The 72089-nt window shown below is 40.1% G+C and overlaps 2 protein-coding genes across 2 annotated transcripts; one reads left to right on the top strand and one right to left on the bottom strand.

The window, feature by feature from the left end:
* Window positions 1-33156: 33156 nt before the first annotated feature.
* On the bottom strand, window positions 33157-54527 carry LOC138794216 (uncharacterized). Its single transcript, XM_069972997.1, has 5 exons — window positions 54467-54527; window positions 52769-52832; window positions 47110-47182; window positions 34596-34626; window positions 33157-34131 (listed from the first exon to the last, which is right to left on the bottom strand). The coding sequence occupies exons 1-5, from the start codon at window positions 54525-54527 to the stop codon at window positions 33749-33751; spliced, it is 612 nt and encodes a 203-aa protein (XP_069829098.1). The 3' UTR covers window positions 33157-33748.
* Window positions 54528-55073: 546 nt separating this feature from the next.
* POU3F1 (POU class 3 homeobox 1) lies at window positions 55074-57309 on the top strand. Its single transcript, XM_069972685.1, has one exon. The coding sequence runs from the start codon at window positions 55096-55098 to the stop codon at window positions 56221-56223; it is 1128 nt and encodes a 375-aa protein (XP_069828786.1). The 5' UTR covers window positions 55074-55095; the 3' UTR covers window positions 56224-57309.
* Window positions 57310-72089: the final 14780 nt, after the last annotated feature.

Below are 72089 nucleotides of genomic sequence, written 5' to 3'. Positions count from 1 at the left end.
TCTGATTTGATTCTATTTAAAAATTTCCAGTCTTCCAGTACTTATCAGCTGCTGTTTGTCCTGCAGGAATGGGTGTATTCTCTCCAGTCTGACACAGTGCTCTCTGCTGCCACCTCTGTCCATGTCAGGAACTGTCCAGAGCAACAGCAAATCCCCATAGAAAACCTCTTCTGCTCTGGACAGTTCCTGACATGGACAGAGGTGGCAGCAGAGAGCACTGTGTCAGACTGGAGAGAATACACCACTTCCTGCAGGACATACAGCAGCTGATAAGTACTGGAAGACTTGAGCTTTTTAAATAGGAGTAAATTACAAATTAATATAACTTTCTGAAGCCAGTTGATTTGAAAGAAAAATATTTTCTCTTGATACCCCTTTAGGGCTTTTTGTCAGACTCTTTAGATTTAAGATAGATATATATATATATATATATATATATATATATATATATATATATCTAAATAAATAAATATATATATATATATATATATATATATATATATATATATATAGTTTGTAAGATAGATTAAGGAGGTTATCCGGCCTTAGGAAAGACCATCAATATTGTATCAGCAGGGGTCCTACACCTTGCACCTCCAGTGATTGGCTATTAAAACGGGTTCTCCTAGGGGGGGAATTCTTTTAAGTCAGACAGTTATATAGATTTTTAATTTACTTTGATTTAAAAAAAAAAATCTTAGGTCTTCCCATACTTATCAGCTGCAGTATGTCCTGCAGGAAGTAGTGTATTCTCTCCAGTCTGACACAGTGCTCTCTGCTGCCACCTCTGTCCATGTCAGGAACTGTCCAGAGCAGGAGAGGTTTTCTATGGGGCTTTGCTGCTGCTCTGGACAGTTCCTGAACATATTGCAATCCGGGGTATTTAGAAGCCAGCACCTTGCATCCTTTCTCATGATTCCTGAACAATTCTTGCAGACTGGTGGGGTGCATTATCCTGCGGAAAGAAGCCTCAGACATTAGGGTAGACTAAGCCATGAAGTGGTCTGTAACAATGTTCAGATACAGGATAAACATATCAGAGTAACCTCCACAGGCCCAAGGTTTCCCAACCAACCCCCCCAAGCATCACACCGGCTGTACCAGCTTGTGTTCTCCCCATAGGGCATCCTGGTACCATCTCTTTCTAAGTAAGTCACACAAACCCTGCAGTTCACATGATAAAAAAAAAATGTGAGTCATCAGACCAAGTCTTTTTTTTTCCATTGCCCTATGCTTAAAGGGAACCTGTCGCCATGAAAATGCTCCCTAAGATATCTCCATCATGTTATAGAGCAGAAGGAGCTGAGCGGAGTGATATATATCTTTATGGGAAAAGATTTAGTATAACTTGTAATTTATTGATTGAAAATTCTGATGTTTCCATGTTATGGAGTCCAGTCCATTGAGTGACTCCGCCCACTGGACTCCATAGCACGGAATGAGCAGAGATTTTACTCAACATGTTACAAGTTATGCTGAATCTTTTCCTACAAAGTTATATATCAATCCACTCAGCTCTTCCTGCTCTATAACATGATGGTGATAGATTAGATAGCATTGTCTTAGGGACAGGTTCCCTTTAAGTTCTGATGCTTGCCAATTGTGGTCACTTTGTGGGCGCCTGTGAGTAGATTCTGGGGACGTGGTAAAATTTTTCAAAACACCTCCCAGTTCCTGCAATTGGTAGCATGTACTTCATGTGCACCGTCCCGCTCTATACACTGGAGGCATGCCCAAGGCCCCCACTCTATGCACTGGAGAGAGGCCTGAGGTCCCCGCTCTATGCACTGGAGAGAGGCCTGAGGCCCCCCGCTCTATGCACTGGAGACAGGCCCAAGGCCCCCGCTCTATGCACTGGAGAGAGGCCTGAGGCCCCCGCTCTATGCACTGGATATAGGCCTGAGGCCCCCACTCTATGCACTGGAGAGAGGCCTGAGGCCCCCGCTCTATACACTGGAGGCATGCCTGAGGTCCCCGCTCTATGCACTGGAGACAGGCCTGAGGCCCCCGCTCTATGCACTGGATATAGGCCTGAGGTCCCCGCTCTATACACTGGAGGCATGCCTGAGGCCCCCGCTCTATACACTGGATATAGGCCTGAGGTCCCCGCTCTATGCACTGGAGACAGGCCCAAGGCCCCCGCTCTATGCACTGGATATAGGCCTGAGGTCCCCGCTCTATGCACTGGAGATAGGCCTGAGGTCCCCGCTCTATGCACTGGATATAGGCCTGAGGCCCCCGCTCTATGCACTGGATATAGGCCTGAGGCCCCTGCTCTATGCACTGGAGATAGGCCTGAGGCCCCCGCTCTATGCACTGGAGATAGGCCTGAGGCCCCCGCTCTATGCACTGGATATAGGCCTGAGGCCCCCGCTCTATGCACTGGATATAGGCCTGAGGCCCCCACTCTATGCACTGGAGATAGGCCTGAGGCCCCCGCTCTATGCACTGGATATAGGCCCGAGGCCCACTCTCTATGCACTGGAGAGAGGCCTGAGGCCCCCCGCTCTATGCACTGGAGACAGGCCCAAGGCCTCCGCTCTATGCACTGGAGAGAGGCCTGAGGTCCCCGCTCTATGCACTGGATATAGGCCTGAGGTCCCCGCTCTATGCACTGGATATAGGCCTGAGGTCCCCGCTCTATGCACTGGATATAGGCCTGAGGTCCCCGCTCTATGCACTGGAGATAGGCCCGAGGCCCCTGTTCTTTGCACTGGAGACAGGCCCGAGGCCCCCGCTCTATACACTGGAGACAGGCCTGAGGCCCCCGCTCTATACACTGGAGACAGGCCTGAGGCCCCCGCTCTATACACTGGAGACAGGCCCGAGGCCCCCGCTCTATACACTGAAGACAGGCCTGAGGCCCCCGCTCTATACACTGGAGACAGGCCCGAGGCCCCCGTTCTATACACGGGAGGCAGGCCCGAGGCCCTGGCTCTATGCACTGGAGGCAGGCCTGAAGCTTTCAGTGTAACAATATCCAGTGCATAGACTGGCCGAAGTGAACATGAAGAAACTGGCGCCAATTGCACGAACCAGGCGGTATTTTGAAAAATGGACCGCACCATAAGGTTATCCGCCCCAGCGCCGACAAGGTAGTGAAAAAAAATTTCACTACTTGAACTGGTACATTGGCTTTAAGAATCATTAAAAAATGTGTAACTACTGTAATATTTTAATATATATATATATATATATATATATATATATATATATATATATATATATACACTCACCGGCCACTTTATTAGGTACACCTGTCCAACTGCACGTTACTACTTAATTTCTAATCAGCCAATCACATGGCGGCAACTCAGTGCATTTAGGCATGTAGACATGGTCAAGACAGTCTCCTGCAGTTCAAACCGAGCATCACTATGGGGAAGAAAGGTGATTTGAGGCCTTTGAACGTGGCATGGTTGTTGGTGCCAGAAGGGCTGGTCTGAGTATTTCAGAAACTGCTGATCTACTGTGATTTTCACGCACAACCATCTCTAGGGTTTACAGAGAATGGTCCGAAAAAGAAAAACCATCCAGTGAGCGGCAGTTCTGTGGGCGGAAATGCCTTGTTGATGCCAGAGGTCAGAGGAGAATGGGCAGACTGGTTCCAGCTGATAGAAAGGCAACAGTGACTCAAATAGCCAACCGTTACAACCAAGGTAGGCAGAAGAGCATCTCTGAACGCACAGTACACAGTATGGGCTACAGCAGCAGAAGACCACCCGTTACTAGCATGGTGTACCTAATAAAGTGGCCGGTGAGTGTATATATATATATATATATACAGTATATATATAATTATTATTATTATTATTATTATTATTATTATTATTAATAATAATAACAATAATAATAATATTACAGTAGTTACAAATTTTATAACGATTCTTAGAGCGAATGTACCAGTTCTAGTCTGCATCGGGGCGGAGAACCTTATGGTGCGGTCCATTTTCGACTAGGTAGTGAAAATAAAATATTACTACTTAAACTGGTACATTCACTTTAAGAATCGTTACAAAATTTGTAACTACTGTAATATTAATTCTAATAATACAATTACAATTACTAATTACAATTTTTATAAAATGAAATTGATCGGCGACCTTACGTCCATCGTATCCTCCTCCGTTCAACAGTCCCCGCAACCGAGCCCAAGAACGCCTGTTGCTTTAAGAGAAGCTCGGGTACACTATACATTATGTTTACAAGTCTCAATTTCTTAGAAAGAGTTAAGTTTCCAGTCAGCTGGCAGAATAATACAGTATCCGGAGCACAACACTTACCCTGAGCAGCCTCCTCTGGGGAGCCACAGCTCTTAATTAATTTAATTAACAATTCATTAAACCCCCCGCCTTCCACATTCCTCGCTTCCCCATAATTGCAGGTATATTAACATCATAAAATTGAGCAATGCTGAATCAATTAACAAATGCAGAATAGTGATGTATACAGTATTGAAAAAAAAAATCCTTTAGTCGCTAATAATTAAGTCTAAATGATCGGAAGACAGTGGGTAACTTTGTAATTGAGGGTAATACTATAATTATAGGCGGTCCACAAGCAAATGTTTAATTCCAATATTTTACAGGAAATTGTTGTCGTATTTGCACAATATTGCTGTTTAGGTTGGGGTGTTTGTGTGGGTGCGCGTGTGGCTGATAGGAACACAGGTCAAACTTGTAAACCCCATACGGATAAATGTACAAAGATTTTCCGAGAGATTCCGGAAAAATATGAGATACATGAAAATAATAGAAATGAACGCAACTCAAGTCCCAAGAACCCAGAATTCGATGGCATTTGATCACCAGCGAAGTTGGAGGCAACCCTAGGGAGAATTGAGCATGCCTAAGTCCGTCTGAACCCGGAACTGTCTACATTTGATCACCAGTGGCTGAAGAAGTTGGAGGCAACCATAGCGAGAATTGAGCATGGCTAAGTCCATTCGAACCCAGGACTTTCTACATTTCATCACCGGTGGCTGAAGACGTTGAACGCAACCATAGCGAGAATTGAGCATGGCTAAGTCCATTCGAACCCCAAATTGTTTACATTTGATCACCGGTGGCTGAAGAAGTTGGATGGAGCAATAGGGAGAATTGAGCATGATTAAGTCCATCTGAACCTGGAACTCTCTACATTTGATCACCAGGGGCTGAATAATTTGGATGGAGCCCTAGCGAAACTCAACCATGCTCAAGTCCGTCCGAACCCGGAACTCTCTACATTTGATTAGAGATGAGCGAACCTGGAGGATGCTGGAGTTCATCTGAACCCGATCGTTCGGTATTTGATTAGCGGTGGCTGCTGAAGTTGGATAAAGCTCTAAGGTTGTCTGGAAAACATGGATACAGCCAATGACTATATCCATGATTTCCACATAGCCTTAGTGCTTTATCCAACTTCAGCAGCCACCGCTAATCAAATGCCGAACAATTGGGTTCGGATGAACTCCATCAAGCTAGAGGTTCGCTCATCTCTACATTTGATCCCCAGTGGCTGAAGAAGATGAATGCAGCCCCACAGAGACTCAAGCAAGTTCGTCCAAACCTGGAACTCTCTCTACATTTGATCTTCGGTGACTAAAAAATTTTGATGCAACCCTAGGGAGACTCAAGCATACTTAAGTCCGTCTGAACCCAGAACTTTCTACATTTGATCTCTGGTGGCTGAAGAAGTTGGATGTAGTTGGATGCTCGAGTTCTACTCATTTCTACTAAATAAATATCCCAACCGTGCCCTGTCCCTCTGCAGACTTCAGCAACATACTTGGAAACCTATATACCTGGGTCCGCTCAGCCAGACTGGCTGGGGGGACCGCAACCGTCATGGGTCGCCACTCAGACCAGGAAGCAGCCGGGGACCGGAGCGGCGGTATGCGGCCACCAGCACTGGAGCGGTGGAGGCATGTTATTTCCCTTCCCCTTCTGGTAAAAAATATGGGTCTGGCCGGACTTCTCCATTAACTATTTGTTGGGGGGGGATATTTTTTTGAATGTCATGACAGGTGCACTAAGGGTACTATTACACGAAGCGATCAACGACTAACGATGAATGATCTCAAACGACAGCTATGGGGAGCGACCCGAAATCGTTCACCCAATTACATGGAGCGATGATCGTTACTCATGATCGTTCTTGCATTCGCTGCTATTGCGTTCGTCGCTACTGCGAACGACCGAGCAACGTTTTATGCCATGCGAACGATTTGCAAACGATCATCGATAAAAATAGGTCCAAACTCGTTTTCTCGTTGGTCGTTTAATCGTTGTCTGCTATTACACTAAACAATTATCGTTCAAATCCGAACAATCTAACGATTTTTCGAATGATAATCATCCCGTGTAATAAACTAATAAACTAAACTCCTAAACTGTTTATATTGGTAAATTCAAGCATCAAATTTGTTCTTTTAACATCATGACCAAGACTCCTATCAATAAAATCTGTATAATTACCCTTTTACCATACTGTATCTTCCTAGAAGAACCACAAGTGTCACCAACCTGATAAAATGCGCGGCGATACGCTTCTTTAGATATTGTGCGGCTGATATTATTGCCACCATCTTTTACCATAATAAAGGTTTTGCCTTCATTAATATGTGCACAGCCTGTTTATTAATGGCGGCGATGCTCTTTTCATTAAGAGTAATGGGATTCACGGCCATTACGTCCCTTTCGTTTCTAAAGGAAAGAGCAAAATAATAAAGTTACTATCCTGCACAATGTGTATTTACTGCACAGATCACTATTCAAAACCTCTCGTTCTCCCTACCAAGATCTGAATCCTCTATGTGGCAGATCACCAAGTAACGGCCAAGGTCATAGCTCCTACATTTCCCTCTTTCACCAGGTATCTGAGATGCAGGATCAGGCTCTAATTTACATTTTAACCTGGATAGAGACTAATCTCCCTCACAATGTACACAAACGTTCACTCTACTGGATGACGATTGTGATATTTAATAGACAGGACAATTACGCACGCTACGGTATATAATATGTGTAGTTATTTCATTATTTGTATATGTTTTATTTATATTATGGGATGGGGGGTGATTTTAATCTTTACTGGGGGAGGGGCTCTGGGGTACTTTAAAAAACATTTTTACTTTTTTTTTTTTTTACACATTTTAAGTCCCCCTGGAGGGTCTTTTACATGCAATCATTAGATTGCATACACTGATCACTGCAATGCCATAGACATAGCATTGATCAATGTAATAGGCGCTCTGCTGATTGAGCCTACCTGTGGCAGACTCAATTAGCAGAGCACCGTTCCGACTGGACGGAGGAAGGCAAGAGACCTCCGGCGGTCCGATACAGCAATCGTGGGTCCCGATTGGTAAGTGGCAGGAACTGCGATTGCGGCCTTTAAGGGGTTAATAACAGGCTGCAGCACGATCGCTGTAGCCTGTCATAACAGTGAGGGCCCGGCCGCTGACTGCAGCTGGCCCCCACCTGCTATGAAGCGCGCTCCCAGCCACTCCAATCTGCTACCAATAAAAACTACAGATCCCAGCGCAAAAAAAATAAGTCTTCATACTTCTCCATAGATTAAAAAATGATGAGGCTATAAAAGGGGTTTTTTTTTCTAAAAGTTTTTTTTTAGGTTTTTCTAAAGAAAAAAAAAATTCAAAAAAGTTAAAAAAAAATTTAAGATATTAAAAATAGAGCAAAAGTTTATACACTGCCTATGGCTGCAATCGCACTGACCTACATAATAAAGATTACTGTACATTGGTTTTATTGTGAAATGAACTATGCAGGAGCAAAATCTTTTAACAGGTGATTTTTTTTTTTTTTTTTTTTTTCTAATTTTGCTCCAGAAATATTTTTTTCCTCTTTTGCAGAATATTTTATGATAAAGTGAAGGATGTATTTAAAAAGCACTATTGGTCCTGCAAAAATAAGCCCTCATATGGCTCATTATATTCATCATTATATAGAAAAAAATATATAACACTTTAAATGTGAGAAGCTACAATAAGAGAATGTAATGTTTTTTTGCAATCCGTTTTTTTTTTTATCCGTTTTTGCAAAAAACGGATGGAAAAACGGATGCATTTGTGTGCATCCGTTTTGATCCCTTTTTACATTGACTTCCATTATAAGGCCATTTTCACACAATGTAGAGTTTGGTAAAAGTACAGTTGTTGTTGCCGATTACAACAATGGCCGTGATTAATACGAAAATATACGTTACCTTGCCGTCTATGGAATCCCGGTCAGAGTGTATACACATAGGGGGACATGTATCAATGTTAAAATGCGTATTTTTGGGCGGAAAGGGGCCAGATGCGATTAAATTTATTCGCAAATGGATGTTTTCTGTCCGGTATGCCAGGGGAGCGGGGATGGGGTGTGGAGTGGGCAGAACGGAGGGCGTGGACTAAGAGTCCGATCAATTCAGCATTTGTTTCGCTTAAAAATAGTCATGAAACCTTCTCCAGCTCTGAGCTAGTGTAGGTTTCGTGCGCCTCTACATAAATCTCCATAGCCTCGGAGCAGGGGGGGACATTTTTAAGTCTGGCGCAGAAAACGCCAGACTTAATAAATGTCCCCCATAGTATACACTCCGGCCGAGATCCCTAGTGGCGGCACAAGAAACTGACATGTCCGTATTCAATGAATAGCGGCCGCAGAAAACCCTCTCAGTGCACACTATGGAGCGAGCGGCTCCGGCCGCACGCTCCATTGTGTACAATGGAAAGTTCTGATGCGGACGCATGGATGCGCCTGTATTAGAACTCAGCGGCGCTACAGATCATCCGTCCGGCACTGCAGTGATCTTTTCTGAGACTGGCAGTTCCATGACCCAGCCCAGTCACGGAATGGCCATTTTCATACAGCGTCTGAGCATAGCCTTAAAAAAAAGGATGAAAACGTATCCATTTTTTTTTTTTTACCTACACAAAAATAAGGTCAAGTACGATTTTTGTGTATCGTAAAAAAAAATGGATGCGTTTTCATCCTTTTTTTAATCATGAAAGTCAATAGAAAATCAGATGCGCACAAATCCATCCGTTTTTCCATCCATCCAAAGGATGAAAAAAACGGATTGCAAAAACGCAGTGTGATCGCAGCCTAAAGTTCCCAGTTTTACTGGCTGTAATAGACGAGATTCTTTCTATCATAGATATTGGGGGGAATTTGGTGAATTACCAAAATCTTTGCACACATCAACGTCTTCCACCAAAGTGTTGCGATTTTTTTAATTTTTTTTACACTTTATACTTTGCTCACCGAGCGGGTAAAATTGGCGTAAAGCGTATTTATCCCAATTTATGCTACTATATTACTCCGATCATAAAAGATATATTTGACATTAATATTATAAGCTCCCTAATATTCTCAATATCTTCCACCCTGTAACTTCAGGGAACATTTGTAGCCATGTAAAGTGTTACGTAGACGGTAAAACATGTGAGGACTAATATCATCCCTGAGCTGGCAAAAGGCCTAGTCCTCATTAGCATGTCATAGCATCAAATAACCCAGACAGCTAGCAGGGGTCGGAGGACATGAGCCGCAACTCAGACGGTTCTCTGTCACACAGGTCAGCCAGCTGTGGACTCTGTCCTACTGACCCCAGGATTTTTCCATAGCACAGATGGCAAACTGGCCTCCCCCCCACCCCACCCCGCCTATTCAGTTTGAATAGGACCCTTCAGAATCTTTATGCATAGGAACGTGCTAACTAAAATCCAGGTCAAGGCTATGCCCTCTTAACCAATGAAGCCTCTATATACAGAAACGGAGGGTTCCGTACATCAGGATATTATTTCCACTCGGGAACTGAGAAGGGGAAAAAACTTGAGTGTTACTTAACTTATCCCATTGTAGTTATACATATAAAGTAAATGTACTAAAAAGACTTCCCGTCAGGTTTCTATGATAGTTGTACGGACAATGCAGGGTAATGTAGTCGTGATTTTTGGGCACTTTTTACCCCATTTAAAACAATAGCTATCGAGTATATAAACGCATAATGTAATGCATAGGGGGGCTCGCTAATGTGTCATTGTTTATTATTCTTTTATTTTATTGTTCTTTTTTTTTTACTCCCAAATATTAATACTTATGCTTTAAAAATAAATATTATTATCTAAAAGGGGAAAATATGCCGTATATAGCGGAGCCAGATCTTACGGTATAGCTGAAAGCTGGTTAAGGACTCCAAGTAGACTGTGGTTTGGATAATAGTTCCCCAGACATCCCCATTCATTTGTCATTAGCCGCAAGCTAATGGCGTGTCATTTCTTTGGACGGAGTACAATTGGTGGCAGGCACCTTTTTTTCTTTTTCTCAGAGATTATTAAAGGGGAACTCCGGTTAGAGGTAAAAAAAAAAAAAAAAAATGAAACTTCTGCAGAAGCATATAACAATACTTACCTACCTATCCCAATTGTGAAACTACCAAAAATCCATTTGTTCTATTTTGTGTTTCTGTATTTCCTGGTTGAGCAGATGTACTCAGTACTACAGGTTCCAGAATGCAATGCTTTTCCTCAGCTTTTCCATCACAGTCCTCCACCCTGCCTATTCCCCGCCCAAAGCTGTTGCAGAACATCTAGGCTGTGTTCACACATTGCAGTTTCATTGTGTTACTGAATTATTTGCAGTACTTTATAATTTCATTGTGGTCCCACCCACACAGCACGCTGTCTTGTCTTGTCCCTACCTCCCCTTTCCTGACAATCTTAGTTTCCTTAGCCTCTTAGATGCCCCCTGAAGAGCTATATAGACATGTTGGGAAAAGTTCTGTTAGTGTGATTCTAGTCAGAGGAGTGTATTATAGAAAGTCTGCTGAGGAGATTCTTCCAGGGCCTAGCCTGGAGGTCAGGACCCATTTGCAGGGCTATTTCTATTATAGAATTGCAGGTGAGGCTGTGGTTAAAAGACGGGACAATCCATTTTTATGCTTGGCGGCCAAAATTCCTGGTGATCACTCCAGGACAAAGAAAGTAGTTAGGGAAAAACTATTTGTCGAAAACTCTACTGCAAGTGCTAGGTTTCCTTAGGGATCGCCCCCTAGCTTCTCCCATTAGGTGGGCTTACGTTCCTGATCCTAAGTCACTCAGTACCCACAAGAGAGTATAGGCGGATGTTTATTCCTGTTAACATAGGAGTCTTTTCTTCAAGTAACAGCCACTGCTGAGAACCCTAGGAATGGGATAGGGCCCCTAATCTCTAACCTGCAGTTCATCATAACCAAAGTATCAACAGCTGTTTATTCAGAGACTGTGTAAAGTATCTATCCATATCTCTACCAGTGTCAGAGCTGTGGCCCGTATCTTATCTACCAGCGTCACAGCTTTGCTTCTTCAAGGTTATCTATATCTTTTCTTACCAGAGAGAAGTTAAGGGTATTTGCCTTTAGAAGAAGTGGTATATTCTCTCCAGTCTGACACAGTTCTCTCTGCTGCCACCTCTGTCCATGTCAGGAACTGTCCAGAGTAGCAGCTCCTGCTGCAACATAGTCTGCACTTGGTGATCGGCTATACCCTTGTCTTCTCCGTGTCTCAGAAGGCTTACTTCCAGGAAGTGGAATCACAGGAGGTGAGGGCACCAGAGAGATGAAGGCTTCAGTCTTCTCTCACTCCCTGGACAACCATTTAAAGGGGGTTTCTAGGGCAAAAAATATTCAAAACATGACATTTACCTGAAGATATTTGAGGGCATTTACACAATGGATGGCCCACCATATCAAAGACAATGCCACAAGACGTCAAGCCGATCATTGCCCTGGTTAGATGTGCAATAATAACAGAAGGACTACTACTACTACAATGGACTACAATGTACCTTAGTAAACACTTTTGTTCTTCTACACTGTACATGTAATGCTAGGAACATCCCAGCTAAGCTCTTTACTACTTCCATCTACTTCATTATCATTTCCAGGATCACCATGGGTTTCTATTACCGTCTTTCCCTTGGGGATTCCCCACTATCCAGCCTATCCATTACCTTCCCGACTCGCTTTTACCTGCTGCCTTTCTCTCCCATTGTCTTCTTTATCTCATCTGCTTTATGAATAGACACATCTGCATCAGTAATATTTTTTCCGCAAAAGCTGTGGATTACCCTGCTTGTTTATGGAAAGTAGTTTCATGTCTCATTAATGCAAGATATATACACAGTGGTAACTTAGATTTAGAGCGTTTTGCAAGAAGAGATCACAGATTTTCAAAATTGTGTCTTGGTGTAAGAGCATTGCTTTGGTGTAAGAACTTCCTGTACTGGGTGGGAGGGGGAGTGGGGGAGGGGCATGGTCTACATAGCGGGGTATACAGCCCTGTACTCTGACCATGGAGGTCTCCCCCACCTTCCAAATCATAGCAGATCCCCTTCAGGCTGGGGCAGGACTGTGGGGGTAATCTCTTCATAGCTGTAACCCCTCTCTCCCCGGACAGAGAGTGATGCATGTATGTGTCCACATATACCTTGCTCATTCCTTCATGCTCCCTGCAGTCTGTCAGTCCCTGTTTTTCCCATCCTCTCTATTGCTGCTATAATATGCTTGCACTTACACTCAGCTATACACACTGCTGCTATAATGTACCTGCACTCACACTCAGCCATTCACACTGCTATATACAGAAGTTTCTATCACTGTCCTCCTGCTCAGCTCCGATTCTCACTCCCTGATTGGTCCATGCTGAACACACGCCCCTTCTCCATTGCTGTCATGTGACCACACAGACCTCTGACAGCAGCCCTGCCTCTCTATTCTAGCCTGTTGTACTACGCTACTACATTATGGGGATCTGCAGTTCCATCCTGTATCTACAAACTGCTGCTGTGTTATCAGGGTTATACAGTTACTATACATTATATACCACATGCTGCTATATTGTACAGTAAGTTATATATCACATATCCAGCTGCTGTGTTATCAGGGTTATACAGTTACTATACATTATACACCACATGCTGCTATACTGTACAGTAACTTATATGTCACATATCCAGCTACTGTGTTATCAGGGTTATACAGTTACTATACATTATGTACCACATGCTGCTATACTGTATAGTAACTTATATATCACATATCAAGCTGCAGTGTTATCAGGGTTATACAGTTACTATACATTATGTACCACATGCTGCTATACTGTATAGTAACTTATATATCACATATCCAGCTGCTGTGTTATCAGGGTTATACAGTTACTATACATTTTACACCACATGCTGCTATACTGTACAGTAACTTATATATCACATATCCAGCTGCTGTGTTATCAGGGTTATACAGTTACTATATATTATACACCACATGCTGCAATACTGTACAGTAACTTATATATTACATATCCAGCTGCTGTGTTATCAGGGTTATACAGTTACTATACATTATACACCACATGCTGCTATACTGTACAGTAACTTATATATCACATATCCAGCTGCAGTGTTATCAGGGTTATACAGTTACTATACATTATACACCACATGCTGCTATACTGTACAGTAACTTATATATCACATATCCAGCTGCAGTGTTATCAGGGTTATACAGTTACTATACATTATACACCACATGCTGCTATACTGTACAGTAACTTATATATCACATATCCAGCTGCTGTGTTATCAGGGTTATACAGTTACTATACATTATACACCACATGCTGCTATACTGTACAGTAACTTATATATCACATATCCAGCTGCAGTGTTATCAGGGTTATACAGTTACTATACATTATACACCACATGCTGCTATACTGTACAGTAACTTATATATCACATATCCAGCTGCTGTGTTATCAGGGTTATACAGTTACTATACATTATATACCACATGCTGCTATACTGTACATTAACTTATATATCACATATCCAGCTGCTGTGTTATCAGGGTTATACAGTTACTATACATTATACACCACATGCTGCTATACTGTACAGTAACTTATATATCACATATCCAGCTGCTGCTGTGTTATCAGGGTTATACAGTTACTATACATTATACACCGCATGCTGCTATACTGTATAGTAACTTATATATCACATATCCAGCTGCTGTGTTATCAGGGTTATACAGTTACTATACATTATATACCACATGCTGCTATACTGTACAGTAACTTATATATCACATATCCAGCTGCTGTGTTATCAGGGTTATACAGTTACTATACATTATATACCACATGCTGATTGCTATACTGTACAGTAACTTATATATCACATATCCAGCTGCTGTGTTATCAGGGTTATACAGTTACTATACATTATATACCACATGCTGCTATACTGTACAGTAACTTATATATCACATATCTAGCTGCTGTGTTATCAGGGTTATACAGTTACTATACATTATACCCCACATGCTGATTCCTATAGTGAAAAGTAACTTATATATCACAGATTCCGCTGTTTCTAAATCTTTGTTTGTTTTATCTGTTCTACCTGTTATTTAGAATTAAAAATCATTATATTTGGGGTGTGGAACCAATTGTCTGCAGATCAGTGATTTCCTATGGGAAATTTTGCTTTGGTTTAAGAGTGATTTGGATTACAAGCGCCGTCCCGGAACGAATTATGCTCCTAATCCAAGGCACCACTGTATATAAACTCAATGACTACTGGACATTAGGATAGGACACTGCTTAACAAATGCCTCTAATCCAAGGACCATCACTTCTATGACTTCTACCAGGACATTGCCCTTGTTTGAGTAACTTTTAATTTGTTCTTCCTTTAAAGATGTAGATACATTAAGGAAGCACTCCTCCAGCCAATATATAATTCAGCTAGTGTTATCAGTCATTTAGTTGTTCCATTCTGTCTAGAAATTCCTGTCATCCTTTCCTTTCTATAGGTGACCCTATAGAAATTACATGTGCTGTCAATGGAGGTAGGCTCGGTGAATCGCCTAGTGGGCTACAGCTTGGTACTGTGAAAAAGAGCCAATTTTTCCGATTCTATGGGACAGTCGCAATTGACTTTGTACAGTACTGGTCCCTCTCATCAACGTCCACCCCAACATCTGCAGCTCGGACTTCCCAAACGTCCTTCCTTCTCGGCAGTCACACAGTGATCACCATTGATCGCATTCTGTAAGGAGGCCAAAGCTTTTTCCACTCTCAGTCGTTCTCCATGTCCTCATTGTCCGTAGTGTCAGAGCCAAAGGCAGACACATAAGATGGCTTGTCCAAGTCACATTTCTTTGTGCCACCTTCATGTATCCAATGAAAGCTTAGGAAAAAACTGATTGGTGATATATACAATCATTGTATATACAGTATATAAAATAGGTATGAGGTGTGAATACAATATGTATACAATATAGGTATGAGTACAATAGGTATATAATACAGGTATGAGTACAATAGGTATACAATACAGGTATGAGTACAATAAGTATACAATATAGGTATGAGTACAATAGGTATACAATATAGGTATGAGTACAATAGGTATATAATACAGGTATAAGTACAATAGGTATACAATACAGGTATGAGAACAATAAGTATACAATACAGGTATGAGAACAATAAGTATACAACACAGGTATGAGTACAATAGGTATATAATACAGGTATGAGTACAATAGGTATACAATACAGGTATGAGTACAATAGGTATACAACACAGGTATGAGTACAATAGGTATACAATACAAGTATGAGTACAATAGGTATACAATACAGGTATGAGTACAATATTTATACAATACAGGTATGAGTACAATAGGTATACAATACAGGTATGAGTACAATATTTATACAATACAGGTATGAGTACAATAAGTATACAATACAGGTATGAGTACAATAAGTATACAATACAGGTATGAGTACAATAGGTATACAATACAGGTATGAGTACAATATTTATACAATACAGGTATGAGTACAATAGGTATACAATACAGGTATGAGTACAATAGGTATACAATACAGGTATGAGTACAATAGGTATATAATACAGGTATAAGTACAATAGGTATACAATACAGGTATGAGAACAATAAGTATACAACACAGGTATGAGTACAATAAGTATACAATATAGGTATGAGTACAATAGGTATATAATACAGGTATAAGTACAATAGGTATACAATACAGGTATGAGAACAATAAGTATACAATACAGGTATGAGAACAATAAGTATACAACACAGGTATGAGTACAATAGGTATATAATACAGGTATGAGTACAATAGGTATACAATACAGGTATGAGTACAATAGGTATACAACACAGGTATGAGTACAATAGGTATATAATACAGGTATGAGTACAATAGGTATACAATACAGGTATGAGTACAATATTTATACAATACAGGTATGAGTACAATAGGTATACAATACAGGTATGAGTACAATATTTATACAATACAGGTATGAGTACAATAGGTATACAACACAGGTATGAGTACAATAGGTATATAATACAGGTATGAGTACAATAGGTATACAATACAGGTATGAGTACAATAAGTATACAATATAGGTATGAGTACAATAGGTATACAATACAGGTATGATTACAATAGGTATACAACACAGGTATGAGTAAAATAGGTATACAGTACAGGTATGAGTACAATAAGTATACAATACAAGTATGAGTACAATAGGTATACAGTACAGGTATGAGTACAATAAGTATACAACACAGGTATGAGTACAATAAGTATACAATACAGGTATGAGTACAATAGGTATACAATACAGGTATGAGTACAATAAGTATACAATACAGGTATGAGTACAATAAGTATACAATACAGGTATGAGTACAATAGGTATACAACACAGGTATGAGTACAATAGGTATACAGTACAGGTATGAGTACAATAAGTATACAATACAGGTATGAGTACAATAGGTATACAATACAAGTATGAGTACAATAGGTATACAGTACAGGTATGAGTACAATAAGTATACAATACAGGTATGAGTACAATAGGTATACAGTACAGGTATGAGTACAATAAGTATACAATACAGGTATGAGTACAATAGGTATACAATACAAGTATGAGTACAATAGGTATACAGTACAGGTATGAGTACAATAAGTATACAATACAGGTATGAGTTATGAACAATTATTTGAGGTGTGGATATAGTGAAAGGCACAGACAAAGGTCAGAAATTTTTCACAGCATGCAGCAGAAAACTGCATTTTCTAAGCGTCCCTTAAAGCGCATGTACCACCGATACATCTCCATTTTGTTTTTTACATGAATAGACCGGCACCACCTGAGTCCTGTGTCTATTACTGGTGGCACGAAGCACTGGAGGGGGGCCGTCCGGCCCCCCAAGGTAACAGAACCCCCTCCCCTCTCTAACTCGGCTCCATTAGAATCACAGAGGGCTGATGGTCACGCTGGTCACACTGGTGGCTGGTGGGCCCACCTCCAGTGCTTTATACCTGGCCGGTGCTCAGAAGTAAGGACTGCACCTCCGGCATCCGCACGCCGGCACCGGTCAATTCATGTAAAAAAACAAAAAAGCAATGTAACAATGGGACATTCACTTTAAGGGGGAACTATCAGCAAGATAGAAGAATCTAACCTGCTGATCTGCCCCCCAGCCTGATATTCATTAGAAGTGGCGAGCTGGCCAGACGGAAGGGTGCACCGGTAGTCCCACCCCCAGTGCACCGGTAGTCCCACCCCCAGTGCACCGGTAGTCCCACCCCCAGTGCACCGTACCCCTCATTAGCATAGGGAATAAACTGCTAATATTATAGACTTTGCAGAAAGGTTTATATCTGTTCTAGTTTTGCATTGGGGTCAATTTTACTTAAAAAGTGCAATATATTCACAAATTGTATTATAGCTGCGAAAGACAGGACTCTAATTGTAATACAGTCCTCAAATGTTCTCATCTTATCTCAACCTTGCAATTATATGTTAATATGAATCTCTTAAATTGGGAATTTTAAAAGTATCATAAGATTTCTTACATTTAATGAAATTTGTAGGGGGGGGGGGAATACTTAAAGGAATTATGTGCAAGTGAATGTTGGTGTATTATAATGCTGTGGCCGGACTGTGCTCCTCTCCTTTTCCCTGTTGGACTGCAGTATGGCAAACAGTACCGCTCTGTTAGGGTCCTTTCACACTGAGAAAAACAGGCGGAAATTCCGAGCGGGACCCGCGCCACGGACTCCCACCTGTCTTAATGTGATGTCTTACGTGGCTCCGCTCTGCGACGCTCTTTGCTCAACGAAGTGATATATCAATTCTTTGAGTGGAGAAGACATTACATTGAGACAGTGAGGCAGGCGCCTATTTTGCTCAGTGTGAACTGGCTCTAATACAGGAGAGCACTGCACTTCATTTCAAATTGGCCTTAATGGGAAACTAACGGCAGGTTAGAAAACTGTAACCTGCTGTTTTATTCTCATGAATCCTTCAGTTTAATTCATATGTAAATTAGGCAGTTTGGTGCACTGGGGGCGGGACTATTGTACTCAGCATTCACTGATGAGTGCCGGAGTGACGTCACTAAGGAGCGCCAAATATCAGTGTTTTAATCCCGCCCCCAGTGCACCAAACGGCCTTATTTACATATTAATTACACTAAAGATTCCGCTAGAGTCTTCTAACCAGCTGTTAGTTTCCCTTTAACTCTGAAAATAAAGGGTCCCTGTGAATAAAGTGGTGTTCCAGGCTGAGGGTATTTTTCGTGTACGGCCGGGGAAGGGGTGGATATAGAAGCCACTGGTCACTTACCTCCCTAGTTCCAGCGCCAGGTCCTGGATCGCGCCGCCCCGTTCTCCCATCCCGCTGCTGCTTTCTGGTCTGAGCTGTGGCATGAGACATGACGTTCAGCAGTCGAGGCGGGACTCCGCTACGACCGCTGAATGGCTGAGCTGCCTGGAGACGTCACGTCTCAAGCCACAGGTCAAACCAGGAAGCAGCAGCTGGACGGGAAAACGTCCTTCTTGTGCTTCTCCAGCACTGGATCGCCACTGCGGGAAACCCTCCAGACTTCATCACCCAGTTGATGGACAGCTGTCTCAGCCAGTCAGTGACTGGGGCGGGACGTTGCTCTAGTCAATGAATGGCTAAGTGGGCTGTCCATCAGCTGGGGTGGGCATTGTGACGTCATCAGAACTCTAGGGAAAGCGCCTTTCGATGGGGGACCCGGAGCCTGGCAGGCGGCACATCGCAGGCACGGGGAAAGGTAAGCAATGCTTGATTGTTATGTATGAACTCCTTGAAAGATAATTTTTTTTCATGTCAAACGTTATTGATTGCAGAAGGTCTCACTGCTGAGACCTGTTGTGATGAGGCGATATTGGCGGGGAGAGAGCGTGGTGGCTGTGATATCCACTCCCTAGCTGCTTGCTAATTCTGACAACGTAGCTTCATAGACTTACAGTGTCAGAATTAGCTGAGTTAGGAGTAGATCACACTCTCCGTGCTCTCTCTCTCTCTCCGGCTAAATCTCCTGATTGCAGCAGATCTCATCACTGCGATCCATAATGTGTCAATGCTCAATGACAGGTCAGAAGTTATTTTTAATGACAGGGACTCTTTAAGTAAATAAAGTGTCTGATAAAAAAATATTTTTCAGAAAATAAAAAAAAAAACTCCATGTATAATATGAAATATGAAGACTTTAGTACTCGCTGCAAGAAAACGGCGCTGCTATTAGTGTCAGTTCAAAGATACTTTAATATCCACTCGAACACACTCATCCACACCTTACCTGTTCTTAATAAGGAGATTAGAAGGAAACAATCAATTTGCATAAGGAAAGGCTTAGTAAGGAAATGCGTGAAGAAAAAAAAAAAAGTATTTCACCTCTGATGACTCTAAATCTGAGATCTTTGGAAGTAACAGAAGGCGCTGAGCATGTTGGAACAGCAATAAAACACAGCAGCGACTGGATTGTACATAACAAAAGGCGGACAATGTGCGATTGTTACATTAGAAGGATGAGTTGGTCCAGTCCCCATTGTCGTCTATTGTCTATTGTCATCTATAGGCTATGTTCGCACAAGGTTTTTTCAGCTCCTTTTAAAATTACGTCCGTTGTTTTGAGTCTAAAATAACGGACGTCATTTAGCAGCCTGGCCTCCCCCTAGTGCAATGACGGCTGTTGGTACATTATTCTAGCTTGGTGTTACTAATTGCCTTTTGGATGCGGCTTAATTAAAAGGCCATTGAGTTTAATAGTAAAAACGTGACAAAAGTAAAAACTGTGTGTGAACAACTAATAAAAAACGTCCGCTGTTTGCAAAAGACGTCCGAAAATAATGATCACATTCATTATTTTGACGTCCGCGGTAAAAACGTCCGTTAGTCAATACATTGTGTGTATTAAATGTCCGCTTTCCCATTGACTTCAATGCATTGCCATTGTAGTCAGTTAAATCGCGGCAAAAACGGACTTTTTTTTTAAATAGCAAAATCAGCCGCCTTTTGTCTATTTTTGATGTTGTGTGAACATAGTCTTATACTGTAGAGATTTGGACTAAAGTTTAGCATTCTTGAAAGTTTCTGAAGTTCTTTTTTTTTTAATCAAGGTTTTAATGATTCCTGTAAGATCAGATGAAAGGGTATAACAAAGAATACTTCGTTTAAAGGGTTATTCCAGTGATTTTATTTTTTATTTAATGAAATATAATGAAAGTTATATAGATTTGTAATTTGCTTCTATTTAAAAAAAATCTCCAGTCTTCCAGTACTTATCAGCTGCTGCATGTCCTGCAGGAAGCTGTGTATTCTCTCCAGTCTGACACAGTGCTCTCTGCTGCCACCTCTGTCCATGTCAGGAACTGTCCAGAGCAGCAGCAAATTCCTAAAGAAAATCTTTCCTGATTTATATTTAAAATTATAATGTTTGTTTGTTTGTTTGTTTTTCTAAATATTTGTATTTTTAAATAAGTTTCTTTCCTTTTAAATTGCCAGGACAGCTGGAAAACCAACATTACATTGCAAGGTAGAAAAGGGTGACCGGGAGACAGAGGGGAGCTTCTTAGTCTAGTAGCTTCTATGCCTAAATAATTATTAAACAAAAATTACCATAACATTTTTTTATTATTATTTTTTTTATTTAGTTTGGTTCCTGACATCATAATAAAAATAATAATAATAATAATAATAATACTTTTTATTGATATAGCGCCAACAGATTCTGCAGCACTTTACAATTCTGACATGGACAGAGGTGGCAGCAGAGAGCACTGTGTCAGACTGGAAAGAATACACCACTTCCTGCAGGACATACAGCAGCTGATAAGTACTGGAAGACTGGGGATTTTTTTTTAAATAGAAGTAAATTACAAATCTATATAACTTTTTTAGGTTTTTTTTCTCGCCAGAGTTCCGCTTTAATTCTGAACAAATATTAACGGATGAAAGAAAAAGTTGATTGTTCCAGTATTTCTTCTTCTGGCAATAGGATGGAGTTAAACCTTCAGGCCAGAACCATTCCCAATAGCAAAGTGCAATAATTACAGTCATGATATTTTATTAGTTTACTATATCTAACAGCGTCGTAGTTAGTTAATCTTCTCGGAAGTCGCAGTCCATAGTTTTTTTTTTTGTTGTTTTTTTTTTTGTTTTTTTACTATTGTCCATTATATGGCTGATGGTAAGTGTGAATGCAGCTCTAAATAAAAGTACAATTTTCAGTTTTTTTTTAGTTTTTTTTATTGGTCTATATTAGTCCAGTGATCTGACCCTGTAATTTTATTAGATTTATTATTTTTGCCTGTGCTAATGTGCAAAAATGGGGGGGGAGAGTAAAAATGTTGTGAATGTAGTAAATGTTCCCTGGTTCCTGAGAGTGCAGGCAGGCAGCAGAAGAAAGAAGAGTGTCAGTATTCAGTGTGAAATGTCTGCTTCCCTTCTCCTGATCTGGTATCAAACACACAAAGATTGTGTAAAACACGTCTCTCTCACCACAAGACGCAGAGCGATCTGAAGCAGGCGGTAACCCTCAGATGTTCATATGTTATAACTAAAAGCTGACAGAAAGTTTTCCAGCAGCCCTCCAGCGAACAGATTGCAAATAGAAGTGTTTCTGTCCTCGCCTGCCGCAGATCTGCACCCACTGGGACGGGGAGAACATGCAGAGAGTTTCATGTTACTATAAATGTGCGGCTTACACGGTCAATAGAGACAAACATGGTGCACATGGAAAAGTCGCCAGGGCCAGGGGGGGCAGGAGAGATGACCCAAAAAATTTTTTAAAAAAATTGTAGAAGTGAATTGCTTATTTCTGAACACATTCCACGTTTATTGGCGCAAATCCTGATATTTTTAGAGCAGTATGAGAATAGTGTATGTGATATGTGACAAACACCTGAAGCTGAGAATGTGGGCGCCACCAGGAACAGCTGGAGAGTGGAAGCCCCTCCCCCCCTGTACCCGGCTGTCACTCATTTACACTAAATCATGATTGTTCTACTTTTTTTTGTCTACACTTATAAAGCACCTGGAATAAATAGTGCAATAAAATACAGTAAAATCTAATAATAACCACAACTGTAATAACAGTAATAATAATAATAATAATAATAATAATAATAATAATAACCACAACTGTAATAACAGTAATAATAATAATAATAATAATAATAATAATAATAACCACAACTGTAATAACAGTAATAATAATAATAATAATAATAATAATAACCACAACCGTAATAACAACAACAACAATAATAATAATAATAATAATAATAACAACAATAATAATAATAACAACAATAATAAGAATGGTAGTACTAATAATAATAACCATAATAATAACAATAATAGTAGTAGTAATAATAATAATAACAACAATAATAATAGTAGAAATAATAATAATAATAAAAACCACAATAATAGTAATAATAATAATAATAACCATAATAATAATAATAATAATAATAATAATAATAATAATAATAATAACCACAATAATAGTAATAATAATAATAATAATAATAACCACAATAATAGTAATAATAATAATAATAATAATAATAATAATAATAATAACCACAATAATAATAATAATAATAACCACAATAATAGTAATAATAATAATAATAATAATAATAATAATAATAATAATAATCCCTGAGTGGTTGGAGCCCTCCAGTAACACTTTTATGGCATATCAAACTGTTATGGGGGAAAAAAAAACTTTTGAACTTGTATGCATGTCCCCTTCTAGAGAAATGGCAGAGCACGGCCATAGTGGTTGTCCGTCCTGTTGTGCGGGGTTATTCCCTGCCATAGTCTCGGCCTGGCCGTTCCTGAAGAAGCTGCTATAACAACTTTGCACAGATCTGTCCTGTGCTTCTGTGGGTCCTCATGTTTTCTAGGCCAATACTTTTTGCAGAAATCTCTCCCAACCACCCACTACAAAATGTGCACAGTACCAAAGTCTCCGAGCAACAGTGTTCCGAGACCCCTGAGAGGTCATACAGTCTCAATTCTCAAGTCTTTGTTGGCAAAAGCGGAATGTCTCTTAAAGGGGTATTCCAGAGATTTTTTTTTAATGAACTAGTGTCAGAAAGTTATACAGATTTGTAAATTACTTCCATGTAAAAATCTCAAGGCTTCCTGTACTTGTCAGCTGCTGTATGTCTTGCAGGAAGTGGTGTATTCTTTTCCAGTCTGACACAGTGCTCTCTGCTGCCACCTCTGTCCATGTCAGGAACTGTCCAGAGCAGGAGAGGTTTTCTATGGGGCTTTGCTGCTGCTCTGGACAGTTCCTGACATGGACAGAAGTGGCAGCAGAGAGCACTGTGCCAGCTGAATGCCTCATGAAGACCGCAGGTCTGCCATCCGGCGTTGTTCCACCATTACATAACTCATCACAGGAATTTGACTTTTGGTTTGCTATCTCAAGAACATAGATCTTTTTGGGCTCAGGAGCCTGAGGGGGCCAATAAAGTCTTCTCTATATAAGGGGACCATTATTATAAATTATTACGCCTTTTTTGCCCTGGGACGCACCAGCTACAATCTACGACTTCTTTGCATCAAATTCTCAAAATATTTATATATTATAAGACCTGCTTTAAAACTCTCTACATACAGAGGGAGATTTGTGAATAATTTTTGTGTAGGTTTTAGTGTTAGTTTTTTATTATGTAATTTCTTATTAGTTCAAAAATTAGCAACTTTTTCTGTTTTGCACCAAAATTTTAGATTAAGATGAAACTGTGCTGCGCTGTCTGCTTGGGGGGCACCTGGCTACCTAAAGGAGGGCGACTGCGTACTGGGGGTAGCTATTGCCCGGGGGTACCTATGTTTCTATGGTGATGCAATACTTACTGAGAGGGCACACCTACTGGGAGGGCACACCTACTGGGAGGGCACACCTACTGGGACGGCACACCTATGGGTGGGTACCAGCTACCTACTGGGGGCACCTATCTACCTACATGGGGGGCACATTCCCTCTGGGAAGATATGTACAACTGGGAACACCTATCTACTCACTGGGGGCACTACTACTAGGGGTAGATACCTAAATTGGACGCCTACCTACCAAAAGGGACATAATTACCATTTGAGGCACTTTAAAGGTGATCTTGGAAAAGTAGAGAGTCTAAGATGTTTGGCGGTCTGGGCCGGATGGAGAAGAAAAGGAAAGAGAATTTCTACAGTCTGAGCGGCTGCCCCCTGTGAGTCACTGGATGTAACTGTATGTAATCAGATGAAAGGTTTGCAGAGTCTGTGTATCTACCACTATATAGTCACTGTATGTAGGTAATATTCAAGCACTGAGGGGGGAAATATATCAAACTTTTCACTAGAAGGATGGTGTTAAAAAAAAAAAAGTCAAATCTACATGAAAAACAATTAATAAATTCCATCCTATGTGCGATTCTGCTGTGTGGCTGTAATATATTTCCTTTATATCATTGCATTATTGGTAATGTTTGTATTATCTGCCTAGAGCAAAATACCCTGTGCGGGGTGTGCCTACTACATACCCACTCTGTATAGGAAACACTATTATTGTGAGCACACTATTAGGCTATGTTCACACAACCTCATAAATGGAGCAAAGGCGGCCGATTTTGATATTTAAAAAATGCCGCGATTTAACTGACTGCAATGGCAATGCACTGAAGTCAACGGGAAGACGGACGTCCAATGCATTGAATAACGGACGTCTTTATTTTCGGACGTCTTTTGCAAACAGCGGACGTTTTTTATTAGTTGTTCACACACAGTTTTTTTTTTTCACCGTTCTTTCTTCGTTTCTATTGAATTCAATGGACTTTTGAATTACACCCCACCCAAAGGCCAATTAGTAACCAAACTAGAATAATGTACAAACACCCGTCATTGCACCCGTCAGGGGAGGCCAGGTTGCAAAATAACGTCCGTTATTTTAGACTCAAAATAACGGACGTCATTTTAAACTGAGCTGAAAAAACGTTGTGTGAACATAGCCGTATACTGTAGCCATGTTTCCCTCACTGCCTAGGGCGGCATCCATCTTCTTCGGCCACCGGCAATCACATGCTGCATGATCAGATTTGGACGTGAATTAGCTGTGCTCATCTCTAGTAACTTTCTGCCTTTTTTTCCTTCCAGACTTGCAATAAAAATAACTTTTTCACAAATTTAAAGGGATTAACATTGATGAAACTCTACGATTCCTGTACAGTCAAAAACAGCCAAAACTATAAACCATTCCTGGCAGCATCTGGGTGGGAGAGAGTAACCGCTCATTGCAGTCATTCTACTTCTTTTTGAGCAGAGTGTTTTTTCAAGTTTTTTTTTTTTTTTTTTTATCCTTTTCCTTCTTGACAATTAGTTTCATATCTTCCATAAAAAATTTCCAAAAATTCTGTTCTTTCTTTCATTGCCATATAGTAAAGAATTGTAAATGGAATTGTATAAGAGAGAAAGTGCTGCGAGTATTTTCCATCTATCAGATACTGGAGCGCCTTAGGTTAATAGCATACACTTTACTGCCTCCAGCTGACCGCTGCTCAGAACTACTTTTTTTCAGCTATTTCTGGACATATAGTGTAAGAATTCATACTGACTGGATAAAACATTGAGGTTACACACCAGCTAAGATATATATATATATATATATAGCAATCTGTCTATGAGAGCTGTGTGATCTTGTAATAAGCAGAGAGATCATACATTCTGACACTGTAAGGGCTCATGCACACTGAGCAAAAGAGGCGGATTTTCGAGCGGATTCCGCACAAAATTCTGCTTGAAAATCCACCCGTTTAAGTTGAGTAAAGCACTTTTCCATTGCTTTCAATGGGCCTTGCGCTATGCTTTTCACACAGCGGAATTTCCGTCCGTAAATTTCCGTCGCTGATCTGCTCTCCGCCCAAAGAAGTGACATGTTACTTTTTTGGGCAGATTTCCCTAGAGGAATTCTCTTGAATTCTGCTTGAATTGTGCTTCCATTCTGCTTGAAGGGCAGGTTCACACTACGGAACCCGAGCGGAGAATTTCCAACGGATTCCGTAGCTCGTACCCATCCACGGCCGCGCGCCTTTCCATAGACACCATTCTATGGGCAGCCCGTTTCCACTATCAACATGTCAATATTCTCGCCAAAATGCGGAATCCGCCCATGCATAGCATGGTGTCTAGGGAGCTGGCGGAAAGGCGGGGGTCGTGAACGGGTACGAGCTACGGAATCCGTCAGAAATTCTCCGCTCGGGTTCCCGAAATCCGCTCAAATTCCGCTGGGATTCAGCTCCTATTCTGCCAGAGCAGAATACAAGCAGAAATTTTTCCTCTTCAATTCCTCGTCTATTGCTCAGTGTGCATGAGCCCTAAGGCTTATGGGGAGGTATGCCGCCGGGCATGATGGGAATTTGGATTGATACATTGGATAGGAGTTTACAAAGTAAATTTCCTGTTTCTGTGACTTTTCCAAACATGATCTATCAGACTGTTGCCTAATTCCTATGAGTGCCAGTTATGCAATCCTCTGTGTATCGGCATGTGCCTCTGTGTACATTGTTATGGGCACAGCTCCAGATGGGCAGTGCCACGCTGATAGTTTACAATCAAAGCAACCCGTACCTAGAAAACAATGCTATAACTCCCTCATTTCTTGTGAAATTCCTTCCCTGCCAGAGGAGATGTACACCCCACCCCCAGTAATCGGGATACACCCAGACTCCTCTCATGTGTGAAAAACCATTGCCCAAATCTGAGAAAGATCCCAAGTCAGTAGGAAACAAAGTGGCGCAGACACATTCGGAAAATCCCGGCGTATTTTATTAGCCTTCTTTTGTTTTGTAGTAATTGTCTGTGGAACACTTATATATAGGTTGTACATGTACATAGTAATTTTCAGATTCTACATGCCCAAATTTATTTGTTGTCACTGTTAAAAATTCTACTTTTTCTTTCATCCATTTATATTTATTCATTCATTTGTGATGCGTAGCAGAATTAAAGGGGAACTCTAGAGAAAAAAAAATCAAAATCCACTTGTTTCAGAAAGTTATATAGATCTGTAATTTACTTCTATTTAAAAATATCTCCAGTCTTCCAGTACTTATCAGCTGCTGTATGTGCTGCAGGAGGTGGTGTATGCTCTCCAGTGTGACCTAGTGCTCTCTGCTGCCACCTCTGTCCATGTGAGAATTGTAAAGTGCTCCGGAATCTGTTGGCGCTATATATATATATATATAAAAAGTATTGTTATTATTATGATCATGATGATGATGATGATGACGATGATGATTTCAGGAACCATAAACTAAATTAAAAAAAATTAAATAAATACTTTTTATGGTAATTTTTGGTGTCAAAAAGTTATATAAATCTGTAATTTATTTCTATTAAAAAATCTCCAGTCTTCCAGTACTTATCAGCTGCTGTATGTGCTGTAGGAAGTGCCGTATGCTCTCCAGTCTGACACAGTGCTCTCTGCTGCCACCTCTGTCCATGTCAGAATTGTAAAGTGCTGGGGGAATCTGTTGGCGCTATATATAGATATAAATAAATATTATTATTATTATTAATATTTTAGGGACTGTCCATAGCAGAATACACCACTTCCTGCAGGGCATACAGCAGCTAATAAGTACTGGAAGACTGGAGAATTTAGATAGAAGTAAAATTACAGATCTATATAACTTTCTGACACCAGTTGATTTGAAAGAAAAAAAAATACGCCAGAGTTCCCCTTTAAGAAAGTTTACCATAGACTAAATAAAAAAAACAACTTTTTATGGTGATTTTTGATCACTAGTAACCACCTAGGCATAGAAGCTACTAGACAAAGAAGCTCCCCTCTGTCTCCCGACAGCAATGTAATGTTGGTTTGCCAGCTGTCCGGGCAGCTGAATCCCTCGTGAATCCCCCGGTCTGCCATCCTAACAGTCCTATTACAGCGTGCCACAGGCAGGTGGTACTGGGAGAGCAGTTATAGCACAACACATTGCAGTGAAGTGTAGAGAGATTGCATGTCCTCCGGGGCAATTTAAAAGGAAAGAAACTCATTTGAAAAAAACTTTGTAAAACGTTGTTTTATAAATATTTAGGGAAAAAAAACATAAAAAATTTAAATATATAAAAAACATAATATCCATCTAAACATCGATTTTTCTCTTGCGTGTGACAGCTCGTCTCATCTATCGGCAGGTTAGGGCACCGATTTTAAATAGGGGCATTACAAAGAGGTCCAGGGTATTTCCGGGGCACGTTTTTTTAGATACCCTATAGGCTCAAAGATAGCCATAGCCCTCTACCTGCCCCTCCGCAGTGTCCATTACTGAAAAGGGGCGGATATGTTAGGGAGCATGAATAGGGAGCCATTTTTTTCGCATTTGATTTAACCATGTGTTCCATTGCCTGGTGGGTACACACAGAAAAGAGGTTGTCCTTCCTTGAGATTCCTTCAGTGCTGCACCCTGAGGTTGGGAGTGGTATTACAACTCGGAAGCATCATCTAATACTCATAGTCCCCAGTGCAAAATCTGTAACAGAGCGTCCACCTACCTTGATCCCCTTTAGCATGCGGGCCCAGAAGCGAGTGCCTGGTCTGCACCCTGACGGTGAATTTCATGCTGACAACCAGTTTTTCCTCCTCATCCCAATGACAGATCCGTCAGTTTGGTTGATAGTTGGTCTGGATATATACTTTTCTTTAAATATTGCTGGGATCAGAGGACGTCTCAGCAGGAGCCTTGGGAGGATCCGGTAGGGGAGTTTATCTTTTGGGCTTTTTATTCTTTTTGTCTGGTTTTCTGTGTGGCCCCAGCACCATCTTAACAATTATGTATCCAAAATAGCACTTAGGATAGGCCATGAATATCAGAATATCAGTCTGATTCTCTGCACCCCCTCTGGGGACTACACTGATGAATTGCTTTCATTATTTATTAAGCACACTGCCAAACATTTTATAGTGGCTAAGCCTAGTATTGCAGCTCAGCCCAACTTCTATTAAAGTGGTACTCTGCATTTTTTTTTCTTTTGAGTCAACTGGTGTCAGAAAGTTCTATAGATTTGTAATTTACTTCTGTTTAAAAATCAGGAGGCTTCCAGTACTTATCAGCTGCTGTATGTCCTGCAGGAAGTGGTGTATTCTCTCCAGTCTGACACAGTGCTCTCTGCTGCCACCTCTGTCCATGTCAGGAACTGTCCAGAGCAGGAGAGGTTTTCTATGGGGATTTGCTGCTGCTGTGGACAGTTCCTGACATGGACAGAGGTGGCAGCAGAGAGCACTGTGTCAGACTGGAGAGAATACACCATTTCCTGCAGGACATGTAGCAGCTGCTAAGTACTGTAAGGCTTGAGATAGATGTAATTTACAAATCTATATAACTTTCCAGTAGGTTTGAAAGAAAACATTGTTTGCCAGAGTACCCCTTTAAACAAAGCTAAAAAAAAAAAAAAGCTGCAGTACCAGACACAGTCACTTTAATATATATGTTATAATTTTTTGTGTGCAGTATGTGTCTTAAAAGGAGTGAAATTTAAAGGGTATTTCCATCTTAACAAGTAATGTCCTATCCACAGTGTCCACAGAACAGGTGATAACAAAGAGAGTGCCGGGATCCAACCACTAGGGCCCCCATGACCTTCAGAACATGGATCCCTATTCTTAAGATTTTGGGGGGGGGGGGGTTCCTTGCAATCTCCTAGTAATACTCTATCCAGTAGATACGTTGGCTAAGGCATAACTTGTCAACATGGGAGAACCCCTTTAAGGTTTTACTCCCATATCATACCCTCAGCACGGTATAAATGAAAAAATAATAGCGTCCAGAACCTGATGCAACGCTGAGTGAACAATAGCTAATAATATGTACAATGTGTAGGTGATGAGGGACGGCGAGGATTTCATCAGTCTCATCCATATAAACAGAGGGGGAGATTTATCAAACATGGTGTACAGTGACACTGGCTCAGTTGCCCCCGGTAACCAATCAGATTCCACCTTTCATTTTCCAAAGAGTCTGTGAGGAATGAAAGGTGGAATCTGATTGGTTGCCGGGGGCGACTGGGCCAGTCTCACTTTACACCATGTGTGATAAATCTCCCCCTATGTGATCAAATGGCATTTGCAGCAGAAGGAAAATGCGATCTTTATATTAGAGGCAGCAAACTCTACATATACTATATACTATACTATGTTACTATGTTTCACTGCTAGTGAGGACTGAGACCCAAAAAAATGCTGCGCCATTGCTGGACCTAATGCTGTACTATTGCTGGACTTAATGCTGTGCCATTGTTGGACTTAATGCTGTGCCATTGCTGGGCCTAATGCTGTGCTATTTCTGGGCCTAATGCTGTGCCATTGCTGCACCTAATGCTGTGCCATTGCTGCACCTAATGCTGTGCTATTTCTGGGCCTAATGCTGTGCCATTGCTGCACCTAATGCTGTGCTATTGCTGGACCTATTGCTGTGCTATTGCTGGACTTAATGCTGTGCCATTGCTGGACCTAATGCTGTGCCATTGCTGGGCCTAATGCTGGGCCATTGCTGCACCTAATGCTGTGCTATTGCTGGACCTAATCCTGTGCTATTGCTGCACCTAATGCTGTGCTATTGCTGGACCTAATCCTGTGCCATTGCTGCACCTAATGCTGTGCCATTGCTGCACCTAATGCTGTGCTATTTCTGGGCCTAATGCTGTGCCATTGCTGCACCTAATGCTGTGCCATTGCTGGACCTAATGCTGTGCTATTGCTGGACTTAATGCTGTGCCATTGCTGGACCTTTTCTTGGGATTCTTGGGATTCTTTTCTGTGCTATTGCTGGACCTAATGCTATGCCATTGCTGGACCTAATGCTGTGCTATTGCTAGACCTAATGCTGTGCCATTGCTGGAACTAATGCTGTGCTATTGCTGGACCTAATGCTATGCCATTGCTGGACCTAATGCTGTGCTATTGCTGGACCTAATGCTGTGCTATTGCTGCACCTAATGCTGTGCCATTGCTGCACCTAATGCTGTGCCATTGCTGGACCTAATGCTGTGCCATTGCTGGGCCTAATGCTGTGCCATTGCTGCACCTAATGCTGTGCTATTGCTGGACCTAATGCTGTGCCATTGCTGCACCTAATCCTGTGCCATTGCTGCACCTAATGCTGTGCTATTGCTGGACTTAATGCTGTGCCATTGCTGGACCTAATGCTGTGCCATTGCTGCACCTAATGCTGTGCTATTGCTGGACCTAATCCTGTGCCATTGCTGCACCTAATGCTGTGCTATTGCTGGACCTAATCCTGTGCCATTGCTGCACCTAATGCTGTGCCATTGCTGCACCTAATGCTGTGCTATTTCTGGGCCTAATGCTGTGCTATTGCTGCACCTAATGCTGTGCCATTGCTGCACCTAATGCTGTGCCATTGCTGCACTTAATGCTGTGCTATTTCTGGGCCTAATGCTGTGCCATTGCTGGACCTAATGCTGTGCTATTGCTGGACTTAATGCTGTGCCATTGCTGGACCTTTTCTTGGGATTCTTGGGATTCTTTTCTGTGCTATTGCTGGACCTAATGCTATGCCATTGCTGGACCTAATGCTGTGCTATTGCTGGACCTAATGCTGTGCCATTGCTGGAACTAATGCTGTGCTATTGCTGGACCTAATGCTGTGCTATTGCTGCACCTAATGCTGTGCCATTGCTGCACCTAATGCTGTGCCATTGCTGGACCTAATGCTGTGCTATTGCTGGACCTAATGCTGTGCTATTGCTTTACCTCATGCTATGCCATTGCTGGACCTAATGCTGTGCTATTGCTGGACCTAATGCTATGCCATCGCTGGGCCCTGTATTGTAAGACTCTAAACCTAAGAATCTATAGGCCATCAAAAGGCGATAGGGAGAAAAAGAATCAAATAAAGACAGAGACAACATTTATGATTTTTAACTTTTATTTGAACCAGAGTTTTGTAACTTCACATCCCAAGAAAAGAATCCATACATTCCAGCAACGGGAAATTTTTGCATTGCTGTTCAATCTCTTACCCAGAATCCTGCAAGGGAAAGGTCTGATATTCTGCAGGTAATGTATGCGTATTATGGTAATGTATGCGATATATAGATTACGTGGCTGTCACCTCCCATGTCAGCATCTCTGCTCGCCGGGATCGAGGATTTGCCTTCTTGTGTTGAGAATCTATACGACCATTTTGGCTCTCATTGGAACGGAGCGGTCTAATCGCAGTCAGAGTAAGGTATCTATATACATAGGAGTACAGACCAGTGAACCAATAGACGACAGGTGAGGTGATGAGCCGCAAATACAACAAGCCAATTCTATAGGTTTAATATGTCTGTTAAATGGTGGACATTTTTGTTTTTTTAATTTTTTGTTTTCTATATACCCTCCCCCCCCCCAATTCATATCTATCAAACGCATCAAAATATATATATAAAAAAAAAGACGAGACAATACTTATTGAACAATGTGACTATTACATGGGAGGATTATTGCACGGAAAATCGTTAAATCATGCGAATTTAAACAATAATCGTCCTGGGTAATTGCAGGCAGCGATCAGAAAATCGTTCATGTGACGTTGGTCGTTGATTTAGATCTGGCCCTAAAATCATTGTTAATCGTTCGCTGTAATTCCGCACCGTTCCTTCCCTTGCTGGGATCGTATGGAGTAAACGATCTTAGTAACGATCCTAACTAACGACTGTTGTTCTGTGTAATATGGGGAACGGTTTTGCTGCGTTTACATGGAATTATTGTTCGAATTTCCGCGATAACAATCCCAATTAAGCGATAGTTGGCTCGTGTAAACACAGCGAACGATAAAGCGACGAGCGAGAAATCGTTCATTTTGATCTTTTAACATTTTCTCAAGTCGTCGTTGGTCGTTTGTAAAAAAATCGCAGATCGCTTCGTGTACACGGTGTTTCACCGATTCCCCCTATGTGTGAGATGGGCTTAAGCGATCTTAAAAACGATCGTAATAACAAATTTTCCAAACAATATATCGTTCCGTCTAAACGCCAATCGTTATAAAAACACATCTTTATTTCGAAATTGTTAATCGTTCGATTGGGCGAAGTTAACGATAAACAATCTAATTTGGGATCATTTATTGTTAATCGTTAGTCGTTAACAATCGTTTCTTCTAATGGGACCCTCACCTGTATATAGAAAACACGAAGACGAAGCATCGCTCTAACATACGTGAATAAAGTTTGACCTTGCTATAAATATATCATAAAATCGTGACTTTTATGAAGAGCCGACCAGGCGGGGTGCCATTACACCTACACATTGTGAGCGGTGAGTAACGGCCACGTCAGCCCCTCATTGGCCGTTCATTGTACTGTATATCAGGGAATACTTGTGGCTCGTGACAGTGGCCAGGATCCCGGTATTCCCTTTGCAGGCACTTTTCCTTGGCTCCCACCACGTCCCAGCACACACCCCTCTTCTCGCCCTGTTCTCGCGCAGATGTCGCTTGTTTTTCCTTTTCTAATCCTCCTCCTTTATTTAGGTTTAGAGGGAGTTCTATTTGTTTTGGCATTTTTTGTGGTTGTGCAATAAAGCAGATGAGCAGCACCTTGTATGTGTAGGACGCCCGGCAGCGCTGTGTGTGACTGAGGACGCCATCCCTCCGCACTGGGTGATCTGTCCTGAGCTCAGGCACAAGCTGCACACAATGGAGAACAACGGCCGCGCCTGGGATAGAGGAGGGGGGTCACCTTAAATTAAATACCGTCATGGAAACATATATCCTGGCTATATACAAGCTGTGAGAAGGAAGAGAAGGAAAGGGAGAGAAGGAAAGGGAGAGAAGGAAAGGGGGAGAAGGAAAGGGGGAGAGGGAAAGGGGGAGAGGGAAAGGGAGAGAAGGAAAGGGAGAGAAGGAAAGGGGGAGAAGGAAAGGGGGAGAAGGAAAGGGAGAGAAGGAAAGGGAGAGAAGGAAAGGGGGAGAAGGAAAGGGGGAGAAGGAAAGGGGGAGAAGGAAAGGGGGAGAAGGAAAGGGAGAGAAGGAAAGGGAGAGAAGGAAAGGGGGAGAAGGAAAGGGGGAGAAGGAAAGGGAGAGAAGAAAAGGGGGAGAAGGAAAGGGGGAGAAGGAAAGGGAGAGAAGGAAAGGGAGAGAAGGAAAGGGGGAGAAAGAAAGGGAGAGAAGAAAAGGATACCTCTTGTCAGTCCATTTGAGATTTTAGGTTTCTGCAATACAAAGTAGATAGAGTTCTTTTAGCAAAGTTAACAGAGTTAAACAATCTAAAGGATGGATGGATGGATAGATAGATAGATAGATAGATAGATAGATAGATAGATAGATAGATAGATAGATAGGAGATAGATAGATAGATAGATAGATAGATAGATAGATAGATAGATAGATGAGAGATAGATAGATAGATAGATAGATAGATAGATAGATAGATATTGGATAACATGCAGCATTCGTAGGTTTACATATAAATTTTCAATAATGGATAAATGGAAACATCTCTTTTCTAGCCGGGACATTGTGTACGGTTCCTCTTATTTCACCGATATATATATATATATATATATATATATATATATATATATATATAAGTGCCAGATATTTCCCATGTGACCATCATGTACAGAATAAAAGAAAAGGAAAAAAGGCCCGGCGCCTCGTGTAATACTGACAAATATATAGGATGATAGAGAGATAGAAGGTTGCTCACCTTGTTGCCCCTTGGGCTTTGTGCGTATCACCCCTCACTGTCCGTGGGGGTACTGGGGGTCCTGTGAAAGGTCCGAGGTATGTGGTGGCTAGGATAATGGCTGCTGAAGCTGATGATACCCAAAAACGGGTTACTCCCAAGTAGAGGGGCCCGTGAGGACAAGTATAGGTAAGAGATAAAAATAAAAACGCAGGGGTATATATTACCAGCGCTGCCAAAATTATCCAAAGATAGCCGGATGTGGTAAGACAATAGGTTTATTCTTAAAAGCACAACTATGACGCGTTTCGGAGACTATTAGGTCTCCTTTCTCAAAAATAAAGTGCATCTTTATTTTTGAGAAAGGAGACCTAATAGTCTCCGAAACGCGTCATAGTTGTGCTTTTAAGAATAAACCTATTGTCTTACCACATCCGGCTATCTTTGGATAATTTTGGCAGCGCTGGTAATATATACCCCTGCGTTTTTATTTTTATCTCTTACCATCATGTACAGACAGGTATGGCGGTGACGCTGTGCAGCTGGATGGCACTATGGTCGGCAGCTTAGGCTACATTCACACACGTTTATTGCTTCCAATTTTAAGCATCCAGTAAATCCGATATTTACTAGACAGATACAAAGTAATGGAAGCGGACGTATTCTGCAGCCCATAGAAGTGAATGGGGTTCATTATCAGGGGTTCTTTCCTTTAGATATGGAAGAAAACTATAAGGAAAAGCTGAATGGTTGGTATTCCTGGTCTATGTGCGGCATTGTAGCCAGGTGCAGGCGGCAGGTGAGCTGCTGCAATCCCTACAGATACCTGACACTCTGCACATAGGAGACAGTTACACGGCCGCGCTCCTGCTCAGGGCGTGTTCACATTGCAGAATTACTGCAGAGGTGTACATGGCATTAGTATTGTATGTATGGAGCCCTAGACAATCCACAACATATCTCTCTTCTGACCATTTAACTAACTTCTTGCAGGTACTTCAAGAATAGCTGACCATAGTTTATTTTATAATATAATATAATGTAATATAATATAATATAATATATACTGTGGCCAGAAAGATCCTGGTCGATTCTATTCTGAACTGACCCAAATGTTTTACCTGACACATGAACAATGGACGTCAGTCGCCCCTCCCAGTGATGGTATTTCCTATATAAACCACCTAGGAACACATAGACAATAGAAAATACATACACATAGAACACATAGACAATAGAAAATACATACACATAGAACACATAGACAATAGAAAATACATACACATAGTACACATAGAAAATAGAGAATACAGACACCTAGAACACATAGTGCACATAGACAATGACTTTTATTAGTCTGTATCTATTTATTATATTAGTTAAACCCGCATCGGTTCCTTCTTGTAGTCATCCAGCCATGTTCCCCTAAAGACTATATCATGGGGGCTAATCCATATCTAAGAACGTAAAGGAATATAAAAAGCCAATTACAGGGTGGATAGAGTCTGTTTCCTACATGACACATCTATCCTCATTGTTATTAACCTTTTTTATGGATTATACTCAGTAAAGTTCACATCTTGCCATGCGCTCAGTATAGATGTAGCAGAGCTGACTATACATGTAGCAGAGCTGACTATACATGTAGCAGAGCTGACTATACATGTAGCAGAGCTGACTATACATGTAGCAGAGCTGACTATACATATAGCAGAGCTGACTATACATATAGCAGAGCTGACTATACATATAGCAGAGCTGACTATACATATAGCAGAGCTGACTATACATGTAGCAGAGCTGACTATACATGTAGCAGAGCTGACTATACATATAGCAGAGCTGACTATACATGTAGCAGAGCTGACTATACATGTAGCAGAGCTGATTATACATGTAGCAGAGCTGACTATACATATAGCAGAGCTGACTATACATATAGCAGAGCTGACTATACATGTAGCAGAGCTGACTATACATGTAGCAGAGCTGACTATACATGTAGCAGAGCTGACTATACATATAGCAGAGCTGACTATACATGTAGCAGAGCTGACTATACATATAGCAGAGCTGACTATACATGTAGCAGAGCTGACTATACATATAGCAGAGCTGACTATACATATAGCAGAGCTGACTATACATGTAGCAGAGCTGACTATACATGTAGCAGAGCTGACTATACATGTAGCAGAGCTGACTATACATATAGCAGAGCTGACTATACATGTAGCAGAGCTGACTATACATGTAGCAGAGCTGACTATACATATAGCAGAGCTGACTATACATGTAGCAGAGCTGACTATACATATAGCAGAGCTGACTATACATGTAGCAGAGCTGACTATACATATAGCAGAGCTGACTATACATGTAGCAGAGCTGACTATACATATAGCAGAGCTGACTATACATGTAGCAGAGCTGACTATACATATAGCAGAGCTGACTATACATGTAGCAGAGCTGACTATACATATAGCAGAGCTGACTATACATGTAGCAGAGCTGACTATACATATAGCAGAGCTGACTATACATGTAGCAGAGCTGACTATACATATAGCAGAGCTGACTATACATGTAGCAGAGCTGACTATACATGTAGCAAAGCTGAGTATACATGTAGCAGAGCTGACTATACATATAGCAGAGCTGACTATACATGTAGCAGAGCTGACTATACATATAGCAGAGCTGACTATACATATAGCAGAGCTGACTATACATGTAGCAGAGCTGACTATACATATAGCAGAGCTGACTATACATATAGCAGAGCTGACTATACATGTAGCAGAGCTGACTTTACATGTAGCAGAGCTGACTTTGCCTTTTAACCCTTCCGTGCTGCAATAATAGTAAATTCAGTCCGGTATATAATGATATACCAAATGACAAACCCAGCTCTGCTGTATCAGCATACACTGCTGGTAGGAGCCACTGGGCGTAATTCACTATATGCCAAAACGAGATATTATTAGTCAGAGAGCGCACGTCCGTCGCTGTCGTCACGGACCTGTTGCTGTGTCACTTTCTAGGGTAACGGCCGAACTGACGCATCAGCTGTGTGTTTTTTTCAGATGATTTATACATTTATCTGCACAGGGAATTGACTTATACACCATAAAAAACCAAGATGGAGGTTTATACTGTACAGGTAGCTGTATACTGAGACTATATACAGAACACATCATAGGTAGCTGTATACTGAGACTATATACAGAACACATCACAGGTAGCTGTGTACTGAGACTATATACAGAACACATCACAGGTAGCTGTATACTGAGACTATATACAGAACACATCATAGGTAGCTGTATACTGAGACTATAGGGAACACATCACAGGTAGCTGTATACTGAGACTATACAGAACACATCATAGGTAGCTGTATACTGAGACTATAGAGAACACATCACAGGTAGCTGTATACTGAGACTATAGGGAACACATCACAGGTAGCTGTATACTGAGACTATATACAGAACACATCACAGGCAGCTGTATACTGAGACTATAGGGAACACATCACAGGTAGCTGTATACTGAGACTATAGAGAACACATCACAGGTAGCTGTATACTGAGACTATAGAGAACACATCACAGGTAGCTGTATACTGAGACTATATACAGAACACATCACAGGTAGCTGTATACTGAGACTATATACAGAACACATCACAGGTAGCTGTATACTGAGACTATATACAGAACACATCACAGGTAGCTGTATACTGAGACTATAGGGAACACATCACAGGTAGCTGTATACTGAGACTATATACAGAACACATCACAGGTAGCTGTATACTGAGACTATACAGATCACATCACAGGTAGCTGTATACTGAGACTATATACAGAACACATCACAGGTAGCTGTATACTGAGACTATAGAGAACACATCACAGGTAGCTGTATACTGAGACTATACAGAACACATCACAGGTAGCTGTATACTGAGACTATATACAGAACACATCACAGGTAGCTGTATACTGAGACTATATACAGAACACATCACAGGTAGCTGTATACTGAGACTATATACAGAACACATCACAGGTAGCTGTATACTGAGACTATAGGGAACACATCACAGGTAGCTGTATACTGAGACTACATACAGAACACATCACAGGTAGCTGTATACTGAGACTATAGTAACACATCACAGGTAGCTGTATACTGAGACTATAGGGAACACATCACAGGTAGCTGTATACTGAGACTATACAGAACACATCACAGGTAGCTGTATACTGAGACTATATACAGAACACATCACAGGTAGCTGTATACTGAGACTATACAGAACACATCACAGGTAGCTGTATACTGAGACTATATACAGAACACATCACAGGTAGCTGTATACTGAGACTATAGTAACACACACAGGTAGCTGTATACTGAGACTATAGATAATACATCACAGGTAGCTGTATACTGAGACTATATACAGAACACATCACAGGTAGCTGTATACTGAGACTATATACAGAACACATCACAGGTAGCTGTATACTGAGACTATATACAGAACACATCACAGGTAGCTGTATACTGAGACTATATACAGAACACATCACAGGTAGCTGTATACTGAGACTATGTACAGAACACATCACAGGTAGCTGTATACTGAGACTATACAGAACACATCACAGGTAGCTGTATACTGAGACTATACAGAACACATCACAGGTAGCTGTATACTGAGACTATAGAGAACACATCACAGGTAGCTGTATACTGAGACTATAGGGAACACATCACAGGTAGCTGTATACTGAGACTACATACAGAACACATCACAGGTAGCTGTATACTGAGACTATAGTAACACATCACAGGTAGCTGTATACTGAGACTATACGGAACACATCACAGGTAGCTGTATACTGAGACTATATACAGAACACATCACAGGTAGCTGTATACTGAGACTATATACAGAACACATTACAGGTAGCTGTATACTGAGACTATAGTAACACATCACAGGTAGCTGTATACTGAGACTATATACAGAACACATCACAGGTAGCTGTATACTGAGACTATATACAGAACACATCACAGGTAGCTGTATACTGAGACTATATACAGAACACATCACAGGTAGCTGTATACTGAGACTATGTACAGAACACATCACAGGTAGCTGTATACTGAGACTATACAGAACACATCACAGGTAGCTGTATACTGAGACTATACAGAACACATCACAGGTAGCTGTATACTGAGACTATACAGAACACATCACAGGTAGCTGTATACTGAGACTATACAGAACACATCACAGGTAGCTGTATACTGAGACTATATACAGAACACATCACAGGTAGCTGTATACTGAGACTATATACAGAACACATCACAGGTAGCTGTATACTGAGACTATAGAGAACACATCACAGGTAGCTGTATACTGAGACTATAGGGAACACATCACAGGTAGCTGTATACTGAGACTATAGAGAACACATCACAGGTAGCTGTATACTGAGACTATATACAGAACACATCACAGGTAGCTGTATACTGAGACTATATACAGAACACATCACAGGTAGCTGTATACTGAGACTATACAGAACACATCACAGGTAGCTGTATACTGAGACTATATACAGAACACATCACAGGTAGCTGTATACTGAGACTATAGGGAACACATCACAGGTAGCTGTATACTGAGACTATATACAGAACACATCACAGGTAGCTGTATACTGAGACTATAGAGAACACATCACAGGTAGCTGTAAACTGAGACTATAGAGAACACATCACAGGTAGCTGTATACTGAGACTATAGAGAACACATCACAGGTAGCTGTATACTGAGACTATATAGGACACATCACAGGTAGCTGTATACTGAGACTATATACAGAACACATCACAGGCAGCTGTATACTGAGACTATATACAGAACACATCACAGGTAGCTGTATACTGAGACTATATAGGACACATCACAGGTAGCTGTATACTGAGACTATATACAGAACACATCACAGGCAGCTGTATACTGAGACTATATACAGAACACATCACAGGTAGCTGTATACTGAGACTATATACAGAACACATCACAGGTAGCTGTATACTGAGACAATACAGAACACATCACAGGTAGCTGTATACTGAGACTATATACAGAACACATCACAGGTAGCTGTATACTGAGACTATATACAGAACACATCACAGGTAGCTGTATACTGAGACTATACAGAACACATCACAGGTAGCTGTATACTGAGACTATATACAGAACACATCACAGGTAGCTGTATACTGAGACTATATACAGAACACATCACAGGTAGCTGTATACTGAGACTATATACAGAACACATCACAGGTAGCTGTATAATGAGACTATAGATAACACATCACAGGTAGCTGTATACTGAGACTATAGGGAACACATCACAGGTAGCTGTATACTGAGACTATATACAGAACACATCACAGGTAGCTGTATACTGAGACTATATACAGAACACATCACAGGTAGCTGTATACTGAGACTATAGGGAACACATCACAGGTAGCTGTATACTGAGACTATATACAGAACACATCACAGGTAGCTGTATACTGAGACTATATACAGAACACATCACAGGTAGCTGTATACTGAGACTATACAGAACACATCACAGGTAGCTGTATACTGAGACTATATACAGAACACATCACAGGTAGCTGTATAATGAGACTATATACAGAACACATCACAGGTAGCTGTATACTGAGACTATATACAGAACACATCACAGGTAGCTGTAAACTGAGACTATATACAGAACACATCACAGGTAGCTGTATACTGAGACTATGTACAGAACACATCACAGGTAGCTGTATACTGAGACTATACAGAACACATCACAGGTAGCTGTATACTGAGACTGTACAGAACACATCACAGGTAGCTGTATACTGAGACTATATACAGAACACATCACAGGTAGCTGTATACTGAGACTATAGAGAACACATCACAGGTAGCTGTATACTGAGACTATATACAGAACACATCACAGGTAGCTGTATAATGAGACTATAGGGAACACATCACAGGTAGCTGTATACTGAGACTATATACAGAACACATCACAGGTAGCTGTATACTGAGACTATACAGAACACATCACAGGTAGCTGTATACTGAGACTATATACAGAACACATCACAGGTAGCTGTATACTGAGACTATATACAGAACACATCACAGGTAGCTGTATTCTGAGACTATATACAGAACACATCACAGGTAGCTGTATACTGAGACTATAGGGAACACATCACAGGTAGCTGTATACTGAGACTATAGGGAACACATCACAGGTAGCTGTATACTGAGACTATATACAGAACACATCACAGGTAGCTGTATACTGAGACTATATACAGAACACATCATAGGTAGCTGTATACTGAGACTATATACAGAACACATCACAGGTAGCTGTATACTGAGACTATATACAGAACACATCACAGGTAGCTGTATACTGAGGACTATAGGGAACACATCACAGGTAGCTGTATACTGAGACTATAGGGAACACATCACAGGTAGCTGTATACTGAGACTATATACAGAACACATCACAGGTAGCTGTATACTGAGACTATATACAGAACACATCACAGGTAGCTGTATACTGAGACTATAGAGAACACATCACAGGTAGCTGTATACTGAGACTATAGGGAACACATCACAGGTAGCTGTATACTGAGACTATATACAGAACACATCACAGGTAGCTGTATACTGAGACTATATACAGAACACATCATAGGTAGCTGTATACTGAGACTATATACAGAACACATCACAGGTAGCTGTATACTGAGACTATAGGGAACACATCACAGGTAGCTGTATACTGAGACTATAGGGAACACATCACAGGTAGCTGTATACTGAGACTATAGAGAACACATCACAGGTAGCTGTATACTGAGACTATAGTAACACATCACAAGTAGCTGTATACTGAGACTATATACAGAACACATCACAGGTAGCTGTATACTGAGACTATATACAGAACACATCATAGGTAGCTGTATACTGAGACTATATACAGAACACATCACAGGTAGCTGTATACTAAGACTATATACAGAACACATCACAGGTAGCTGTATACTGAGACTACATACAGAACACATCACAGGTAGCTGTATACTGAGACTATAGGGAACACATCACAGGTAGCTGTATACTGAGACTATATACAGAACACATCACAGGTAGCTGTATACTGAGACTATAGAGAACACATCACAGGTAGCTGTATACTGAGACTATATACAGAACACATCACAGGTAGCTGTATACTGAGACTATATACAGAACACATCACAGGTAGCTGTATACTGAGACTATAGGGAACACATCACAGGTAGCTGTATACTGAGACTATAGGGAACACATCACAGGTAGCTGTATACTGAGACTATAGTAACACATCACAGGTAGCTGTATACTGAGACTACACAGAAGACATCACAGGTAGCTGTATACTGAGACTACACAGAAGACATCACAGGTAGCTGTATACTGAGACTATAGGGAACACATCACAGGTAGCTGTATACTGAGACTATAGTAACACATCACAGGTAGCTGTATACTGAGACTATAGGGAACACATCACAGATAGCTGTATACTGAGACTGTACAGAACACATCACAGGTAGCTGTATACTGAGACTATATACAGAACACATCACAGGTAGCTGTATACTGAGACTATAGAGAACACATCACAGGTAGCTGTATACTGAGACTATATACAGAACACATCACAGGTAGCTGTATAATGAGACTATAGGGAACACATCACAGGTAGCTGTATACTGAGACTATATACAGAACACATCACAGGTAGCTGTATACTGAGACTATACAGAACACATCACAGGTAGCTGTATACTGAGACTATATACAGAACACATCACAGGTAGCTGTATACTGAGACTATATACAGAACACATCACAGGTAGCTGTATACTGAGACTATATACAGAACACATCACAGGTAGCTGTATACTGAGACTATAGGGAACACATCACAGGTAGCTGTATACTGAGACTATATACAGAACACATCACAGGTAGCTGTATACTGAGACTATATACAGAACACATCACAGGTAGCTGTATACTGAGACTATAGGGAACACATCACAGGTAGCTGTATACTGAGACTATATACAGAACACATCACAGGTAGCTGTATACTGAGACTATAGGGAACACATCACAGGTAGCTGTATACTGAGACTATAGAGAACACATCACAGGTAGCTGTATACTGAGACTATAGAGAACACATCACAGGTAGCTGTATACTGAGACTATAGGGAACACATCACAGGTAGCTGTATACTGAGACTATATACAGAACACATCACAGGTAGCTGTATACTGAGACTATATACAGAACACATCACAGGTAGCTGTATACTGAGACTATAGTAACACATCACAGGTAGATATATACTGAGACTATAGTAACACACACAGATAGCTGTATACTGGGACTATGGCTGGCCTATGTAAGAGACCCCAAGGATATAGTCACCTGGCGCCACCTGACCAGTAAGTAAACTCCGTGTTACTAAAGTAAATGAACCCCCCAGGCAGATTACACAGCGGAGTTCTCATCATTCTTCTCTATCTGCCAAACAACACGAACATCACATAAACCGAGATATTCATATATAAGATCTACCACAAAGCTCGGTCAGTGAGAGGTTACTGGGGGAAAGATCAGAAGAAACGCGAGAAAATTTTACTTTACTGAAAGAGTAGTAGATGCTTGGAACAAACCTCCAGCAGATGTGGTTGGTAAATCTACAATAACAGAATGTAACCTGCCTGGTGTATATATATATATATATAGATCTACCTGGCCACAGTCATCTATGTTTCTATATTCTATATTTCAGATATTTCTAATATCAGACTAAGGCTATGTTCACACAGAGCATTTCTGTCCGTATTTTTTCAACCCAAACCAGGAATAAGTTTAAAAAAAACAGAAACTGCAAACCTTTCCATTATAATTTTGCCCTGTCAGTTCCACTCTTGGTTTTGGTTGATAAATTACTGACCAAAAGACTGAGGGAAAAGCTGTGTGTGACCGCAGCCTTAGGGCCCTATTCCACGGGACGATTATCGTTCACATAATCGTTAACGATAAACGATCTCAAACGACTGATGTTGTGAAAGACCTGAAATCGTTCACTCATTTCCATGGAACGATAATCGTTACTTATAATCGTATTTGCGATCAGTTCTTCTTCGCTATTGCGCTCGTATCTACTGCGAACGACCGAACAACGTCTTATTCAATGCGAACCATTTGCGAACGTGCAACGATAAAAATAGTTCCAGGTCTTATTAAGCGATCAAAGATTTTTCGTTCGGTCGTTAATCGTTAACTGCATTTCAACCGAATGATTATCTTTTAGATTCAAACGATTTAACGATAATCTGAACGATAATCGTCCGGAGTAATAGGGCCCCTAGACCCAGATTGTTCAAGGTGACTTTACCCTGAGAGACCTGTAGCAGTAAGTGTATGGCAGACGCTCCTGTGCAGGGGGCCGCGTCACCTCCTGCACCCACTATACCTGCACAGGTCACAGCCATTCTATAAGGACATAAAGCATTGGGATCACATGGGGCAATATATACAGTGTCCAATATATTCCTATATTTCCTATAAGGAAGATAAAGTTTCAATAAATCCAGTAATGTGCACCAGCAATAACACATACAGAGATGCTTGACGTTATGTATTATAAGATGAATACATAAAAAGATAGATAGATAGATAGATAGATAGATAGATAGATAGATAGATAGATAGATAGGAGATAGATAGATAGATAGATGGGAGATAGATAGGAGATAGATAATAGATAGATAGATAGATAGATAGATAGATAGATAGATAGATAGGAGATAGATAGATAGATAGATAGATAGATAGATAGATAGATAGGAGATAGATAGATAGATAGATAGATAGATAGATAGGAGATAGATAGATAGATAGATAGATAGATAGATAGATAGATAGATAGATAGGAGATAGATAGGAGATAGATAGATAGATAGATAGATAGAAGATAGATAGATAGATAGATAGATAGATAGATAGATAGATAGATAGATAGGAGATAGATAGATAGATAGGAGATAGATAGGAGATAGATAGGAGATAGATAGGAGATAGATAGATAGGAGATAGATAGATAGATAGATAGATAGATAGATAGATAGATAGGAGATAGATAGATAGATAGATAGATAGATAGATAGATAGGAGATAGATAGGAGATAGATAGATAGATAGATAGATAGATAGATAGATAGATAGGAGATAGATAGATAGATAGATAGATAGATAGATGATAGATAGATAGATAGATAGATAGATAGATAGATAGATAGATAGATAGGAGATAGAAGATAGATAGATAGATAGATAGATAGATAGATAGATAGATAGATAGATGATAGATAGATAGATAGATAGATAGATAGGAGATAGAAGATAGATAGATAGATAGATAGATAGATAGATAGATAGATAGAAGATAGATAGATAGATAGATAAATAGATAGATAGATAGATAGATAGATAGATAGATAGATAGGAGATAGATAGGAGATAGATAGAAGATAGATAGATAGATAGATAGATAGATAGATAGATAGATAGGAGATAGATAGATAGATAGATAGATAGATAGATAGAAGATAGATAGATAGATAGATAGATAGATAGGAGATAGATAGATAGATAGATAGATAGATAGGAGATAGATAGATAGATAGATAGATAGATAGATAGGAGATAGATAGATAGATAGATAGATAGATAGATGAGAAGAGAAGAGAAAAAATATAATCTGGTAAAGAGATGAGTATTCCCACCTTATACGCTGTCGCTCTGTCCCCCGGTGAGGGAATCCTGTGTCTTGCAGGTGGCGCTCGCAGTGTCCGGTTCCTGTGACAGAAGAAAGAGTTAAATCCCAGACAATGATGTTGGGGGCTGCAGAGAAGAAGCTGAATTTATAAACTCTAAGCGATGATGATATGGCCGCCACTCCTAGTGTCAATGGGAATGGGGTACACTATTACCTGATGGAGGAATGGGGTACACTATCACCTGATGGAGAAATGGGGTACACTATTATCTGATGGGGTACACTATCACCTGATGGAGAAATGGGGTACACTATTACCTGATGGAGGAATGGGGTACACTATTACCTGATGGGGGGATGGGGTACACTATCACCTGATGGAGGAATGGGGTACACTATTACCTGATGGAGGAATGGGGTACACTATTACCTGATGGGGTACACTATCACCTGATGGAGGAATGGGGTACACTATTACCTGATGGGGTACACTATCACCTGATGGAGAAATGGGGTACACTATCACCTGATGGAGAAATGGGGTACACTATCACCTGATGGAGGAATGGGGTACACTATCACCTAATGGAGGAATGGGGTACACTATTACCTGATGGAGGAATGGGGTACACTATCACCTGATGGGGGGATGGGGTACACTATTACCTGATGGGGGGATGGGGTACACTATCACCTGATGGAGGAATGGGGTACACTATTACCTGATGGGGTACACTATTTCCTGATGGAGGAATGGGGTACACTATCACCTGATGGGGGAACGGGGTACACTATTACCTGATGGGGGGATGGGGTACACTATCACCTGATGGAGGAATGGGGTACACTATCACCTGATGGGGGGATGGGGTACACTATTACCTGATGGAGGAATGGGGTACACTATTACCTGATGGGGTACACTATCACCTGATGGAGGAATGGGGTACACTATCACCTAATGGAGGAATGGGGTACACTATTACCTGATGGAGGAATGGGGTACACTATCACCTGATGGGGGGATGGGGTACACTATTACCTGATGGGGGGATGGGGTACACTATCACCTGATGGAGGAATGGGGTACACTATTACCTGATGGGGTACACTATTTCCTGATGGAGGAATGGGGTACACTATCACCTGATGGGGGAACGGGGTACACTATTACCTGATGGGGGGATGGGGTACACTATCACCTGATGGAGGAATGGGGTACACTATCACCTGATGGGGGGATGGGGTACACTATTACCTGATGGAGGAATGGGGTACACTATCACCTGATGGGGGGATGGGGTACACTATTGCCTGATGGAGGAATGGGGTACACTATTACCTGATGGGGGGATGGGGTACACTATTGCCTGATGGAGGAATGGGGTACACTATTACCTGATGGGGGGATGGGGTACACTATCACCTGATGGAGGAATGGGGTACACTATTACCTGATGGGGGGATGGGGTACACTATTGCCTGATGGAGGAATGGGGTACACTATCACCTGATGGGGGGATGGGGTACACTATCACCTGATGGAGGAATGGGGTACACTATCACCTGATGGGGGGATGGGGTACACTACTACCTGATGGGGGAATGGGGTACACTATTACCTGCTGGGGGAATGGGGTACACTACTACCTGATGGGGAAATGGGGTACACTATTACCTGATAGAGGAATGGGGTACACTATTACCTGCTGGGGGAATGGGGTACACTATTACCCGATGGGGGATTGGGGTACACTATCACCTGATGGAGGAATGGGGTACACTATTACCTGATGGAGGAATGGGGTACACTATTACCTGCTGGGGGAATGGGGTACACTACTACCTAATGGGGGGATGGGGTACACTATTACCTAATGGGGTACAGAATTACCTGATAGAGGAATGGGGTACACTATTACCTGATGGAGGAATGGGGTACACTATTATCTGATGGAGGAATGGGGTACACTATAACCTGCTGGGGGAATGGGGTACACTATTACCTAATGGGGTACAGAATTACCTGATAGAGGAATGGGGTACACTATTACCTGATGGGGGAATGGGGTACACTATTATCTGATGGAGGAATGGGGTACACTATTATCTGATGGAGGAATGGGGTACACTATTATCTGATGGAGGAATGGGGTACACTATTGCCTGATGGAGGAATGGGGTACACTATTATCTGATGGGGAATGGGGTACACTATTATCTGATGGAGGAATGGGGTACACTATTATCTGATGGAGGAATGGGGTACACTATTATCTGATGGAGGAATTGGGTACACTATTATCTGATGGGGAATGGGGTACACTATTATCTGATGGGGAATGGGGTACACTATTACCTGATGGAGGAATGGGGTACACTATTATCTGATGGAGGAATGGGGTACACTATTATCTGATGGAGGAATGGGGTACACTATTATCTGATGGGGAATGGGGTACACTATTATCTGATGGAGGAATGGGGTACACTATTATCTGATGGAGGAATTGGGTACACTATTATCTGATGGGGAATGGGGTACACTATTATCTGATGGGGAATGGGGTACACTATTACCTGATGGAGGAATGGGGTACACTATTACCTGATGGAGGAATGGGGTACACTATTATCTGATGGAGGAATGGGGTACACTATTATCTGATGGGGAATGGGGTACACTATTATCTGATGGAGGAATGGGGTACACTATTACCTGATGGGGTACACTATTATCTGATGGGGAATGGGGTACACTATTATCTGATGGGGAATGGGGTACACTATTACCTGATGGGGTACACTATTATCTGATGGGGAATGGGGTACACTATTATCTGATGGGGTACACTATTACCTGATGGGGTACATTATTACCTGATGGGGGATGGGGTAAGAATGAGATAACAGGGTACAGTTGCTCCTCAATAGAATCATGGGGTACATGTATTTCTATCCTCTTATTTCTATGTGATTGCTGGAGCTGTAGACGCTGATACCTGCAGGAAACACTGGGACAGGCAGCAAACTTCCTGCTCTATATGACGGATTATGTTAGAGATTTTTTTCTTTTAAGTTGTAAATATTATTATGATGATTTTTCTATCTATTATGTTGGATTCACACGGCACCGGTCATGTATGTCTGACACATCCCAGGCGGACATAACTAATGGCTGTGTCCATGGAGTGTGGGCTGGAGGTTCCCCAGTGCTCTCTGCTTCTCTCTATCTCTCCCTCTCTCATTCTTCCTCTCTATCTCTGGGTGAATGCTATTCAGCTCGCTTTCTGTAAGGCCTTTAATTCTCTCACCATAGTTACCATTGGGATCCTGACAAATATGTCTCTTCACAAAGACAAGGCCATATTCTACACAATGGCCAATCTGGACACTTATAACCAACTTTTACTGCCTGTCCCTGTAATAGCACAACAGCCAGTCTTTCTTTTCACGGCCGTCCAACCATCTTGCCAGCTTTTCATGTCTACAAATTAGAAGAACTGTAAAGAGGAATCAAAGAATATTGGAGTCGCTCATAATAACTTTGAATGAGAAAAGCAATGTTTACTGGAAGGTTCTTAAAGGGATCCTCTAAGACAAATACAGGACACATCATCTGTTGGCAGGTTACTTAGTATAAGTTTGGAGAAGAGAGGACTAAGATGACCGGACCTGAGGAAATTAGGAAGATACCAAATATAACAAGTAAGTGCGGCCAAACCCAAACCCAAAGCCAAAGCCAAAGCCAAAGCCAAAGCAGGTCATTGCTGCACTCAGGCTCCGTGTTAGGTCACTGACTTGTGTCACATATAAGACCTGGTATAACAATATAGTAGAGTCAACTTACATAACAGGTTTATATGTGTGTGTGTATATAATATATATATATATATATATATATATATGTATATGTATATATATATATATATATATATATATATATGGGTTGTTGTTTTTTTTGTTTGTTTCTTTTGTTTTTTTATGTAGCAGCAGATGTGTCATCATGGTGCGTTATCTGTTATTTCTACTGAGTTAATTTACCCCAAAAAGACACCGTACTGCGCAAAGTAAACAGTTAGTCCACATGTTCACCTCTCCTACATCTATAAAATAGATAGATAGATAGATAGATAGATAGATAGATAGATAGATAGATAGGAGATAGATAGATAGATAGGAGATAGATAGATAGATAGATAGATAGATAGATAGATAGATAGATAGGAGATAGATAGATAGATAGATAGATAGATAGATAGATAGATAGATAGATAGATAGGAGATAGATAGATAGATAGATAGGAGATAGATAGATAGATAGATAGATAGATAGATAGATAGATAGGAGATAGATAGATAGATAGATAGATAGGAGATAGATAGATAGATAGGAGATAGATAGATAGATAGATAGATAGATAGATAGATAGATAGATAGGAGATAGATAGATAGATAGATAGATAGATAGATAGATAGATAGGAGATAGATAGATAGATAGATAGATAGATAGATAGATAGATAGATAGGAGATAGATAGATAGATAGATAGATAGATAGATAGATAGATAGATAGATAGGAGATAGATAGATAGATAGATAGATAGATAGATAGATAGGAGATAGATAGATAGATAGATAGATAGATAGATAGGAGATAGATAGATAGATAGATAGATAGATAGATAGATAGATAGATAGGAGATAGATAGATAGATAGATAGATAGATAGGAGATAGATAGATAGATAGATAGATAGATAGATAGATAGATAGGAGATAGATAGATAGATAGATAGATAGATAGATAGATAGATAGATAGATAGAAGATAGATAGATAAAAGATAGATGATAGATAGATAGATAGATAGATAGATAGATAGATAGATAGATCGATGATAGATAGATAGATAGATAGATAGATAGATAGATAGATAGATAAGAAATAGATAGATAGATAGATAGGAGATAGATAGATAGATAGATAGATAGGAGATAGATAGATAGATAGATAGATAGATAGATAGATAGATAGATAGATAGGAGATAGATAGATAGATAGATAGATAGATAGATAGGAGATAGATAGGAGATAGATAGATAGATAGATAGATAGATAGATAGATAGGAGATAGATAGGAGATAGATAGATAGGAGATAGATAGGAGATAGGAGATAGATAGATAGATAGATAGATAGATAGATAGATAGATAGATAGATAGATAGGAGATAGATAGATAGGAGATATATAGATAGATAGATAGATAGATAGATAGATAGATAGGAGATAGTAGATAGATAGATAGATAGATAGATAGATAGATAGATAGATAGATAGATAGATAGATAGGAGATAGATATATATAGAGAGTGAGCAAATACATAGTTACAATTACTGTAATGTTATTGTATCCTGCCACATAGAAATAAATACAACGACAATATAATAATACAATGTCCAAAGCAATGAATGACATCACAATCTGTTATATCATCTATCAATCCAATAATAAAGTTCATAAATTTACCTATAAAACCAAAGGCAAATAATAAACTATAATAAACTAATACCAATAGCAAACACTAATACTGCTGCCAGTCCCATCCCCAGTGTATAGAAGCAGCAGCAGTGATCTGGGATCCCTGGATCCTGGAGTCCTTACCCCTGTGCTGAGGCTGGAGGATGGAGCTGGGGGTGCCAGTGTCCTCCATGGAGTGAGGTGCGGGCTGTGGGGTGGCAGAAGGAAGCTGAGTGTGTGAGTGTGTGTGTGAGTGTCAGTGTGTGTGTCAGTGTGTGTGTCAGTGTGTGTGTCAGTGTGTGTTAGTGTGCTCAGCTCCCTCTCTGCTCTGTGCATGGCAGCTGCTCTGCAATTCATACAACTGGTAATTTGCAGTTAGGGCAAAACGTGCCCAGAAAAACAATCAGAAAGGCGGCAGAGCCCGGCAGAGGGAGAGCAATGGCCATCAGCTGCTAATTGACTTTGAAAGGCACCAAAATGCAGTTTTATTTCTTAAATAACAGCCAGTCTGGTAAATAGTTTGTTTTTTCTTCCAGCCCTGATAGATGCAGCAGGATTAAACTTTAATTCGGAATAATTAGTTGTGCTTATTGGAGAGTCGGGGTAATTATATTAGTTTGATTTAAGGACCAGGCAGGGAGGGGAGGAAAGGCTCCCAGCCCTGGAAGGAGGAATGGTTATTCTTCTCCTATTTCACAGACTGTCACTGGCTGCCTGCTCTTCATTAGATCATCAGGGGAAAGTCTCATTACAATATATAGAAGATTATTCCATTTCTCAACTTTCCAGCAGCACACAGAGCATTGCTTCCCTGCTCTGCTCATATATATATATAAATATATATATATATATATATATATATATATATCACACATAATATACACACATATATATATATATATATATATATATATATATATATATATATATATCACACATAATATACACACATATATATATATATATATATATATATATATATATATATATATAAAACAGATATATACAGCCAAGAAATAAACATGCATTTACCTTCTTCTTCTTCTTCTTCTTCTTCTTCTTCCTCTTCTTCTTCTGTGATTGCGGTCCTGGTCTGCTCCCACACAATGCATATATATATATATATATATATATATATATACTCCAGACTTATATAGCCAAGAAGTATTTACCTTCTTCTTCTCCTTCTTCTTCTTCTTCTTCTTCTTCTCCTTCTTCTTCTTATTCTCCTTCTTCTTCTTCTTCTTCTTCTTCTTCTTCTTCTTCTTCTTCTTCTTCTTCTTCTTCTTCTTCTTCTCCTTCCTCTTCTCCTTCTTCTTCTTCTTCTTCTTCTTCTTCTTCTCCTTCTTCTTCTTCTTCTCCTTCTTCTTCTTCTTCTTCTTTTCCTTCTTCTTTTTCTCCTTCTTCTTCTTCTTCTTCTTCTTCTTCTTCTTCTTCTTCTTCTTCTTCTTCTTCTCCTTCTTCTCCTTCTCCTTCTTCTTCTTCTCCTTCTTCTCCTTCTCCTTCTTCTTCTTCTCCTTCTTCTTCTTCTTCTTCTTCTTCTTCTTCTTCTTCTTCTTCTTCTTCTTCTTCTTCGTCTTCTTTTTCTTCTCTTTCTTCTTCTTCGCCTTCTTACTTTAATCTAGTGACATCAATACGAATTGAAACGAAATCCAGTTTCTTTGCTCGCTTAAAGTGGAGTTTAGAGGTGAGGGGGTCGTTTTAGTTTATGGTAGATGCAATGCAACTTTAGAGAGAGGGAGAAGAGAGGGCAGAGGGGGGAGGGAGGAAGGGATCCCAGGGCAGATTCATCATCATTAGAGTCGACGAAATCGTCTGTAACCGACGATCTGATCGTCCGACTTGCACTCCTTCCCAATGCAATCTGCTTGGCAGGCTTGTAGCCGGCTGGTGGAGGCTGCATTATAGAGCTTCAGAGCGGCACTCCTTGACATCCATCCAGTGCAGGGTGTGCATGCAGGCTGCCGATCCGATCCTCCTCTCCCCAGCAGATCTGGCAGTGCCAGGACTTCTCTTCCCCCCCCCCCCCCCTCTCTCTCTCTCTCTCTCTTTTTCAGTGAACACTTTCAATTAGCCTTGATCAAGTATCATAATAAGAGGAATAATTAATAATGCATCATTCCGAGCCCAACCTGCCCATCTCCCGTGCACGGAGGCCGATGTGGAATGGCAAAGCATTATTTACAATGGATTCTCTAGGTAAACTGCAAAAACTACACTTCTTACTCCCCCACGTGGTCGTTCGCCAAAACAGCATGAATGAACGCGGCCCGCCAATGGGAGAGAGAGGCGCAGAGTCAATGTGTCGCGGGCAGCCAATGGCAGCGGCGGGGGAGACGACGGGGAAGTGTCAGTCAGCAGCCGCTCAGCCAATGGAGCAGCGGGTGGGCGGGGCCCGGGGCCACAGGGCTGGAGCTGCGTCCTAAAGCGCAGAAAGCAGGCAACTTGCAGCCAGTTAAGGAGTAGGAGCCATGGCCGCAACTGCTCAGTATCTGCCCAGGAATAACACCTTGCCTTCCAACCCTCTGATGCATCCGGACTCCGACAGGATGCACCAAGGCACCACCTACCGAGAGGTGCAGAAGATGATGCACCAAGAGTACCTGCAAGGCTTGGCCACCAATGCCGGCCACCCCATGAGCCTCACCCACCACCAGTGGCTGCCCAATCCCACCAGCGACTGGGGCAGCGGCTCTCACCTCGGAGGACAAACGGACCACAGCAAAGGTGGAGTGCAGAGCAGCAGAGAGGACCTGAGCAGCAGCTTCCACCACCACAGGTCCCACCTGGTGCACCAACAGACTCCCAGCACCCATGCCTGGGCACAGGGCGGGGGGCATCACTTGTCTCCAATGTCCCCCAGCTCCAACAGCCACCAGCCTCTCCTCTACTCCCAGTCCTCCTATACAAACCTGAATGGCATGCTGGCACCCCAGGCTTCATCCTTGCACCACAGCATGAGGGACCCCTTGCACGACGACCCCGGGGTCCACGACACTCACGTCGAGTCGCCCCCCCAGCACCTTAACCACCATCAGGACCACTCCGACGAGGACGCCCCCAGCTCGGACGACCTCGAACAGTTCGCCAAGCAGTTCAAACAGAGGAGAATCAAGCTGGGCTTCACCCAGGCAGACGTTGGCTTGGCCCTGGGCACCCTCTACGGCAACGTTTTCTCCCAGACCACCATCTGCCGGTTTGAAGCGTTGCAGCTGAGTTTCAAGAACATGTGTAAACTGAAGCCCCTGTTGAACAAATGGCTGGAGGAGACCGATTCCACCACGGGGAGCCCGACCAACCTCGACAAGATCGCAGCCCAGGGGAGGAAAAGGAAGAAGAGGACCTCCATAGAAGTTGGGGTGAAGGGGGCACTGGAGAACCATTTCTTAAAGTGCCCCAAACCATCAGCCCATGAGATCACCAGCCTGGCAGACAGTCTCCAGTTGGAGAAGGAGGTGGTGAGAGTTTGGTTTTGCAACAGAAGGCAGAAAGAGAAAAGGATGACCCCAGCAGGGGTTCCTCACCCCCCCATGGAGGATGTGTATTCACAAGCAGAGACCCCTCCACTCCATCACACACTGCAGACCTCTGTACAATGACTAAGAAATATATAAAGAGAGGATGTGAAAGGGGGGTGGGTGGGGGTGAAGTAAGTACTTTTGGATTTTACAAAAGAAAAAAAATAAGTTACAGGACCCCTAGAAAGAGACTGGAGGGACCTTACAGCAGAAGATGACATGGACATGTACCCACTACTACAATACAATGTCCCTTCCCCAAATTCTTTTTTTTTTTCTTTTTTTTGCTACACCACCATCATCATCATCACTTATTCTTGTTTCTTCTTCATGAAGGTAAAAGGAGAAGGGGGAGGGGGATAATTTATTGACCAGGAATAAAAAAAAAAAGTGTGGGATAGATTAAGATTATAAGAACTGTGAATATTTTTTATTATTAACAATGTAAATCTGCTAAAAAAAAACAAAAAAAAAAATCCTTGGCAGCTCTGAATGAAAAGGTGTTATTTATTCATTAGACTCTATAGCTCCTGAAGTGCAGTGGAAGGGAAAGATCTCTGACCTAGAAGTGGAGGCTAAAAAACTACTATAAAATGACCTTTATTTATTGGGTTTTTTATTAAAGCAAATACATATTCCAAAGTTTTGTATTTATGGTTCTTCTCACTTGGTTCTTCATGTGTCTGGTTACAATGGCCTGCTAGTGTTTGGTGAGTAGCCTATAGACATTAGAGCTTCTTCTTCTTCGCCTTTTCTTCTTCATCTACTTCTTTTTCTTCTTCTTCGCCTTTGTCTTTCTCTTCTTCTTCTTCTTCTTCTTCTTCTTCTTCTTCTTCTTCTTCGTCTTCTTCTTCTTCATCACATTAATTTATCATGTACTTGGATTATTTAGGCTCCTTATATTACAATCTCACCACTTCTTCAGTGTCCTGGTGTACCAGTATGCCAAACAAAATGTATTACTTTACTGTATCTGTATGATTTAGGGAAATCAGGACTACACAGCCAACTATCTACATGACTCCATAAATCTATAACATGTAGGTTATATACTGTAAAAAAAATAAAAATAAGGGAAAAAAAGGGAGTTATAAGGAAAGGGATACAAGGAGACTTGCATATTCCATTATAAAGCAAATAAAAAAAAAAAAAAAGAGAAAAAAAAAAGATTTTTTTACGTAATATTGTAAATATGTGTTATATGTATACATACGTATGTTTTTGAAATTTGTGTATTTTTGGTTCTGTTTTCATTCTACACACTTTTGTACAATTACTAATTTTAAGAGAATATTTTAATATTATTTCCATATAAACCTTACCCCCCCCCCCCCCCTTTCTATTTATTTTTGCCTTTTTGTTTTCTTTTTGGGCTGTGTAAATTACTTTGCAATATATTATTATTATTATAATTATTATTATTTTTATTTTTTATTTTTTTTCCCCCCCTTTGGTTTGGTGAATTCTGTTTGTAACTTTTACAAATGTAGATTTGCAATTTTACTTTTTATATTTATGTTGAAAGTAATATTGTATTACTTACATAAAAATGAAATCCCAAGAAAGCCTGGTGTCTTTTTTCTTTTAAATATATTTTATTTTATTTTCCACATGTAAAAGGGTGTGAAAGTCAATCAGCTCAGTTTTATAGCTTAAAACTGGAATGCATGAAATAAATTGACAATAAATGAACATGTGTTGTCAGCTTTACCATCAGTACAGTTTTCTTTATTCATTGTTTTTTTTTTTTATTATTTTTCTAAGTTTTCCAGTTAAGGACATATGCTGATACTGATTTGTCTCTTCTCTATTTTTCTTTTTTTTACCTAAAACTTATTTCTTTATAATAGATGGAATAAGTCGTATACATAGTGCTAGAGAGGCGTAATATTTGTCTTTTATAATTATTTTCACAAAATATTTATATTTATCATGTCTGAAATAACAAATATAGTCTATTTTCCTATATAGATGTATTATTATTATTATTATTATTATTATTATTAGTTATATGCCATTGTTCTGGGTTCTGGGACAAGTACTGCAACTTGCTGGATCCACTACAGTGCTTTCACTTTTTTATTATATATATATATATATATATATATATATATATATATATATATATATATATATAATTTATTCTCTGCAATGTTGTAGTGCAGGTTAAACTTTATCTTTTATATCCAACCCTACCTAAGTTTAAAAAAAAAAAAAATCTGGCACTATAACTTGGAAATTGTATCTGTTTTGTGGCTACTACAGGACCCAGCTAACTAAACTGCTCTTTATTCTGTATTTGCTTTCTTAAATGTTCCTATTAGATTTACTATTACAGTCTGTGTTTCTTTATTTTATGTTAATATTAGTGTTTATTTTCTAGGAATTTTTAATGCTGGAAACAATTGAAGCCTAATATCTCCATACATGTTTTTTTTTTTTCGGTTTTATTAGGGAAATTAGCCGCCATTTTTGTCCCTCCATGTTTTATTGTTGTGTATTTAGTTGATAGTATGTTTAACCACCTAAGTAAATCTTTACACCTCTCCATAAATCTTTCGAAAATCAAAGAACTCTGCTTAGTTTTATTCCTATTACTTCGCCCATATTGCACTGACATAAGAATATTGTTACTATCCCTTTATACTATTTTACTTGCAATTGTTAGTTTTAAAAAAAACAAGGAAGAAAGAGATTTGTTCTAGTTCTTTCTACTTTAAAATAGGGCGATTGTTCCATGGATAGCTCCATGACTTGTCGTAGGACCAAGGTGGCTACCAAATGCTCATACGTGTCCAGAAAAAGTAAACAGGATCCACAATGGGCTAGTGATTCTGTAGGCTGAGGTAGTTCCTACAAAAGGAATTGTTACTGGGCCCTCACAAGTACTAAATGCAATGCAGCAGGCGGAGGGATTAGATGTAGAATAATGCCCCCCTGCTAAAGCCCATAATGCATTAGGTCCAGAACTTGGAGTATGGAACATTGTATCGGTCTATGCAGGAGCCCTGAGTATCCAATGTCTTCTCATTCTATGTTCAGATTTACATTGACTGCTAGTGAGATGGAAGTGATACATAGTCTATTATTGATAACCAATGTATTAGAGTGGGTGGGTGTGCGTGTAACCTCACCTGTGGGGGAACACCAGCGCAAAGTTTGGCTAAAACAAACTTTATTGCAAATCTCTATCTCTATAATAAATATACAGATTCGCCTGACCTAAACCTGAAATGGATACATTAGAGTTTGCAACAATAGCGATAGGTTTTCTGTTCTGATGTTAATGTATGATGTGTATGATTTCTAGACTTTAAACAATGCAAATTCTGTGTACGCTATCAAATGTATATACATATATATATGTATGTGTGGATATCTGTGATCTATGTGGAGCTGCCTGGGCTATAGACTCTCTGCAGCCAGCTCCAAATCAATCTTATGTCCCCCGAAACTGTAGAAATGAACAATTAACACGACTCCATGATTTAGAAAGCAGATGGGTGGTATGAGCCACAGGGCGAAAATGATATCAAATCCATCTTTTGGTGGCGATAATTTGGTTATTGGCTAATGACTTCTCAGATGTCTGGAAGGGAAGTCTCTGTGGCTGGAGGTAGAGACTTTCTCTGCCCCTGGTCAGACCTGAGCGTCACCACCACCCGGCACCTCCACTTCTGGCTAATAACTTCCTCACCCATCATATGCCATAATATTTTTTAAAAAAGCAATTATTAGATGCGATATACAAACTCAATAAGATTTGGATCCTTTCCTTGGCGCTTACACTTTAACCTTCTGGGAATGGGTTAATTTCATGCATAACAAATTTCATTGCCCTTATGCCATTAATGTATTGTGTATATGTGAATGTGTCGCCTTTATAGTCACAGTGGTAAATAAGCCGAGTAGTCACTCTATAACTGTTTCTGGTCGTTCCCTAGTATAATAGCGTCATTTTATAAAAAATTCCATATATATATATAGATAGATAGATAGATATATGTCGCATACATAGGATTTACATTAGATTCTAATTCATTGCTAAAATTCACCATGGAAGCTTTAAAATTTTTTTGCAATACTTTAAGTTTTAGACCATCTTGTTTGTAAGGTTTTTTTTGTTTGTTTTTGATTAGTTATATCCTATTTGCAAAAAATTTTTATTTTACCGGCAAATTTTAATTTCAAATATTTGGTTACCGGTGAATTTCTCAAGTCCGTCCATGAGCACCTAAGCCAACCGTACTCTATACTGAATTTTTTTTATTGAATGTTTAAAATACAGATTGTATATCATATAAGGTGTCTTTAGCTTACAGCTTTATGTTATATGCAAGAGCTATGGGAAGCATAAGACATGGTGTTCCCCAGTCCATGTTGGTTGGTTGGTTGGCCAAGTGGCAATGGTTCCATAAGATGACGTTGACGGATTGTTGCACAAGAACGTTTTAATTTACGATGTAAATGGGAGAAACACAGTTTAAGTAACTTAAGGAATAGGAGGTTTCACGTTTTAATATGAGAAATATGAGTGTAGACGTAGGTAACATATCGAGCTTACAGCCTGGTGGGTTATTGACTATAAGGAGACGTCCTATGGATACAATGGATTAACATGGTGGCTGAAGTCTCTAGATCGTAGGTGGTGTTCATTCTTCTATGATTGGAGAGAGTAGATTGGCAAATGGGGCGAAGAGGCACCCAAAATATATATGGTGAATATACAGAGTATAGTATAATAACACTATGGGGTCACAGTTGTATGGAATACAAAGAAATAATGATTAAATATTGAGTGTTATTTCCAATAATATACATAGATTAGTATAAGAGTGTATGAATGAGGGAGTAGGGCCTACATCGTGACGAGCGGGCCTATAGAGATCTTCTTGGCCGTCGTATGACTTTCTATGTGGATGTACGTGTAATATGGTTCTATGTGGATGTACGTGTAATATGGTTCTCTGTGGATGTACGTGTAATATGGTTCTATGTGGATGTACGTGTAATATGGTTCTATGTGGATGTACGTGTAATATGGTTCTCTGTGGATGTACGTGTAATATGGTTCTATGTGGATGTACGTGTAATATGGTTCTATGATTCTATGGGTAGGACGCTGTGAGTCCCGCACCCTCCGCACCAAGTGCGTCACCATCTTACTTCACCAGATGACGCACACTCAGTATACAGGAGATGAGGAGATTTCCTGTAAGAAATAATACGAGATAAATATATTTTTTTCTTAAACCATCTATTTAATATTCGCAGGCATGGATGAAAGAAGACGGCGACGAACTGAATCTAACACAGACATTTGCTTTTACAGAAGAACTTTTTCCAGCTGCTGCCTGGACCTTCTTAGTCTTATATCTGGTGAGGCTTAAAGGGGAAGTATTTGTCAACTCATCTGTTAAATGAGACAAAATTTTATATATATATATATATATATATATATATATATATATATATATATATATCATACACCTTTTCTGTATACATGCATTACTGGTGTATTTATACAGTAAGGTGACGTTTCCATTGCATAAAAAGTGTGAGAAATGGACAGGAATAGCAAAGAATACATGATAGATAGATAGATAGATAGATAGATAGATAGATAGATAGATAGATAGATAGATAGGAGATAGATAGATAGGAGATAGATAGGAGATAGATAGATAGATAGATAGATAGATAGATAGATAGATAGATAGATAGGAGATAGATAGATAGATAGATAGATAGATAGATAGATAGATAGGAGATAGATAGATAGGAGATAGATAGATAGATAGATAGATAGATAGATAGGAGATAGATAGATAGATAGATAGATAGATAGATAGATAGATAGATAGATAGGAGATAGATAGATAGATAGATAGATAGTAGATAGATAATAGATAGATAGGAGATAGATAGATAGATAGATAGATAGATAGATAGGAGATAGATAGGAGATAGATAGGAGATAGATAGATAGGAGATAGATAGATAGATAGATAGATAGATAGATAGGAGATAGATAGATAGATAGATAGATAGATAGGAGATAGATAGATAGATAGATAGATAGATAGGAGATAGATAGATAGATAGATAGATAGATAGATAGATGATAGATAGATAGATAGGAGATAGATAGATAGATAGATAGATAGATAGATAGATAGATAGATAGATAGGAGATAGATAGATAGGAGATAGATAAATAAATAGATAGATAGATAGATAATAGATAGATAGATAGGAGATAGATAGATGATAGATAGATAGGAGATAGATAGATGATAGATAGATAGGAGATAGATAGATAGGAGATAAATAGATAGATAGATAGATAGATAGGAGATACATAGGAGATAGATAGATAGATAGATAGATAGGAGATAGATAGATAGATAGATAGATAGATAGATAGATAGATAGATAGATGATAGATAGATAGGAGATAGATAGATAGGAGATAAATAGATAGATAGATAGATAGATAGGAGATACATAGGAGATAGATAGATAGATAGATAGGAGATAAATAGATAGATAGATAGATAGATAGATAGATAGATAGGAGATACATAGGAGATAGATAGATAGATAGATAGATAGATAGATAGATAGATAGATAGAAGATAGATAGATAGATAGATAGATAGATAGATAGATAGATAGGAGATAGATAGGAGATAGATAGGAGATAGATAGATAGATAGATAGATAGATAGATAGGAGATAGATAGATAGATAGATAGATAGATAGATAGATAGATAGATAGATAGGAGATAGATAGATAGGAGATAGATAGATAGGAGATAGATAGATAGATAGGAGATAGATAGGAGATAGATAGATGGATAGATAGATAGATAAGTTGGAGGACCATATCATTAGGAAAGTCCACTCCAAGCTATTACAGAATGAAGATACAACCTTATTCGCTTTAATATTTTAACAAAGTGACAAGTGGCCGCCATTCATTGTAACGGGCTCCTGTACATCCGCCATTGAGGGGCCCGCATCATTAAAACCAGCCGTGTGACTTCCAGCCATGGGGGTGTGATTAATGTTGTGCGCTGTACATTCTGCAAGATATAAACTATCTGCCTGGAATGAAAGGATCCTAGTGTGAGCGGTGAGTGTCGCCATAGACGAGATGACCCGAAAGTCATCCAACATGCAAATAATGAGGCCGACATCTAAGACGTCGCAGCTCTGTGTCACACTGAAGCCGCTGCGTCCGCAATATGTGCATTTACATGGTGAAACCTATAGCTGTAGATCAGCGACACAAACAGATGTGAACTGACACCATACATCCCAGAGCTATTCCAGTAAAGTGAGACTGGCCCAGCTGCCCCCGGCAACCAATCAGATTCCACCTCTCATTTTCCAAAGAGTCTGTGAGGAATGAAAGGTGGAATTTGATTGGTTGCCGGGGGCAACTGGGCCAGGTCTACATTACGCCATGTTTGATAAATCTAAAGGAAAAATGCGAGAAGCCATTGTGTAATTGCGACAAATTGTATATACATCAATCCACTCCGCGTCCGGACACCAAGAACACAAAAAATTCCATCGTTTGCGGGCCAACGCAATATTTTCTAAACTTTTTCTACTTTAGCATCTGGCGCACGTGTCACTAGGCCTGAATGTATTGAGTCTTAAAAAGCTTTGCACAAATCTTCTAGTAGATGGATAAACGGACATACTTACCCATGGTTTGTATCGATGAAAAACAAGGAAAACCATGCACTGAAAATACACAAAAACCTCCAGGTATGTTAACGTTAAAGATCCAAAACAACGCAAGCAAAATATTACTTTACTGAAAGAGTAGTAGATACTTGGAACAGACTTCCAGCAGATGTGGTAGGTAAATTTGCAATAACTGAAATTAAACCTGCCTGGTATATACATATATCCATCCAAAGATAATAATATAAGGGAGGACTAGATGGACCAGGTGGCCAACAATCTTCTATGTTTCCGAGAGGGGAAAGCAGGGACTCTACAGAACTGTGCAGGTCTTTTGCCTGTGGGACGAAGCAGGACTCTCAGAGTAGGTTTAGGCCTGAACGGCACCAGTGACTCCGATGTGACTGATATACTGCGCACTCGCGCTTCTCATCACAGGCGTACCGTATCCTGTTCTAAATATTACATCACAATACCTATATAGTCAGCTTGACCAGATTCCTACAGATCAAAGTAACCAAACATAGTATATCTCAGGACAGCGATGGGCAGTGTCGGACTGGGGCCCACCAGAGGAAATAATCCTAAGGGCCCACCACCAGTGAGAAACATATGTCAGCCAGTGTTAGTGCAGATTCTAAAGCTGGGGGCCCACCGGAGGATTGTCCGGTGCTCCGGTGAGCCAGTCCGGCACTGGGGATTGGGAATCTTCATTGCAAAACTACAATTTCCATCATGCCTGGACAGCCAAAGCATGATGCGAATTGTGTTTTTGCAACAGCCGGAGGGCTGAAGGTTGACCATCCCCTTAAATGACCCCAATAACACCTTGCAGACCATTTTAGATATATAATAAATGTCAATGCTATATATATATATATATATCTGTATAATGACGGTGGTGACACAAGGGGATGCGCTCACAGGAGACACCACCCAAACAAGATCTAGATAGTGGCCGGTGTGAATCTATGATTTGGCACTCCGCATCATCTCTATAGTTTCCCATAGGAGGATAAACCTCTCGCCTTATCTAAGTATATACGTTACCCATCTGTATACTGTTCCTAACCCGCCACATCCTGACCCTTGTATCACTAAGGACTATAGATTGCAGGTCCCTTCTAGTCCCGGCTATCCTATCCACCACCGTCCTTCAGCAGTTGCAGGTCAGTAGATTAACACTTTCTGCACTGTCTCCCGCTGAATCTTTTCAGTCTTCCTTTTACTCGGAGTTTCCTTTCCCTTCCTCTCCCAGGAGAGGAGCAGTCTGCCTTTTATCTGCTCATCAATATGCTGTGTTGAATCGCAATCCACCTTCCTCCCCCTTAGCAAAGGAGAGCCGTAATTACCACCATCTAATCCCCTCCTTGGCCAGAGAGGCCTGCATTGCATTCTGGGTTAAACAGATTTAGAACACACTACAATAATATCATTCACAGGCTAAATGATGCTGGGGTACAAAGGGTGGCGAACAATACCCGCCATTCCTGCTGGAAGGGGAGAGAGGCCTGACACCTGCGTTCTGATGCTGCCCCTTATATTCTGCATCCTATATAGGCATGCTTACCATATAGCCCAGCATTGGGATGTACAGTCGCTTTATTCGACCATTTAGTTCTATAAGGAATTGCTGCAAAGTACAGCCTCACTTTTCTGCACTGGGGTGTCCATAGGAATGCAAGAATTTATTCTATTTTACAAAACTTTCTGAATTATAGTAATTTCTAAATCAGGACATATATATATATATATATATACTGTATATATATATTGTATATATATATATATGTTCTGTTTATCATTGTGCACATTATATTTGTAAATACTCCGACCATTTTATCCTGCTTTATAGTAACCGTATACTAATTCATGGCTGACAAATCCAAGTCACGTGAGCCTTGTATAATCAAACAGGAGTCTGCTTTCTCCCATACACAGTTCTTCAGTCCTAGGCTCCCTGGTTTTTATTCTTTTCGTAGCACCGAGTAAGAGAAATGATTGATTATAAAAGGATGTTTGATTCTACAGCCCTTAATATGTACAGCATGTAAGCAGAAGAATGGAACGGAGAGGGTTAATGTGCATTCACATGCAGCAGATTGGATGCAGAAAATGTTCTTTTAGTTAAGTGGGGTTTGGAGAAATGCTTGCATTTGCTGCAGGAGATATATATATATATATATATATATATATATATATATATTAGATAGATAGATAGATAGATAGATAGATAAATAAATAGATAGGAGATAGGTAATAGATAGATAGATAGATAGATAGATAGGAGATAGATAGATAGGAGATAGATAGATAGATAGATAGATAGATAGATAGATAGGAGATAGATAGATAGATAGATAGATAGATAGATAGATAGATAGATAGATAGATAGGAGATAGATAGATAGATAGGAGATAGATAGATAGATAGGAGATAGATAGATAGATAGGAGATAGATAGATAGATAGATAGATAGATAGATAGATAGATAGATAATAGATAGATAGATAGATAGATAGATAGATAGGAGATAGATAGATAGATAGATAGATAATAGATAGATAGATAGATAGATAGATAGGAGATAGATAGATAGATAGATAATAGATAGATAGATAGATAGATAGATAGATAGATAGATAGATAGGAGATAGATAGATAGGAGATAGATAGATAGATAGATAGATAGGAGATAGATAGATAGATAGATAATAGATAGATAGATAGATAGATAGATAGGAGATAGATAGATAGATAGATAGATAGGAGATAGATAGATAGATAGATAGATAGATAGATAGATAGAAGATAGATAGATAGATAGATAGATAGATAGGAGATAGATAGATAGATAGATAGATAGATAGATAGATAGATAGATAGATAGATAGGAGATAGATAGATAGATAGATAGATAGGAGATGCAGGAAAAATGGACAAGACTAACAATGTAAGTGTGATCTCTAGATGATGAGACTGAGTTTCTCCCCGGCGGTAGGTCTGGTGGGGTGTCCTGGTATACACCGATTACCCAGAGAGGGGACAAAAAACAGCCCATATGCTTCCTCCCCAGAAAAGGGCTACAGTAAAGTAAATAGTAACATAGTTAACAAGGTTGAAAAAAGACGAAAGTCCATGAAGTTCAACCTATAACCTTACTGTGTAGATCCAGAGGAAGCCAATTGCCCCATCACAGGGAGAACAATTCCTTCCCGACTCCAATGGCGATCAGAATAATCCCTGATCAGCGCATCTCCAGAAATCTAATGCCCATAACTTGTAAAATATTTTTCAAGAAAAGTATCCAGACCTCCTCCACTCCAAGACGGGTAACACAGACGCAGGTCCAAGGGGCAATAGTGATATCAAATATTATAAAAATTATTAAAAGAATGATGCCAGCGACACAACGCGTTTCAGGACCGGTACGGTCTCTTTTTCAAGTGTCTAAGTGACAATATCATGTGGCAGAGAGTTCCATAATCTCACTGCTCTTACAGTTAAGAATATAGAGAGTTTCATGGTGTCACTGCTCTTACATTAAAGAATATAGAGTCCCATAGTGTCACTGCTTGTACAGTAAAGAATATAGAGTCCCATAGTGTCACTGCTTGTACAGTAAAGAATATAGAGAGTTCCACAGTGTCCCTGCTCTTACAGTAAAGAATATAGAGAGTCCCATAGTATCACTGCTCATACAGTAAAGAATATAGAGAGTTTCATGGTGTCACTGCTGTTACAGTAAAGAATATAGAGAGTTTCATGGTGTCACTGCTCTTACAGTAAAGAATATAGAGAGTTTCATGGTGTCACTGCTCTTACATTAAAGAATATAGAGTCCCATAGTGTCACTGCTTGTACAGTAAAGAATATAGAGAGCTCCATAGTGTCAGTGCTCTTACAGTAAATAATATAGAGTCCCATAGTCTCACTGCTATTACAGTGAAGAATATTGAGAGTTCCATAGTTTCACTGCTATTACAGTAAAGAATCTAAGTCTGTCCTGATGGTAAAACCTGATTATGATACAAAAGTATCAAAACACACCGAGTATCACAGCGTGCTGCCTAAGTATCAGACCAGTCAGTGCCCGGGGTCATCTCTGACCACCATTACCCCCTATGGGCTGCATGTAAACATCAGAACTGGATTACAGACCAATGTATCATACTTTCATATAGATGGTTGGTTGCATCTATTACCCGGAGAAGTGATTGGAAGGAAGGAAGCTGGCGGAGGCGCGGGGACACTGGGCAATATCCTGCCCCTCCAGGGTATGTTACATTGCTGTGCACTATTTCCATAGACATTGCTGCAGATCAGGTACAACCCTTCATGACAATGACATTCCCTAATGATAGCGGCCACTTCCAGCAGAATAATGCACCCTATCACATACAATAAAATAAAAAATAATATATATATATATATATATATATATATATATATATATATATATATACACACACACATATATATATATACATTTGTCCCCATCTCGGCTGAATGCTTTCACTGCAGCTCTGAACTCTGACATCTGTTGTATCCACAAGCAATATATTAAATTACATTTGCTTACAGATTAATATATTGATCTGAGGAAAGGGTTGTGTGCCCAGTGGTTTGCGCTTTTCTGCCCTGTCTCTCTACATACACACTTTGGAGTTTCGAGATCTATTTTGTGGAATGCTATTGCCCTCTATGGGCCAAAAGTGGTATTGTAAAGACTGGGAAAGCAATAGCACACTGGAGGAGCTCCGCACATAAATAAAAGCCATGCTTGTATAGGGGATCTCTAGAAAGATAGGACGGAAAAGAAATCATCCAAAGTTTGGACGACAGTCAAGATCCGGATATATCTAAGATAATTTAATCCTTCATTAATCTTTAATAACCAAAGATGTTAGATAATAAATGATCAGGTTATTGTAAAAAAAAAAAAATAATAATAATAATGCCACCGGAGCATAAACCTCTATATTGTGTATTTAGTAGATAGTAGATGTCTGCAAAAATATTGGGAGCCCCTATGGGATAAGGAAGCATTAGGCTATGTTCACACAACGTTTTTTCAGCTCCGTTTAAAATGACGTCCGTTATCTTGAGTCTAAAATAACGGATGTTTTTCGAAGCCTGGCCTCCCCTCGGGTGTTTGTACATTATACTAGTTTGGTTACTAATTGGCCTTTGGATTCGGCTCAATTGAAAAATCCATTGAATTTAATAGTAAAAACGGAGAAAGAACGGTGACAAAAGAAGAACTGCGTGTGAACACCTAATAACAAACGTCCGCTATTTGCAAAAAATGTCCGAAAATAATGTTCATTTTTTTGCCGTCCGCGGCAAAAACGTCCGTTTTTCAATGCATTGTGCACATAGGACGTCCGTCTTCCCATTGACTTCAATGCAATTGCATTTAAGTCAGTTAAATTGCTGCAAAAAAAGGACATTTTTAAATAGCAAAATCGGACGTTTTTTCTCCATTTTTGACGTTGTGTGAACATAGCCAAAGAACGGTGACAAAAGAAAAACTGTGTGTGAACAACTAATAAAAAACGTCCGCTGTTTGCAAAAGACGTCCGAAAATAATGATCATGTTCATTATTTTGACTTCCGCTGTAATAACGTCCGTTATTCAATGCATTGCTCGCATTGGTCATCCGTCTTCCCATTGACTTCAATGCATTGCCATTGGAGTCAGTTAAATCACGGACGTTATTTTAAATGTCAAAATCGGCCGCCTTTTCTCTATTTTTGACGTTGTGTGACCATAGCCTATTACTGCCAAAATAATAGCGCATACTATAAGGACAGGTTCACACTATGGTTTTGCAATCTGTTTTTTTTTTTTTTTTTTTTTCATCAAAAAAAGGCTGGAAAACTGATGCATTTATGTACATCCGTTTTTCCATTGACTTATTCATTATAATCCATTTTTATCCTTTTTTTTTTTAACATACACAAAAACATGGTCGGCCACATTTTTGGTTACCTTAAAAAAATAGATGCGTTTTAGGCTATGTTCACACAACGTCAAAAATATTGAAAAGGCGGCCGATATTGAAATGTAAAATTGCCGCGATTTAACTGACTGCAATGGCAATGCATTGAAGTCAATGAGAAGACGGACGTCCAATGCGCACAGTGTATTAAATAACGGACGTTTTTGCAGTGGATGTCAAAATAATAATGAACATGATCATTATTTTCGGACGTCTTTTGCAAACAGCCGTCTTTTTTATTAGTTGTTCACACACAGTTTTTCTTTTCTCACCGTTCTTTCTCCGTTTTTACTATTAAATTCAATGGACTAAGGGGAGACCAGGCTGCTAAATGACGTCCGTTATTTTAGGCTCAAAATAACTGGTGTCATTTTAAATGGAGCTAAACAAAACATTGTGTGAACATAGCCTTAATTCGTTTTTTTTTTTATAATGAAAGTCAATGGAAAAACAAATGCACACAAATGCATCCGTTTTTCCATCTGTTTTTTTTTTTAAAAAAAGGTTGCAAAAATGTAGTGTGAACCCGGCCTTATAGAGAAGTACATCGTAACAAGCGTCCACATAATATTACCCTATAGAGTCAATATAAGAGGATACAGAGATTCCTTCTATGCGAAGCCTGGCGTCAGGATGTACGTGCGCTCCACGCCTCTGGGGAGAGAGCTCCGCTATGGTGCAGCTCCATGGATGACAGAAGACAATCTGGCCGTGTGTATACAGTCAGAGCGAAGAATGTGTCTATATTGTTCCATCCACAAACAATAGGATAATGCAGCCACTTACCATGCAGGACGCAGAATAGTACATGATGTTGGTAGCTGGAGGCGAGACGTTACTACCCTGGGATCCGGCGCTCACTACTCCTGGGGTTCTTCATACTTTATAACTGCCAGGGGGCATCTCTATTCACTATATAAATCATTCATACTTACCCAGCTCTGCAATATTATACTGTGGATCCTGCAAAGTGGTTACAATTAACTTAGCCCTACAATATCCTTTTATTTTTTAATTATTTTGCTATATTGTTTTTTTTCCTTTTATCCTTTCGGGTTACACATGTATGTACCCATTAATCCATGTTGTTTCTGAACAGTTAGAAGGGGTTTTTATGGGGATTTGCTATTGCAGGACATACAGCAGCTGATAAGTAATGGAGGACTGGAGATATTTAATAGAAGTAAGTGACAAATCTTTCAGACACCAGTGGATGTATGCAGAATAGCCACCAGTTATCAATATCTTGCAGGACATCTCCTCCTGCTTAGAGGCCACACTGTGCAGCACCCCCAACCCCTTCTCCTCTGCCCCAATCCACAGAGGAAACCATAGACGGGAGGCGGGAGAGGGGCCCAGAGAAAGTGGGAAGGGTCCTACACATACAGTGTATCCTGTGGACTACAACCCCCAGGATAATTCTAATAGACACTATTTCACTTTTATTAGGCCTGGGCCCCTGATGGCAGTACCGCCAGTACTTCCCCCCAGGTGGTGGCCTAGTCTGTCCCTGCCTCGTTCTACCTGTGGTTTGGGCAGCATGAAACTGATGATCAGCAAATCATTGATTAGATAAAAACTGTAGAAAATAAGGGAAAATGTAATTAAAGAGTACTAACTAGACCGTTACTATAACAGAACTTTAGACCGAAAATAGGATTGCCTGAATAATTATAGATTTAGATTTATTATAAACACTTTAAGCGCTGATTTTATTTTATATTAAATTATATAAAATAAATTATATATATATATATATATATATATATATATATATATATATAATTAAATTTATATTATTTTGGTTTTATTTTATACATTTTTTATTTGATTTGATTAGCTACATTAAAAAAAATTGTCATCTTCAGGTTTCCCAGCAGCCAATAGTCACTAATGGATGACATCTCCCTTTTTCTGTAGTTTCCTTCTCATCTTTGCTGTGTAGATTGGGCCAGAATGAGCAGAGTCATCTCATTTTATTAAGGGTGGGGAATACCGACAGCTCGATTGTACTGCAGGAGACTTATAATCCAGGATAGTAATGCTATGCACAACATACACAGATCAGATTTTACTTTATTAACCCCCCCCCCCCCCCAGTATCCTAGAATAATTGAACACCAGATAATCTATTCAAATGATAAGACTATATCGATAATCCATATTGATCCAAACAAATTTTATAAAAAGTAGTATTATAACGCACACACACCAGACATAGTTAAGGAAAAAAAAGCTA

Source organism: Dendropsophus ebraccatus, chromosome 5, assembly GCF_027789765.1.
Source record: "Dendropsophus ebraccatus isolate aDenEbr1 chromosome 5, aDenEbr1.pat, whole genome shotgun sequence".
In the NCBI taxonomy this organism is placed as follows: domain Eukaryota; kingdom Metazoa; phylum Chordata; class Amphibia; order Anura; family Hylidae; genus Dendropsophus; species Dendropsophus ebraccatus.
The sequence above is the reverse complement of the archived record's forward strand: the minus strand, read 5'-3'. Positions and strand labels throughout refer to the sequence as shown.

Excerpts from the sequence above, each read along its gene's own strand:
- LOC138794216 (XM_069972997.1), bottom strand. The coding sequence starts at position 54,527 with ATGCAGCCTCCACCAGCCGGCTACAAGCCTGCCAAGCAGATTGCATTG. Across the intron at positions 47,183-52,768 it reads CCTCCAGCCTCAGCACAGGG|GAACCGGACACTGCGAGCGC; the intron begins GTAAGGACTCCA and ends CTTCTGTCACAG. Across the intron at positions 34,627-47,109 it reads ACAGAGCGACAGCGTATAAG|AAACCTAAAATCTCAAATGG; the intron begins GTGGGAATACTC and ends TTTGTATTGCAG.
- POU3F1 (XM_069972685.1), top strand. The coding sequence starts at position 55,096 with ATGGCCGCAACTGCTCAGTATCTGCCCAGGAATAACACCTTGCCTTCC.